Source organism: Colius striatus, chromosome 1 (assembly GCF_028858725.1).
Source record: "Colius striatus isolate bColStr4 chromosome 1, bColStr4.1.hap1, whole genome shotgun sequence".
Lineage (NCBI taxonomy): Eukaryota > Metazoa > Chordata > Aves > Coliiformes > Coliidae > Colius > Colius striatus.
Genome location: NC_084759.1, coordinates 148,268,363 through 148,339,820, shown reverse-complemented (window position 1 = coordinate 148,339,820; position 71,458 = coordinate 148,268,363). Strand labels below are relative to the sequence as shown.

General features: G+C 44.2%; 2 protein-coding genes across 2 annotated transcripts; one reads left to right on the top strand and one right to left on the bottom strand.

Annotated features, from left to right (window-relative positions):
* Nucleotides 1-19,806: 19,806 nt before the first annotated feature.
* Nucleotides 19,807-20,628, bottom strand: ASCL1 (achaete-scute family bHLH transcription factor 1). The gene has a single exon (XM_061988912.1). It carries the CDS (start codon nt 20,461-20,463, stop codon nt 19,807-19,809), a length of 657 nt encoding a protein of 218 aa, XP_061844896.1. The 5' UTR covers nt 20,464-20,628.
* An 8,902-nt stretch (nt 20,629-29,530) lies between these two features.
* On the top strand, nt 29,531-66,757 carry PAH (phenylalanine hydroxylase). Its single transcript, XM_010196172.2, has 13 exons — nt 29,531-29,572; nt 34,017-34,124; nt 45,058-45,241; nt 53,018-53,106; nt 55,230-55,297; nt 58,057-58,253; nt 58,615-58,750; nt 60,038-60,107; nt 61,350-61,406; nt 62,430-62,525; nt 62,853-62,986; nt 65,982-66,097; nt 66,714-66,757. The coding sequence occupies exons 1-13, from the start codon at nt 29,531-29,533 to the stop codon at nt 66,755-66,757; spliced, it is 1,341 nt and encodes a 446-aa protein (XP_010194474.1).
* The last annotated feature ends 4,701 nt before the right edge of the window (nt 66,758-71,458 follow it).

Sequence of the window (71,458 nt, the reverse complement as noted above, 5' to 3'; positions counted from 1 at the left end):
CTACTACCTTAGTTATTTACTGTGTGTTAGTTTGGCAAATAGTCATAAATATATATGTGTGTTTGAAGTAATTCTGGGTGACTCTGGGGCAGGTTTTTCAGCTTCTGATGAAATTCAGTTTTCCCACTGCCTTGTGGAAAATTACATACTTGTCCATGTTCTTGAAGCTACAATACTTTTACTTAAACTCACTTTCTCCATCATCAAAGGAGAGATCTGGCTTAAGACATTTTCCAGTTCCAAAATGTGTTAGTATGTGACTTACAGCCATGTGTAAAAGCCTCTAACTTCCTTAAAATTTGAATCCCAGCCCTTGAACTCTGGCCCTTCAGGAGTGCTGAGCCATCACTCAAGGCCAGAGTCTCTCCTGCTAGAACATCTGGACTAAAAAAAGTTGCCAAGAGTGAAGCTGGAGTGATTCTTATTCTTTCTTGGAAAGTAAGTTATGTCTATCAGGTAAATTTAATATGCATGCAAACTGATGGTGACCTCAGTACCTCAGTATGCCATTTCCATATAATTTCTGGACCTTTCATAATGCCAAGTCATCCAGTTCCAAAGTGAATGCCTAATTTTCCCCGTGCTTTCTTTACTGCCCATCCTTATGGTTGTTTAACACTGAGCAAACACACAAACAGGAGTACATAAGTGTCACCTAGGAACTTACAATGTGTGAAATGCCTTAGGATGAGAAATCAGAGGAAAGAAAGCCTGCCCTATCCCTGCCAGTAATCAATGGTAATATTTGAACCACACCTCAGATAAACCTTTTCTGAAGACTGAAACTGTTTAAATTACTTCCCCTTCTCTGCCATGTGATCCTGTTTGTGCTACTTTTCCTGAGTCAGAAAGGAGGATGCCAAAATAGTTCAAAAGACCTAATTCCAGCAGCCTTCCAGTCTGACTGGATCCAGGGTGGTTATCTTCTTATTCATATTGGTTGCCTTCTTATCTTCCAGTTCAATTTGTAGATGTACATGATTCATGTCAAGTGTGAAGCTGACTCACTCAGATAACAGGGAACATGACAGATTTTTAGACAGAACTTTTAAAAAACTGACTAGCAATTCTGTGTGTTCAGGGAGAGATGCCTTGAAGGAACTTGATTTGTGGAAAGCATTAAAAACAGCCTTCAAGAAAATGTAACTCCTGCAATGTTCCTTCTTGCATATCCAGACACCATGGTCTCTCATGACCCTTGAAAATCTCAATCCAGTTCACCTTTAAACAACAGTTCAAACTAAGATCTCTAAACCTCTAAATAAGTTTGACTTCATCACACTGCCTAGCCAGGGATTGGCTGTCTCACAGAAAACATGTCCAACATTTGAAACCACTGGTTCTCATAGAATATTAGAATAGTGGAGACTATGTGTCCCTCTCAGTGCTAAGTTTTCGAGAGAGAGGGTGGAAGCCTGCTGACATTGGGGATCCTTATCTTGCACTCATCTAATTCAATATCCCTGTATATGCAGGGATGCAGAGCAATCTTTACTCAGACAGAAAGCAACTGAAGATACTTTCACGTTAGCAGTTTGTTCACTTCCACATCCTTTTCAGAATCACTTGTGGACTCCCAGACAAAATATTTCCTCTAAATAGACCTGTTCTGATCTTTTTATTATTGTTGTTGTGTGGAAAGTGCATACTTTCGCTGCCTCCAGACTTTCATGAAGTCAAAGAGGAGTCCCAAACCAATTTGGAGATACCATCCACCTGAGAGATTGGGTACTGATTTTCAGAGGCACAAGCAAGTCTGTGGCCTAGAGGCCACAGCATCCTGAGAGTGAAATCTGAGAAGTTTAAGGGCACCCTGCTGCTGCCTTTGCTTCACTCCCTGAGTCAGGAGGAGTGGTTGTTTCACACAGGCCAATGATCCTATTGCAGCAGCAGGTTTGTGTCTCTCTAAGAGGCAATATCTTCCAGCTACTGATGAGCTCTGACTGTTTGGTGTAACCCCTGCTTTGGTACTGATAACCACAGGCTAGCAAAGCACCATGCAAAGGTTGTTGACCTCGATCTAGCCCATCCCTTTGCCTGAAGGCAGTGTCAGCTGCCCAACCATTCATAGATTAATAGACTTAAATGCACAGCAGCACTATCATGGCTGTACAGCAGAGTGCTCACAGACGATTTTATTTATCTATGTATGTATTTGAGGAAAAGATTAGTTAAAAACCTACAAAATAGTAGTATCTCCACGGCACATCACTGGGGGTTGGCTCTTGGCATAACGATGAAAACCTGTATGCAGAGAGGGTAGGGTAAATGCTTCTTGGCTTGAGAGTGTTCATAGCTGGAGGTTTCTTTCTAGTTCCTCTCCATCATCAGGAAACTGTGACAGTTCTGAGCCTTTGAGTTACATATTGTATCTTTCGTATTTGTATTTAGTATCAAAAAATCTTTCTTTAAACAGGTGCTCTCTGATTTGTTGGGCTCTGAAGCCAGAGTTGGAGGAGGTTGCTCTTGCCTACAGTGGGATCAGAGAAAGATTTTCTCCCCCAAATGTCTTGGAGACATCTCAGTCTTCACTCTGAACATAGGCTAAAGTTTGATGTATTTGCTTAAGCCTGAATTGAGAGAAACAATTACACTTGTACTTACATCTGGAACCATGAAGGCTTTCCAAAATCAGGATCTCAGCACACTATGTACAATACTAAGACACACTGTTCATTGTGAAGGTAAAAAGTTATGAGGGCTCAACCATAGCAGGATGGAGATCCATCCTTGTTTAAAGCTTCCAGGCACTTCCATAATAATAATGATGCTAATAACAATATGATGTACAAGATGGATCTACTATATACCCTTCCAGTTCCCATCCCCTAAAGCCAGGCAAAAAGGAAACTAAAACAGAATGAATTGTTAAAAATAACGTGACTGCAACAAACTAATACCAGAACTCTTTCGATTATGACTGAATTATGTGGACTGGATGTAACAATCAATAATGGAAACAGGAATATATATAGTTTATATATTATTTTTCGTAAGAAAACTGACATCCTTCTGAAAGACAGACTCTGTCCTCACTTTTCTTGTTTATATTTACTTTTATTGAAAATAACCTTACAAACAGGAACTATGGATTTTCCAAGATGACTCTCATTAGGAACAATGTTTTAAACAAAAAAGGATTATAAAGAGGTTATTCTACAGACAAATTTTAAACCTGATGTAGATACAGTTGAAGTCTACAAATAAATCCTCATAATATATTCCTGTGTAGAAACTGAGATCAAGACAAAGCTTTCACTTCAAAATCTGCTTAGATTTTTAGATTTTTTTTAATGTCATGGGTTTCCAAAGATTAACTTTTCTCTTTCAAACTGCATTAATAGCATTAGGCCTCAATTAATCAGATTCAAAATTTGGTAACAAAGGAAGTATTTTGTCTGTATAATCACTGAGAGGCCATATACCGGGATCTTTTCTTACCAGCCTTTTTAATGATTATTTCAGTCCAGATTTTTTTTTTTTAAAGGAACCACTGAAATCTAGGCTTTGAATTTTGTAAATGAGCCTGCTGCCCAATGCACTTCTCAGCAAGATAAGGGCAGAATGGCATTTGCAGAAATGCTTAGCTATCTCTCTAACAATCCTGCTTGGTTGTGGGCCCCTTGGTAACAGCTTGGCAAATCTGCAAAAGGAATGCGACTATATAGTTTGTGTGTGGATTGTTGAGTCATTATAGCCTCCAAATTGCACAGCAGATCATTAATCATAGCCCAAGATAGGCAATCACTGCAGAAACCTGATGAAAAGGCTCCAGAATAATGCCTGCTAAATCATGTTTAACATGCAGACCTTGCCTGTGCAGATATGGAAAGGGGGAGGTAAGGAAAAAAATTATTCCCCTTTTAGGAAAGAAAACTTCTACTTATCTTTGATTTGCATTCAGCCCTCCCTCAATAGTCCTTAAGCCTGTTATTTAATTCATTTTGGTGCCAGGTCCCATCACAAAGCAAAAACCCTAACCAGGACCTATGCAGTCTATGACCTCCAAACCCCCTGTCTTTTCTTGTCAGTTCTATGTCATTTGTGCAGTTGAACTCCACCAATTTGAAATGCTGACCTCTTCCATAGACAACCTTATTCTCCTTGAGTGAAAGAAAGGGCCAAGGCCTACAAACCACTCAAGCGAGAGATAGCAAGAAAAGAGAAAAGTGGTTGACTCGTAAATCAATTTCCACAGCCCACCCAAAACCCACACGGACAATGACGACGGTATTTTTTAAAAGTTGTGTTGTTGTGGTTTTCTTAATTGAGCTTATTCTCCTTGGAGAAAGTTTTTTGCAAAGTAAAATTGTTTGTGCGGGGTGGAAAATTAGACTAGATCCCACTCACAACCCATTTCAAATCAGGGTATACTTATAGCAGAACTCCATTTTCACCTCTCATGCCTGCAAAAAAGGGGCACGGCCTCACAAACAGGTCTTTGTCCATACTGGAAGAGGTGGCAATATCTAAAGAAAGAGAAACGTTTGGGGCACAAACGCACACTCAATCCATGTGGTACCAGCATGGGGGAAAAGGGATGGTAACTGGCTTTGTGGCACACTGTCTACCTTTGGGGCCCCACAACCCCACAGGTATGCCTGTGGCCTGTACCAAGCCCCTGAAGTGTTTTGAGCAGGGAAGGAACATTCACACACATGGGCTGCACCAAGCCAAGCATACCCATTGTGCTATATAAACATGCAAGCAAGCATCCAGCCGCACAGCCCAACGAGAAACCTGCCACCACACAGTGATGTAAGGTTATAAGGACCCATATTTCACTCCCTGGGAGTCTGATTCTGCCTATGTTACTCTCTGGGGAAGGTTTCCTACTCCTCAGGTGGTCTCACTAAATTCAGTAATTGTGTCTTTGAAGGGCAGCTGCAGAAATTGCCTGGAGCACATCATGCAGCAGGCCCCTATCGCCACTAGTAGCTTTTTATTTCTCAGAGGCCAGGATCAGGCCATACTGTTTCTTACTGGACAGTCATATCATTGGGTTTAAGGCTGGAACATGCTTAAATAACATTACTCATCTTCCCAATGGGAAAGAGCATCCCTCCCCTGCCAGGCCGAGGTGTCTTGGTCCTGCTCTCCCGGAATCACAATCCTCAGCATCATGGGATGACTGGTTAATCTGTGTCAGAAGAGGTGGGTCCAACACATAGGTTGAACATAACAAATTAATTTGTTAAGATTTCTCATTGATCAGGCTTAGTTTTAAATACACCCCAAAGCTTAGTGCCGCTTACAACATATTTGTACAAGTCCATGGCAGGAAAAACAATTGTGTGAAGAATTAAATACAATGTCACTGTGTGCTCCCCTTTTCTTATTGTTCTCATTCAGCCTCTGGCATTGGCCCTTTCTGGGCTACTCCCATCCTCCCACCAGCATCTCTTTCTTGAAATAGAGTATTTTGTGATCCAAAAATCCTTCATACCTTAAAACAAAGTGTGATGTGTTGTTACGTGTAGGAAAGTTACTCTACCAGAATTGCAACGGCAGACTAACTTCAAGGAACCTGGACTATTGCACTAGATATTCTCTAAATTCTGTGAAAATACTGATGGGATACAGTCAATGGGAGGAACTCCTCATCTGGGAGAGCAGATGCTCCAAAGGAATCTGCCTGTGAAGCCTGCTTAGCCGATGTGCCCCCGTCGGGTCTGAGCTTGCTTGCCGTGGGGCTTACCGGCTCTGAGCCCTTGGGCAGAAGGGAGATTTGGAGCTGTTTATACCACTTGACCCTCCATCCAGATGACCTTCCATCATCTGGGGCCAGCTGATGCTAAGCAGTAAATTAAATTCAGTGGCATGCTGTCTCACTTCTCAATGGTGTTTTAGTGTGAGAGTTGGAGTCCATAGAGCAGGGCTCATTACATGCTGCTACAGCAGCTGGAGCTAAGGGGACTGTCAAGCTCATTACCTTTTATAATATGCCCACCGATGGAGCTAGGTGTGCTGTAGATGGATTTGTTGGAGGCCAGCACTTTTGTTTAGGGGTGAAGCACCGCATTAATCTGACAGGCAAGACTCCATATTATGCAAAAGGAAGAATTCAACAGGAAACAGATGCATGTGGATAAAAATAATCAATGTTTTCATAACCTGCACCTCTGAGTGGGCAGCATCTGTAGCAGTAGAAAGCACACTTCATCTCCTTTCTCATCTCTTTTCCTCAGCAAACCAAGGCTTATGGCAAGAAGTTTGCAAAATTTCACACCAGTTCCTCGAAATCCTTACGTGTTACCAGATTTCAGCAATCATTTTATTGGCTTTCCTAGTCAGATCCGTGCATATCATATCATATCATATCATATCATATCATATCATATCAATCACTGTCTAGCCCAATAATTCAGAGATGATTTTGCTCTTGAGCTTGTGAAGTAATACACCAAAACCTGAATTTGTCTATGCTTATGAATATTCAAGCATACCCTTCAATGCAATGCTAACCTTGCAACACCATTTTGTTTGGAGTGCAGTGAAATATATTTCAATCATCAATGTGCATTCATCTAATTTGCCATACTCCAGAAAAAAAAGTCATATGCCTGTAATGGAGAGAAAATGGCAAAACTAGAGAATAAAACTGGCCATGCTCAGGCTCCTTGGCTAGATAATGAATACCTTGAAGATATCCATTTATATCTAGATCTTATAGGAAAAAGAACTTCAGATGTATAATGATGATGAAGTCAGAAGAACATAGTCTACAGATAGTCCCTTACTGACTACTGTCCATTCAGTACAGCAGCAGACAGCTGAACTAGCAAATTCAAGAACAACACTTTTGTCACTGCAGACTATATTCCTAGGAGCTTCCTTGCTTAAGATCTTGAAATATCTTCAAGAAGCTGTTTCTCAACTTCTGATCTCATTAAGTACTTATCAGTTATGGTCACTGGGTTAGCAGTGGTGTGCAATGTCTATACTAGAGCATAAAGAGTAGTTTACAGAGCTAGGTGGACTTAAGGAAATGCGGCTTGTCCTTTCAGCGCCCTTCGATTCAGACATCATACATCCCTGTTAGAAAGAGTAGGCAGTTGTATGGCAGGTGGGAACATTTCACAGCCCCATCACTGAGGCAGCCAGTTTTAATTTCCTAGTTTCCTAGATAGGGAGATGGCAAAGGTATGTGTGTGTTGTCTCAATTACAGTAGTAGCAGCTAGCAGGCATGTGTTGAACACTGATGTTAATAAGGCACATACTCCCGGTTGTGTCTCACAAAAGTAGCCATGCAGCCCTTGCTTCTTTTCGTGCTGTGGTGGCATCTGGCACAGCTAGATGCTTGTTTGGGTTATTTAATTGCTTCTTTGCCTGTCTGACATGGGCTTTTGGGCACTTGGACCCGTGACTGCACTGCATTTAGTAAGCACTCTGCTCTGTCCTGTAGGCAGTATTTCACGTGGTCACCCAGTGACTTTGTTCAATTTGCTGGTCCTCAATGTTTTTGTCAATCTGCATCACTTACCAATACGATTTTCACAAACAAAATTAGTCATTGCAATGTAGGTGTATGGAAGCTGTCCCAGTCTGGAAGGATTCATTAAAATTCCCATAATAGTCTCCTTGTCAGGACTCTTGCCTGCTGTCTGGGAAGTATTTCAACAAGTCTGTCCTACTGTTGTGTTAATTAAACATTGTTCTATTTATAAATGCTCCATTGGTCAGTAGCAGTTCCCCACACAGAGAACAAGAAGGAGGAATGGTAACTAAAAGTGATGTGCCAAGAAGACAGGATTTGGCCATCCAGAGAAGCCAAAGGACAACCCAGACTGAGCAGTGTGCCCCTCGTGGACTTGTCATTGTCCTCATCACCTGCCCATGCTGCTGTGGTGGTCTTCTAACAAGAAACTTTGGAGCAGGGGAGGAAGGGAGGAGGTTTACTCACTGCTTCTACCAACAGCTATTTTATTTCTGTTAGTCTGTACATCATAATCTCTTCACGGTGATTGCCATGGGGTGTTGTAGAGGGCAAAAATATATGCAGGTTCAGAAAGAGACCAGGTAGGTAAATGGAGGATAAAGCCATCATCCTCCTGTGCTTGTCTCACACTCCCACAAGCCTCCTCTACAAGTCACTTGCACCAATATATCTCTCTCACCCCAGGAGCCCCAAGGTGCTGCTTGCTGCTACAGGATCATCTCCTGGAGACTGCTCTGCCTAGGTCTTGGAACTGTGTGCCCAGCATTGCTCTTTCTATACGCTTCAGCTTTGCTCATCAGCAACCCTGCTCTGCACTGACTGATGTCTTGCCCAAGAGTGCATGGCATGACTGTTTATTAAGGAACCTCTCTCCTTTTCACAATTACTGTGAATCAATGCCACAGCATCTTGTGCTGCATCCTATGATCACTTCAGGTCTGTGTCATGCCCCTTGTTGCACAGATGGGAGCAATTGTCAGCATTTTTTCCCCATCTCTGTTGTTTTAAGCCCATCTAGGAACAAAGCACCATGATCACCCATAAGTACTAAGGGCCTTTGGAACACCCTAAGGACAGCGGGGGCTCAGTTACCACTTATGGTCCCAGGCAAAACAGACAAGACTACTCAACTTGGAGAAGAAAAGAGAAATTAATATAATCCACCAACAACCAAAAACATAAACTCCAAAACATAACAAGCAGGAAAAAAAACACAGAGTGATACAATGATGAAGAGCACAACAGCTCTTTCAGACTACCTTCCCTCCACCACTCCCCTCTTCCCAGGCTCAGAGTCCTGATCTGGGTGTCTTTATCTCCTCCCACAACCTGAATGGTGCAGGGGTGCAGCAAATGGATGTTTCACTCAGTCTTTCCTTGATGACTTCTCCATCTCATCTCTCCTCAAGCCAAGTGGATGGTCAGTCCTCGCTGCTCCTCTGTGGGGTCCCTCACAGGCCAGGCAGCCCTACACGGGCTGCTCCAACATGTATTCATCCCGAGGGCTGCAGCTCCTCTCTGCTTCTCGTATGGGTCTTTGTGGCACGCAGGCTCTCCAGCACAACCTGTGCCATGGCCACCTCCTCACACAGTCTCTCGCCCTTCCGGGCACACTCATCTGGAGCTGCTGGTGGCTCTCAGTCTGCCATTGCCTTCCATGGGTTGCAGGGGCACAGCCTGTATGCTCACCACGAGTTGCAGAGGGGTCTCTAGTCTCGTGCTCCTCCTTCCTTCCTCTTTCTCTGGCTGCAGGGTCTGCATAGTCATCTCCATCTTGTACCACTCCTCCACTTCTTCTTCCTGCTCAGATTTCCCTCCTTAAATAGTGATGGCAGAGGTGCCAGACTGGCCCAGCCAGGCTGGAGATGGGTCTACCTCAGAACTGTGGGATGTTTCAAGAACTGGGACTAGCACTGCAGTCTCCTCTCCCAATTACCAAGCAAAAAGCAGCTCCACACAAACCCATGACAATCTCCTACAAGCTCACAGGCCTGAGGCAGGAGAAGTTGGCCACCATTCTCACCAGCAAGTCCCTAAGAGATGGAACTCAAACCTTCAGGGCAAGAGGAAATGGCCTCAGGTTGTGCTAGGAGAAGTTTGGATTGGATATTAGGAAAAACTTTTTCACTGAGAAAGTTGTTAGACACTGAAACAGGCTGCCCCCAGAGGTGGTAAAGTCACTGTCCCTGGAGATATTTAAAAGCTGTGTAGATGAGGTGCTGAGGGACATGGGACCAAGCCCTATTGGTGGGCTTGGCAATCTTTATGTTAGTGGTAGGGCTCAATGATCTTAAAGGTCTTTTCCAAACAAACAATTCTATGATTCTTTGGTGAAGCCTAGGGCAATTAGGGATTAAAGTGAGTAGTATTTGCAACAAGATGCTTCTGCAAGTTACCTCTGTGCTTTCTCATTGGTTTGCTGATCTTCTTCCACTGCACACTTGTTCTCAATATAACATACTGGTAACAGATGTGATAGTGCCTGCATGAAGATGTAGGCAAACAGACACTTGTCCTGGAAGCTGGTTCAAGGTGTAACTTCTAAGCTGCAGCAGCCTCTAATAAAAGAAGCAGGAGACCAAAGAGCTGGAGAAGAAGGAAGCAAAAATCTGAGAGCAGAAAGTGCTGTCAGGCTCATCTGTGGACATACATCTGCCTAGAACCTCACCTGGATGTTCAATTCCAACTTCAAAGCATCAAGCACACAAAATCTGTGAGTACCACATGAAACACTGGAGTCCATATGAGGAGTCACACAGCCAGCGGCAGGTGAAGGAGATAGAGTTATGCTTCTTTTGGGATTTATATTGGAAGTAATTCAAGTTTGACAGGACGTGACACTAAAAGTGTCCTTGCTAGGTTGGGGCACATGGTTGGGTAGGTCAACACAATGTGCATAACAGTAACCTAAAATGTGGTTTGCTATGAAAGTTATAGCACTATGAGGCAAAGTATCTCCCACTGTCTGTTCTTCAGCCTTTTGGGTCAGCAGCTGCAAATACAGTTTGCATGACATGGAGGAAATATACATAGACATTGCTGAGAAACTTCAAGTAAAAGTCTCAGTTCTTTGAAGAATGTCTGTCATCTGAAAGACTCAAGGAGTTGGTAGTTACTTACCAATGACCCTTTGCTTGTATGCCAACAGTCTGAAAACTCATTGATTGTCTCAAAGCTGTTGCTGTCTCACAGTGTCAGTACTGGATGTAGAAATGAATGTAGGTTCTATGTTGAGTGGTTATACCATCATTCTCTGGTGTATCCTCAGAGATGCAAAAGCAAAGATCTCCAGTACAGTGAGGCATTTAAGTACATGCTTAAATCTAACTGACACTGAAGTTGGCAGACTGGCCTCCTGCCTTGTCCAGGGAAACCCTGAACACTCTTGCAAGCCCTTGGCAAAGCAGGGTGGGGAATCTCTCCGTGCTGTTGCCCGACCTGTGTTTGTGCTGGACGTGATGCAGGACTTTGCTCTCCCACACTGTCAGTTGGGCACCTTTCAGGAGCACTGTGTTCACTTCTCCAAGTGCACATGTGAATTATTGTTTACTCAATAACAAATCAAACAAATTCCCTCTCCTATTCAAAGCAATCTGCAGTGATAAAAGAGGGTTGATTTCCAGTATTATTAGCACCGACTAATGTCTTCCCTTCACTTGACTGTCTTTATTTCACATACAGGTGGCTTTTTTTCTTTTTTTTTTCCTCTTTTTTTCTTTTTTAGTCATTTAGAAATGTCATCACCACTTAATTAACAATGTGTTGTTACCTGAAAGTAAAAGCAAGGCTATCTTAGGCCATATGGCAGGGTTTTAATCTGCACTGTCACGGTATAATCCTGTCGAAATGGCTTCCCTTTTCAGTCAAAACTGCATTTCACACTTTACTAACATGGGGCTTTTCCTTTCCTGTTCCACAGTAATATAGCCCTGTCAGTGCAGCAAGTGCAAATTAAAATAGCTCACAGCTCTGACCAGCAGCAGGAGGGGAGAGAGAGAGAGAGAGAGTGTTGTGGCTGGGGGAAAGGAAGGAAAACGCTATCTCAAAAGGGGAACATGGGTTATTTCTGTGATCTGCCTCTGTGAAACTGGACCAAATGAGTTTGGGCTCTGTTTCAGAAGATAATCCCCACCCCTATCCCAAAGGCATGGACTATGCCACTGGGGCTGTTATAGGGGATTTTTACCTTTCCTTCCTCAGTGCTATTGGGAGTTTATACAGGCAGAAAGAAACAAAACAAGGTGTTGCTGCAAAGTAGGAGGGAGCAGCAGAAAGCCTGGACAACTTGACCGAGGCAGTTGCTTAGAGAGACGATTAAAACACATGACCTGGTGGGTTACGTTTTCAAAGGAATTTTGCTCCCAAGCACCTTTTAAGTAACAAATAAGGCAACATAGAGATGTTTGTTCTGACATTTTTGAGGAAGTGAAGCTCTTCCAGGAAAAATACGTGTTCCTTTCTGGGGTGGGAGGTGAAGAGCACAAACAGGATTGAATCCTGTTCACAGTGGGATGAAAGGAAACATGGATTGTCTATCCCCTAGAAAAGTAAGGCATAAAATTAGTATGCACTGACTCTTCCCACAGCACTTTGCACAAGAGCAGGGTCTGGATCGGTGACCTGCTTTGCCTTGCCAGCTTTCTTACGTTCTCCCAATGATGCATATCCCCAGGCACCTTATATCTGTAAGGAACGGCTCATGGCCTCTCTTTGACATCTGTGGATCTCAGGAGAAAATAGAATGATACAGATCCAAATCGTAGCCAGCAAAGAATCTAGATAGTTTCAGTTCAAGATCAGTGCCTTGTCACAAAAAAAAAAAAAAACCAAAGCACCACCTGTCTCTTATTTGCTCTTCACTGTATTTTTACCCCCCCCCCCCCCCCCTGCAATTAGTATGGTAAGTACCTGGTAGCCAGATAGAAATGAGACTTCATGAAACTTCTCCCCAACTTCTCTTACTAATTGCTTGTGTTTGCCCACAACAAAGTGTCAGAGTTGATGAAAGTACTGGCACTCAGTAGGGTTTTTACTTTGCTTACGTCCTTCTGGGGATATATCTGACTCCAAAGCTCCAGGGAATGCCTGCATTCTCTGAAGGAAGGCAACAATCATCATATTGCTGGGATGCACTGTCCTACTCCAGGGCATGCATGGGATGGAGACCTGGAGATGACCTCCCTGAGGTCAGAGCTCCTTCTCTGTAGGATTTGCAGGAACGATACAGTTCTCAAATCATGGACAAAGTCTGACTTGCTTTTTCATGTTATCTGAGCTGTTTGATGGTGTACCTTTACTGATACATTTCCCTGGAAGATCTGAGGAGGTTTGGAGACACTCCTTTTCTTCAGACACTTCATATTTTGTCAGCATTTCTTTTTTTCAACCCACATGCAAATACCCCAATATACAGCAGTACTTTCTCCTCTTCCCCCCTCCCTCCCCCCACAAAAGGCTTGCTATAGAAGCTGCACACTACTGTTCTGCTCCTAATCGGATATTAATATATGCATGTATTTGCAGTGGCACAGCAAAGATAATAAGGGAAAAAAATAACTTAAGTGATGATCTGAGCTTTTGCTTACAGTAAGAGAAGCAGCAGAGCTCTCTTGCCATTTAAATGCTTGGGAAAAATCCATCCTTTGGCCAGGAAAGTCAAAGCTTAAACAAGGGAGACTTTAAATAGTTTTGTGTCCTTGTCAATAGGTATTCCACTAGGTTCTCCTCCCCTCTCCAGATGAAGTCTCATCTGGAGTCCTGTGTCCAGTTTTGGGCTTCCCAGCTCAAAAGGGACGGGGAACTTCTAGAGAGGGTCCAGTGCAGGGCTACCAAAATGATCAGGAGACTGGAGTATCTTTCTTATGAAGAAAAGCTGTTGAGCCTGGAGGAGACTCAGGGAGCACCTCATTAGTACTTAAAAGTATTTGAAAAGTATATGTCAAGAGGATGGGAACACTTTTTTCTGTAGTGTCCAGTGATAGGACTAGGGGTTCATGGGCATAAGCTGGAATACAAAATGTTCCACTTAAGCACAAGGAAAAACTTCTGTACTGTAAGGATGAGGGAGCCCTGGCACAGGCTGCCCAGGGAGGTTGTGGAGTCTCCTCTGGAGGTTTTCAAAACCCTCCTGGACACGTTCCTATGTGACCTGATGTAGGTTGATCAGCTTAAGTAGGGAGGTTGAACTAGATATCTCTAAAGTTCTCTTCCAACCCCTACCATTCTGTGATTCTATGAAAAGGACTCAAGCATGTGGGTAGTGGGGCTGGGTAGTTAAAGCTGAACATTTGAAATAATTTTGCCTCAAAAAAAATCTAAAGAGCAAGATAGCTTCAGTGCTATACATTAACACAGTCCTTCTGATGTGAGGTGCCTCAAACCAGCTGCAGGTCAGACACAAACACCTGCATGGCCATAGACACTGGAACTTAGAAGTGGGACTTCGGAGGGAGCAGAAAGCAAAAGAAAGAAAACGGCTCTGCCATGCTACTGTTACTCTGGGCACTTCGCCTATGCTCTGCAGGACCCATGCAGGAAAGGACTGAAGATTTAAAGAGAGTGTGAGTGCATGTGATGGGCCTGAGAGAAAATATAATTCTGGAGCAGGAAAGAGAGGGATGAATGTTAAGAGAGAACATCCAGCTGCGGGTCCTTTTCCCTTCTTTTCTTAAGCTTTTGGATGAACTGCAAAGGCGAGGGGGACTGTTAACTGTCTGGGCCTGTCCATTTGTCTCTCTCTGCTTCTCTGTCCTTAACTCCCCCTCCCTCTTCCCTCCCGCAGCTCCAGAGGGTTGGAGGTGCGATTTTCTATGCCAGTTTTTTATTTCCAGCACGCTTGACAGGCTGGGCGAGGAAGGCGTTAATGTTTTCTGACAGGCCCCCTCTAATTGTTGGAGCTTTTCTTCTCTGCCTTTTCTGTGAAATTCTGACTTAGGCGAGCAGCATAACAAAATGCTCTGGCATTGAAATGTGCGCTTGCACTACACTGGGCTCGGGGAAACAGCATTATTCATGAAGATTTTCAGCTGTTTTTGTCTTTTAACTAACCTTTGAGTTTGATCAGAGGCTAGCCGGGCTCCGTTTCTCAAAAGGCGGTCTTGGCAACCCGACAATGGAGCCAAACTGTTTTCCCTGTTAAAGAGATAACTATGCCGTTGAGTTGGTACATGGGGGAAATTAATCTTCAGGCGCATACAAATGATAGCTTTACCTCGGTCTGCAATCGCCTGCATGGGATTATTAATAGGACGAGGGTAAGGAGCAGGAGAAATTCAGTCTGGGGCAGGGAACTTTAACAAGAAAAAAAAAAAAGAAAAAAAAATCCCAACCCCAACCCCATCATCCCTTTTGATTGCATAAAGCCTGCGATTGATTTCTCACCACTTGCCTTTTGCAGCAGGAATTAGCCCTGCATTGTGCGGGCTGACACGCTAAAAGCGAACTCGCTTGGGAGCAAGAAGTTGCTGTGCGCTGGGCCGGACCGGGGTGGCGGCCGGGGAGGAGGGAGGGGTGGGGGGTAGGCTTCTCCTCGCTCCCCTTTCCAAGAGGCGGAGAGGCGGGAGACTCAGAATCCCCCCTACACCTCAAGGCGAGCTAATCCCTGAATGCACTAATACGCGCTGTACTACGGAGATGCGGGCAGCGGCGAGCCAGGGCATCCCCCCGGTCACGACGCCTCCCGCCTCGCCTTGGACAGGTGCCCGCGCTCCTCGCGTGCTGCCTGGCCGTGTGTCCGGCCGTGGCCCTGGCCGTGTCCTCCCCCGCCCCCACCGCCCCACGGGCTCGGAATGGAGCGGGGCGGGGTGGGGGCGGGTGGTCCCCCGGTCTCGGCCGGTCTCCGGTCCCGGTGGGCCCCAGGTCCCGATCGGGCCCCCGCCGCGCCGCCGCGGCCAGAATAAAGGCTGAGGCGTGACACGCGCGGGGGCAGCGCTGCCCGCTGCCTGCCCGGCCCCCGCAGCCCCCCTCCTGTGCCCCGAGGAGCCCACACACAAAAGGCAGGACCTGTGCCGCGCGGGAGGGGGGGAAGCATAAAGAAAAAGGGGATGGGGGAAGGAGCGGGGGAGAAGGAAAAGGAGGGGCAACGTTTTTTGTTTTTTTTTAACAAAAAGAAAAAAAAGAAGGAAGAAGAGAAGAAAAAAGTTTTTTTAAAAGGGGAAAAGCGGCGCAGGCTCCTCAAAGCCCGGCGCTTGCAGGGCTCTGTGCGCCTCGGCGCCTTTCTCCGAGGGAAGGATGGGAGAGGCGAGCTGGGCGCAAGAGGAGGCTCTCCGTGATGCCTGCGCCCCGGCCAGGCAGCGGGAACGGTGGAAACTTCCCCCTGCGCACTTACCTGAGCCCACTGATCACGGGGGTGCAGGCAGCGCTGCTCCCGCGCACAGAAAAACCCACATTGGGTAGTGGGGAGTCTGTGGGGAAGGGGCAACGGCATTGGGAGGGAAGGAAAAGCCCAGGAGACTGCCCCCGGCTTCCCCCACTCTCTCCGACTCGGAGGACAGTGCTGCCCACCTCGGTGACCCAGTGGTGGGGATCTCGCCGTGCTTCCCTTCGCTGCCCAAGGGCTTTCACTTGGGGGCGAAGGGGGTGGGGGAGTCGAGGGTGTCAACCACGTCTCGGAGAGAGGCATTTGTTAAAGGGACGCTTTTCCAGCGTTACGATAAACAAACACATAGGAAAATAAACTAATAAATTCGAGGCCCAGCAACCTCCATCTGCACCCCCCCTCTGCGTCCCCCTTCTCTTGCCTCCCTCCCCCCCAGCTCTGAGTAACTCTAAAACTTCTTCTGCGCCCAAAGAAGTCCCTGATTTATGGAGTTTCCTAATGCTTACTGAATACTGTCTGTCAGGCAGCGCTGAAAGGCTCTCCGCGCTAATACAAGAAAAGGCTTTGTGTTGCTAAGCGATTAGAGCAGATGTAATGAGATTTACCCCAATCCTGCTTTGCCCTTTCCCTATCTTCAGTAAAATTGTGTGTGTGTTCTTTCTTTTCTTTCTTTCTTTCTTTCTTTCTTTCTTTCTTTCTTTCTTTCTTTCTTTCTTTCTTTCTTTCTTTTTTCTTTCTTTCTTTCTTTCTTTCTTTCTTTCTTTCTTTCTTTCTTTCTTTCTTTCTTTCTTTTTTCTTTCTTTCTTTCTTTCTTTCTTTCTTTCTTTCTTTCTTTCTTTCCTTCTTTCTTTCTTTCTTTCTCTCTTTCTTTCCCTCTTTCTTTCTTTCCTCCTTTCTTTCTTTCTCTTTCTTTCTTTCTTTCTTTCTTTCTTTCTTTCTTTCTTTCTTTCTTTCTTTCTTTCTTTCTTTCTTTCTTTCTTTTCTCCTCTTTCTTTTCTTTCTTTCGGGAGGGGAGAAAGAGGAAAAGGGAGGGAGGAGGTGGTGAATTTCTGAACCTGCCTTATACATTGTAGGGAACAACAGCGTAACTTTGCCTTTCGTTTAATGAGTCTGGATATTTACTATTCAGAAGTGAGCAAAAAAGAACACCTGTCTACACAAGGAAAAGAAATTTCGCCTTTGTAACAGAATGAAACATTATCCTAATGTTATATTCATAGCTATAAATTACTCGCTACACTTTCTTTGCATACCTTATCTGTGCCCTTGCAAAAGTGGGTAAATAAAAAAGGAGATGCTGTAAAGGGAGAGCGGATGGAGGCACATAACGGTTATTATTTTCATAACTAAACATTAGTTCCATGAGCGGTTAAAACAATGAGTGTTTGTGCTAAAGTAATGAGGGATTTCGTGATCCCAGCGTGTCCCGTCTCCACCGCTCCCCCCCCACCCCCCCGCCCTCCTCCTCGATTAAATCACATATTGATCATTTCAGGGCATGGGGGAGGAGGCGAAGGGGCAAATGCGTGTAGGCTTTAAAAAGCAACGCAGAAAGGACTATATGCACTCCTATATATGTCTATGTATACATATGCATATGTGCATACATATATATACACAGTTACGATCACAGAGAAAATTCCAGGATGCTCCACCAAAGTTTTTCTCTCCTCTTTTTTAAAAATAGCGCATCCTTCGCAACTCGACGGTACTTTTGTAGCTGAGCGGGATAAATTTACTTATGTATTTATTTATTTTTAAACTCCGTACGACGCACTGGGTCTTCTCGGCCTTTGTTGGGATTTGTTTTTTCTTTTTGTGTTTTGGCTTGTGTTTGGGGGTGGGTTTTGGGGAGGTTTTTTGTTTTGTTTTTGGTTTGGTGGGTTTTTTTTTCTTGGTAAGATGTATTTTGCGCTTTGCTTTCCGCTTGGCTTGGTGCACGCAAACTGAATTTGCAAGTGATGCAGGAGGCAGGCAAAAAGGAGAAGGCGAATTCTGGTCACGTCTTTGCTAACTGACAACAAGCAGGCTAGCCAAAAAAAAAAAAAAAGGGGGGGGGGGAGGTGTCCAATTCCTTTTTGAGTCTTGGTAATTGGGTACTTTTACAGGCAGATCACGCTATTTGGGTAGAATAACAAGCTAAGGAAGACCAGTGTCTCTAAGCTGCCATCCATTTCTACTACTTTATTTATTTATTTAATTGTAGCTCCTTTCCCTCTCTCTTCCCGGCTTTCCCCCGACGGTTTTATCTCCTCAGACACTGTCTTTGCAGAGGCAACGCAGCAGCCCGCGTTTTCAGTGGCGGTGACTGTGTCTCTCCCCTCGTGTTTTTCCGCCTCATTGGGTCAGAGGATAGGGTCACATCGCCGAAACGCGGGACGGAGCGCCCTCTTTTTTTTAGGTCTTGGGCTTTTGGGTGAATTCTTTAATGTGCAGTGATTTCAGGAAGGACAATGCAATCATTAATCATCCCCTTGCCTTTTGCTTGGGATACGCGTTTGTAACACCGAAAGGCAAGAACACAATGTTGATACCGCTAGATCTTTGCATATTTATAGATAGATAGATAAAGATATTTATGTTACATCCATCAGATACAAACACTTAATCTGCAACTTAGCTCCGGCATAACATCATTTAACATTTTGGCCTTACATTCATCGTTGTCAATGGTAGAAGGTAAAAAAACCAAAGAAATTGCATGCAGCAGGCAGCCGATCATTTTAATTAAAAAAAAAAGTTTTATTACGAAACTAGTTTGTATAAAACAGGGTTATACAGGATCTTTGTAAGTTTGTAATAAAACAGTAAGAAAAGGCAGTGACATAGGGGTCTTGTTTGCTTGTTTGTCTGCTTGTGTTTTGTTGTATTTTTACCCAAAAGGCAGCATATAAAAACAAATGGCTACCATTTTGCGTTTGGACAATAGCTGCATAAACTTTGTTCACTTTGAACATTGTTTAATAACATTATTAATACGTTAACAAAGTTTCTATAAAGTAAGACACGTTGGTGCTAAAGTACATCTGGAGGAAATCCAAGTCCTTTACAAAACCACATACAAAAATGGCAGTTGTAAGGTAATGTTGTCTACAAGTCTAAACATGAAGAGGTAATAAGCATTACATATTAAAAAAAGTATCAAGATATACACATTTTAAACCATTTGTACAAAACCTCTATAAATCTCTCTCTCTCTCTTATATACAAAAATAGCTTAATATATCCCCAACGGGGTTAGGATAGATACAAATAGATTTTCTTATAATAAAAAAATTCACCAAAAAAAAAAAAAAAAGATTGGAAGCATTCTATGACGAAAAGAAGAGGAAAAACTCGGTGCGAGGGGAGGGAGAGGCGTGGGAAGATGAGGGCTCCGGGGGCTTCTTTGAGGACCGCATAGCTTCATTTCAACATCTCTACAGCCATCAGGGAACTAACTTTGTCCGCAGAGTGATGAACGCCAGTCTCTGAAGGGCCGCGGCGGCCGCGGAGTGCCTTTCTGCTGGGAAGGAGGAAGAGCTCCTCCGCAGGCCGAGGAGCGCAGCGCCCTTCCTCGTGGCCCGGGGCGGGGGGGGACGGCCGCGGCTCCCCCGCAGGACACCCACTCCGCCGAGGCGCAGTCCGTGGCGGCGCGACGGCTGGGCTCTGGGGCTGTGGACGGCCACCTCGACCGCCTCCGCGGCGCGCAGCGCTGTGCCCGCCTGTCGAGAGACGTGCCCGCACCGCCCTCCGACGGCGGGGGAGAGGGACACGCAACAGGTTCTTTTTGTTTTGTTTTTTGTTTTTTGTTTCCTGTGTGGGTTTCTCTCTGTCTTTCTGTATGTGACACAGGTTTGTTTCGGTTTGTGTTCCCCTTTTGCAACTGTCCTGTAACAATAAAAAAGAAAGGAGAGATCAGAGCCGCGCCGGGACCAGTGCAGCAACGGGCTGCTCGTAAGTACCGCGGGGCCTCCCCGGCTGCGCCCTCTCCCCCGCCGTCCCGCGTCCGGCCCCGCCACCCCGGTCCTCCGCCAGCGCCTACCCACCTGCCGCGGGGGCCGCCGGCGCTCAGAACCAGCTTGTGAAGTCGAGCAGCTCCTGCTCTTCAGGACTGAGCGGGTCATAGGAGGCCTCGTCGGAGGAGTAGGAGGACACGGGGGAGCCCGCCATGGAGTTCATGTCGTGCGAGTAGCTGGGCGAGATGGTGGGCGAGAGGACGCCGGCCTGGAAGGCGGCGCTGACGGCATCGTGCTCGTCGAGCAGCTGCTGCAGGGCGCGGATGTACTCGACGGCGGAGCGCAACGTCTCCACTTTGCTCATCTTCTTGTTGGCGGCGCCGTTGGGGACGTGCTCCCGCAGCGTGGCGAAGCCCAAGTTTACCAGCTTAACCCGGTTGCGCTCCCGCTCGTTGCGCCGCGCCACGGCCGCCGGCTGCTGCTGCGGGAGGCTGTACCCGAAGCCGCTGAAGTTGAGCCGGCGCTTGCAGCGCATCAGCTCCGGTGAGGCGGAGCGCTGCCGCTTGGCGGCTCGCGGCGCCGAGGGCTTGCCGCCCGGAGAGGGCTGCCCGCCCGCCGGGCTCAACTGCGGCGGCGGCGCCCCCGGTGGCGGTCCCGGCGGGGCGGCGGCGGCGGCGGCGGCCACGGCCGCGGCGAAGAAGCAGGCCGGCTGCAGGAAAGGCGGCTGCCCTGCGCCGCTGGCCATCCTTGCGGGGCTGCCGCTGGCCATGGGCGCGGGGGCGTCCTGCGAAGCGGGGGCGCCCGAGAGGCGGCCGGTCCCCGTAACCCCAGCACCAGAAAAAATGAAAAAAGGAAGGGAAAAAAAAATCAATAAATTTGAGGTGTTCGCTTACGGACGAAAAAAAAAAGAGATAGCCGACGGAGGCCCGGGGGAAAGAGGCAGCGGCGACCAAAGGGACCGGGCGGCGGAGCCGGGCGGGCCGGGGATGGCGGGCGGCTCTGCCCGCCCCCCTCCCTCTCGCCCTCCGTGCGGCGGCCGCGGGGAGGCTCGTGGCGCTCGCGTGTGCGCAGCCTGCTTTGCAAAGCCCCTTTCGCAAAAAAGTGGCTGGGGATTGTGTCTCTTATAAGGGGTGGACGGGGCTCGCCCCCCCCTCCTCTCCTACACACACACACACACACACACACACACACACGCGGAGGCACTCTCCCCCCGCCGCCCCCCCGCGCTCACATACACACACACGCACACTCTGCACCTTGCGCCTTCCACGCTCCCTGGCTTTGGGGGGGGGCCCACACATACACACGCCCCCTTCCCCCCCCCCCCCCCGCGGCCTCCGGCGCACACGCGCTGGCCGCCGCGCGAGCGGCCCCGCCTCCCCCCGCCCCCCGCACCCGCTCCCCCGCCCCCGCCCCGCCGCCCCCCCCCAACCCCTCGCGGGTTTGTTGTTGCAAGTGCGTGCGCCCGGCGCGTGCCGCGCTCCCGGCCCTGAGCAAACACCCGCGCTGGGGCGCCGCGCGGGGCGGCGGCGGCGGCGGCGGCCCGACGGGGCGGGAGGCGGCGCGCGTGGGCCGCCGCGAGGAGGGGGCTGTGGGAGGAGAAGTCGCCGCGCCGCGGGAATGGAGCGAGGGGTGCAGGCGAAAGGGAAAGCTCTGCCCAGGGAATGGGGTGCCCGAGCGCCATTCGCTGCCACGTCCTCCCGCTCACCGCGGAGGTGGGGTGCTGCAGCGGCGGGGTGGGGGGGAGTCCCGGGAGGTGCGAGGCATCCTCTGCTGCGGCTGCCGCCAGGGCGCTTGCGGGTAGGGCCGACGTCGTCGACACCTGCCAGGCTGTGGAGGAGAGAGCCGCAGTGCGGAACGCGCTGGCACGGGGGCGTCCCGCGGCGTGGGCAGGCGGGCCGGTGCATGCCCACGGGTGGAGCGTCCTTGCCAGCCGCCGGGACGCGCGTGTGCGTGTACACAGGCAGCCGGGAAGGCGAACTTCTCCGTGTGCGGGACCTCGAAAGGGAGGGTTTGTCCTTGTCCCTTGCCTGGTACCGCTTCCTTTCGCTCACTGGCTGCTGTGAGCCCGAATTCCGTGAGCGTCCACCACCCGCCGCCCCGGGGACTGCTCCCCCCGCAGCGGCCGGGAGCCGCGCGTGCTCGGCCCCGCGGGCGGCCTGACGGCTCTATTAGCTGTGGCGACAACGTCGGGCGAAGAGGTGGAGGAGTGAGAGCTGCTCAGAGAAGGAGGGTGGCAGGAGATAAAGGACCCAGAGTTACCCCTTCGAGATGCCGAGTGAGCAAGAGTGAGCCTGTGTGGGGGGAATAAATAAATCCTTCTTGGATGCGTCCAAAGCAGACGGTACCCGTGCCATAGTACTGCCACCAGTACGGGGGAAGGAGGTTTGTCTCCGAGGGTAACACTGAGTCTGGGTGCACTAAACAGAGCTTAGCTTCCCTTTGCTGTCACAGTCCATTTCCCAAGTCATGCACTCTGCTTGCTGGTCTCAGGCAACTCTCTGAGCCCCTGCAGTCTCTTAAGAGAGTTGGCACCCTGCCAAGAGAGCAGGTTACTACCTATTTAAGCAGTCGATATCATTTACTTGTAAATGGGGAATCAGGACGGACCTGGCCTATACAGGGGTAATTATCCCCGATGCCAGGTGAAATCTCACTCGTGGCTCAGGGCCACAGGTGGAAAAGTGGCCCTGAAGTGCTGAGAGCTTGAACCTGTCATGACTTGGTGGTCACACTGACTCTTGGGGTCGTGAGGGTGTGGGCAGCCTGTGAGACATAGCCAGGCTTAGCACCAGAGGGTGCTGGTGGCCCTGCTCTTGGCACCAGCAGCAGGGAGGACCCCGACATAGCCTCTCCCGTGATGCCTTTTCACATATACACATATTTGTGCAAGTGTTCATACATTTTCTGCCTTTCTGTCTCATCTCCACCTCTCCACTCTGAAAAAACTCAAGCGTGTGCTCTCTAACCCCCTAAAACAAGCAGAGACAGTATGACAGATAGTCTTGCCACGGGTAAGACTATGGCTCAGGGAAGTCCCTAGCATATGGCTTTTGTCCCTTGGCAAGTGTCTTTCCTACCTGGTGCTCACAGCAGCCCTAAAGCATGGAAGGAGGGGTCCTGCACATAACCTGTTTGAGTTTCAGTGGAAAGTATTGTAAAACAAAGCCCTTTTCCACTGCTTGCCTCAGTTACAGCAGCCTAGAGCTGTAGAGATCACTTCTATTTGGTTGCCACTGGGTCTCTGATCCTGGCTGGAAGTTTAGACAGTGATAAGCAGCAACGTTGTATGGGAGAACCTTAATGTGTATCTGCTAACTAGTCTTTTAGTAATCTTTTAACGCAGTATATGATGAAAATGGTGAAGTAATTTTGTCTGATCTAAGCTGTCATATTTATTTCAAAGCTTTCTTCACCAGTCACTGAGGTTCTTATTTTTAGCGTACTGTGTCATTACATATGAAATAGATCTAATGTTTTATTCTCTGCTGAGCGAGACAGCCCAGACCCAAGCAGGATAAAACATTCAGCTTTATTTTCTGTGTAAGGACCTCTTCCTCTTGGGTTCCAGGTCTCCTGGATGGTTTGTTCAACATCTCTTGTCTGACATCAGAATTCTGTGGGCTAGAAATAGTTGTTGCACCATCAGCTCCACTCGGTGACATCACTGGAGTGAGAGCACAGTAATGAACCAGCCCCGAGATTCACATCCCAGTGCTTTGGGAAGTGATAGCAGAAACATCGAAACAATTGCAGTAAACTGTAAACTATATACATGCTTAAACAGAAGAATTCCTCTAGAGTAGCCCGCTACCGGAACTGGTGTGGAGACACCAGGCAGGGGAATTCCTGCCTCTGTTCCTTGAAATGGTAGGATGAGATGAAAGTTCCTTGGTCCCTTCTTTATGAGTCTCAGAAGGCTGGTGAAAAGGCAGAAGACGTGAGTCTCAGAGGTCACCGAGTACAACTGGCATGAAATTTTGCCTCCGTGGCTCTATTCCCGCTGGGCTCCGCCGGCTCCGAGGCCCAGAGGGGGTGAGGGGGAGGGCACAGCCTTTTCCTCCTTTAGCGCAGCAGGTCTCTAGTCACCGGCCGCCCCCGGGGAACAAACTCTCCCCTCACGTTGTCCGAGGTGATGCCAAGCTCGCCAGCTCCCCTGCCTGCTCCGTGTGCGGAAGAAGGACTTTGGGGCTGCCAGATTTACAGATAATAAATATTGTTTCAAAGTCCCCTGCCTCCATCCACTCGTATGCACAGTCCTGCACCTGCACTTGGAAATTCTTAATTCTAACACAGTGATAAATAGCCCTTGCCCTTTTCATTGGGCTTTCCCCCACCACCACCTTTTTCTTTTCTTTTTTTTTTTTTATTCTCCCTCTACTTTTTTTTTTTTTCTCCCCCAATCTTGATCTGTCATTATTTTATAGTGGCTTTTTGTGTGCCTAAATTGCAGCCACACTCATGAAGTCTTTTGAAGTCCTTGCTTTTTTTTTTTTTTTTAAAAAAAACCCCTTCGGTATGCCCTCCCCCCCCCTTTTTTCTCCGCCCCTTTTCTTTTTTTTTTTTAAAAGACCATTTACGTTATGATTAAATGCCGTCTTGGAGAAGCAGAACGAAAGTCGTTAATCTATATAGATCTTCAAAGAATCGATACATTTGGGACTTCTGTAGGATTTGTTACACTCCATTTTGTTACAGTAGGCAGCTCGTCTGGATTTGGGCACATGTGTTTCTCTCCCTCCCCTCGCCCTCCCCCTCCCCCTCCCCTTTCCAGCTTCCCCCCCAAGAGTGAAAATAAAGTAAAAGGTCTTTCATGGTAAACAAAACCAGCTTATTCTCCACATAGAACACATGAATAGCTGGAAAAAAAAAACTTACAATAAATGGTGCATTTTTTTCTCTGCTGGGTATAGCATTCAAGATCAGTCCAGTATTCAAGAAGCAGTCCATTTTTTGCTCAGCAAGAGAGTTTAGAAAAGAAGCGTGGGGTCTATTCAAGGATCTTTTCCCCCTTCACAATTGCTGGGCTTTATGAAACCTATCTTCCATGCCTTGTCAGAGTATTTCTGGGGACCAATTAGTGCTTTGTTGCAAGGCTTCTTTGCTGAATCTTTGAGCAGCAAGAAAAAGCTCTCTTGAGTCTCCCCTTATTTTGACTATTTCAGTCATTACTCAGTGTAATAATTAATATGACAACTGGACGCTGAAGTTTGTATAGAAACACCTCGGCTGCAGGAGAGAGCGTGCGGTGGGTGGTAACAAGCTACAGATCAGACCGAGAAGCCACACACACAAGGAAAGGGGGAAAAAAAAAGGGGGGGGGGGAGGAGAGAGAATAATGAATGAAAAGAAAGAGAGGAAGAATAAAGATAAATAAATAGTTGGCGCAACCTGAAGAAACATAATACAGACATGGAAGGGGGGAAAAAAAGGCAATTGAAGGAGGGAGCGACTGCAGAGAGGTAAACTTATTTTGAAACAGTTTCTGGGCGAATATAATTTTCCAAACTTTGCTTCTTTCAGAAGGCAGGAAAGTGGTTTTTCCTTGTCGGACGTTCTTTCGAGTAGGCAATTTTAAAGGAGCATCTGCCTACACTTTTGCATACTTGATAGACTTTAACGTGTCTTTCCAAGCGTCCCCTTACAGAAAGGACTTTGAGTATTAAACCGTAATGGTGAGTAAACCCATCCTGCCCAGGATGGAGGGAGCCTAATTTTCGGGATAGCAAGTTGTATGAGTTCTCTTAGCCTTCTACCGTCTACGTGAGGAATAAAGCCTGTGCCCCAACGAAGAATTAAAAATGACGTTTGACGAGGGACATTGCTGAATATTTCTGGAAAGGTGTCTTGGGACGAACACTCATCACTTTGTAGACATTTCTTGGGCTGCCAATTAGGGCATAATAAATAATTAGAGGTTTTAAGCATATTAGATACAGCTCATGCTAATGAGCTACATCAGGTCTTGTGCTAACCTGAAGTGACAGTTTGCATATAGGGCTGCAAAAAAGAAAAAAAAAAGGAAAAGAAAAAGCAGTAGCAGCCGCAGGAGTTGTTCCCCACCCCGCCCTGCCACCCCCGGCTCCAGCCCCGGCCCCTCGCCCCTCCGGCTCCCGCAGGTCCCGGCGGGAGACAGCGCGGTGCCCCCGGCCCACCGCGCCCGCGGAGCGAGGCCCTTCGCCCACCGGCCTCACCGGGTGGCCCCATTGTGCGGCCACGCGTCCCGCGTCCATCACCGTCCCGGGGGATCAATCACCCCCTACCCTCCCCCCGACTTCCCCTGCCGCCACCCATTGCCGCTTTTTGAAGGACTAAAGTTTGGAGGTTGGGGGGATGCTTTTCCGCTGTCAGAAAGGTGAGAGAGGGGTTTGGGTGCTGCCTAGGAGGCTGACCCCGCCGGGGGACATGCTGGAGGGCGTATAACACCCCCCATGTGTCCTGCTCCCCCCTCTCCGCTCCCGGCGCGGCGGAGCTGCTGCGGGGACACAGCGCCACCTGCCGGCCACGCCGCGCCCCGCAGGGAAGAAGGAGGAGAAGCCCTCTGCGGAGGGGATGGGGTGCTGCTTAAGAGCATTTGTGGGAGGTTTCAGGGAGCCCTGATCTGCAAGGAAGGGGCATGTGGCTGGATGGCTTTAGAACCACGATATACACCGGGGCAGAGGAGGGGGGCGGGAAATGCAGCCTGCCTGGCACATAAAAGAGAGCCACAGCACCAAGAGGCATCCAGTAAATGCAAACACAATATAGACAAGGAGGACTCTCCCCTGTAACACACACACACACACACACACAGAATCCCCCTGAGATACTCTGGGAATTTTCCCTTGGGATTTTTTTCAGGAGCTTCTGGTTTTACTTGAACTTTTCCACTCGTGATCTTTCAAAGTCCCTTCCAATCCTTAAGATCCTGTGATTCTGTGGTTACTCACTGCTGCCTCAAACGGACCAGACATTCTGAAGCAGCAGGGCAGGCAGGGAGCTGCAGGACAAGGGTAGTCCCTGTGATCTTGCAAGTAATGGGCTATCCATGTCCAAACCAGAAGACATGCAGCTCCAGGGAAGCTGCCACTCTGCAAATACTGGCTAAAGACAGAGGTGGGAAAGAGCAGTCTGAAAAGCAGCCAAACTCTATGGCCCTTTGAACTTGCATCATGCCAGCCATGGGAACCTGCCAACTTTCAGTGCAAAGAATCCTCTTAGTTGTGACTGAGCAGCACTGTCAGGAATGGATGTGTGTGGTACGTGTGTCTGCATGTACCTCAAGAAAGTGTATATTTTGGAGGGCAAAAAGTTGTTTCTTTATGGAGACAAGGTGGGACATTAGTGCATATTAGTGCATAGGAGTGGGTTTGCACGGTGCTGCAGCAAGAGTTCAGGGCAGGAGTAATAGACACAAAATTCAAGTGCTCACCCAGAGGCTAGGGATCCAGACATGTGAGGAATCTTGAAACCCAACTGAGAAATCCCAGTTAGCAATGTCCGTGCAGGGGCATGAACTGTCCTTGGTATACTGAACTAGTACTTCAAAGAGGACAGCAAAACTCAGGAAATTTGGACTCTGAAATGGTCCAAGGTAACAGATACTGATGCAACTGTGTGTATGTAATGGTGCTGGGGATACACTGCCCCCCACCCCGTAGAAAGACAAAACTTTGCTCCAGAACAAGAGTATTTGAGAATACTCAGTAAGAAGGAGCTTTGCTTTCCCCAGCCAGTATCTTTTGCTTACAGGTAACCTCTGAGAGTCAGGATGATTAAACAGTGAACTGATTGTAATACACTGGACATATTTTTACCATTATGTAGCAATTAGACTAAGGGATAAGCTTGCAATATGAATAGAAAAAGTAGGAGGTAAGAGGAGGAAAAAAGGAAAGAGGAACCAGAAACAAATGACAGAAAAAAGGAGTTCATGACTTTGGATGCCACAGTTATTTTGGCCAGCCTTAGGATATATATTCAAGTGTTTAAAAATCCAATTGAAAAATAGATCAGGTAGTGAAGCAGAATGTGTGGGGTAATCAAGAGCAGTTGCTGCAGGTAGTCCTGCCCTGTGCGAGGACTACTGTAATCAGTGTTGTCACCATCCTCACCTCACTGCCTTTGTTTTGCAAGATGACCATCATGTCCCTATCATGGATAGGACTATGCTGGTTGCTGGACAAACATGGGACACAAAATACTGCCTCCTATAGCAAATTACTGGCTAAGCAGTTAAAAACAAGTAGCTTTTATGCTTGTGGCAATTACAAAGATTAACCTCCCTTTCTCATACTGCCCCATCTCTCTTTTCCCTGACTTGCTGCCATGATGTCAAGCAGGACCCACTGTGTTATATGTATATTGTATTTGGATGCCAACCTTGACCTGCCAGCTCATACCATAGGCTTGCTGATCACTTCAAAGTAACTTTTTTCCTCTGTGTGCAGACTCAGGATGCACAAATAAGTGGCAGTTCTCAAAAAGGTATGATTAACACTCACAGTACAGAGCTACTTCAGAGGCACAGATGTGCAACAATTTCAATGGGCTGGATTCTGACTCCACAATTATGGTATGCCCAATGGCTTTGAACAGATCTGCACTCTATAAGGCTGGCCAGATTTAGCAGCTGTTGGACTTTGTAAGTATCAATAATCCATTCTAAGTCTTTATTGGTATTCACCAATCTGCGTTTGCACTGGTGCACCTGGCAGAGCTTCCTTCAAGGCTAAAACATCTGTAAAGAGAATTCTCTGTTCCACAGAATTTATCTTCATCACAAACATATAGCAAGATTGTTTTGACACAGTTTGTCGTGGTACAGACTTCATCCTTCCAAATAGCAAGATAGATACCTGACCATTTTTTGTTTGGTTAGTTTGTTTTCTTTCCTGCCGTTTGATACTGGGCTACAGCTTTCCATTATTCCCTCAACCCCTTTGATGATTCTAAACCAAATCTGGGCTTTTGTACCACCTTTTTTGAAACTATTTATGCCCCCTGCTCTGTTCCCCTTGTAGCTCTCCATGGTTGACACTATGTATAAGAACACATACATCTTCTACAGGTGTTTTTTGCATCTTCCCACCTTCTATCATCTCCAGCACACTCTTCCCTGTTCCCTTTCTTCTTTTACTTTCTCCCTCTTCTTCACATCCAGACTCATATCCCAGTTTGAGATTCATGCAGCTAACTTATCTCACTTTTCCTTTACACCAGGTTTCTCTCTTCAATGTGTGGTGTGTTGAGTGATGACTCTTGCTCTCTGACCTCTTGGGTGCAGCCCAAATAGCTCTACTAAAGGACAAATCCCTCAGATGCTTGCTGTGCTGGCTTGGGTTTGGAATCCAAAGAGCAGATCCTGGAGAACATTTGATCTCTGGTCACGTGGAGCAAGCCTCAATGGGAAAACCACCTGAGGCTGAACAGACACACACAGCAGTGGGAACAGGCCATGGGGGAGACAACCAAAACTGACGTGTTGACATGCAAAAATGAAAGCAGTGACTGATGCTGATCAGGAGGAGGAAGGCTGTTAATTCAAAGCATGCTGCTCGTCTGTGTTGGGACCAGATAGAAACAATATGCTGGAGAGTTGTTGTGTGCCAGAGTGGGACTGGTGGAGTGTCTGGTCCGTGTGACGGGGGTGGGTGAGGGGGGCGTGTAGGGAGAACGCCCCCTTGGCACGGTGTCCAGGGGAGGGAGCTGGGGAAGGGGGGAGGAAGGGAATGGCTTTGCCTCCTGTGCTTTGCTTTAAATACCTTTACACAGAGCTCTGGCCACTGTAGTAAAGTCAGAAGGCTTCACCTGCAGCAGCGAAGAGACCTCCCTGTGTGGGCATCACTCACTGCAACATGGACTCGCAGCACTGCAAAATGAATGGTGACCCTTTCCAGGTAAGTGATGGGATCTGTGTGCCAGTGCTTCATGGTGAGGGGCTGTAGCTGCCCCCCACTCCCTGATGCTTGCAAATCTTGTCACTGCTCTCTGAGAGGTAATGTGACCCAAGAAACAATAGGAAACAATATAGGAATATATAGGAAAAAAATATAGGAAAAAAAATAGGAAATATATAGGAAAAAATATAGGAAACAATATGCCTGTCTCAATGTTTTGTAGTGCCTGGTTGTCACTGTTCTCTGTTTTGGCAGCCAGCATGCTTGTCTGTTGTAATTGTGCTTGCAAAAATCCAGTGTAAATGAAAACAAACTTTGCAACAATATCCTCGCATATATGGCAAAGAGAAGAAGCAGCAGCAGCAAAGACCAGCAGCTGATTAGGGTCTTAAACCTATGTGCTGAAAGAGAGCTGTCTTCTTGTTAAAGGGAAGAAGTGGAAGCTACGTGCTGTTCTAGCAGAGCTATTTGTTAAGTTTCAGGACTCTGATGTCCCATTATGTAATGTTTACTAACTTACTTTGAACTCTTTGCTTTAGGAAATACAGGAAAGTCCTTTCAAATTACAGGTGCTATAGTTACTGCAGGGGCAAGTGACATAACCTGAGGCCAGCATGGTTAATTATTAGGGCCAAATTCTGCACCCATGTGTCCTATGCAATGCTGAAGCCAGAGACAAGCTGCAGATGTGCAAAAAAGGCTTCTGTTTCTACAACCCTTTTTAAGAGCAGAGCAGCTCAGGGACTCTGGTTTCTTATTGCTTTGTGTGCTGAGGCTGAACTCCAACAACTATTCTCTAGGGTCTTGTCATTTTTCCAAGTTGTAGGATTGCTTGGTCCATAAGACCTTTGCGGGAGCTGAGCATCTAAATGCTCAATGCTTAAAGAAATCTGACTTGGAAAGCAGCTCCACTTTCAGAAGTAGCTTAGGAATATTATTTCCTTCAAAATATATTTTTTCCCATTTTTTTCCCCCACTGTTATGTATACCTAGTAAGCCTGGAATTTACAACACAGAGGTGATTTTTTTTTTTTCTGTTACTGAAACTGCTAATAAAACTTCCTCTGGTTTTAACAGTGACTCTAAAGGGCATTGTCTAAATAGCTCAGAAATTGGTTTTAAGGCTGATAGGTCTGTGTTACTGACCTCAAATACTGCCATGTGTGTCAAAAAGGCAGTATCAATCTGTGTGTGAAGTGGTTAACCAAAAATCAAGATTTGCCCTGTGCTAAGGAAAACCCATCCTTGCTTCTACACATCATAGAATCAAAGAATCACAGAATGGTAGCGGCTGGAAGGGACCTTTAATGATCATCTAGTCCAGCCTCCCTGCTCAAGTAGGTCTGCCTACATCAGGGCACTGAGGAACCTGTCCAGATGGTTTGAAAACCTCCAGAGAAGGAGACTCCACACGGTCCCTGGGCAGACTGTGCCAGTGCTCCATCACCCTCATAGTAAAGAAGTTTTCCTTAAGTGGAACTTTTTATATTCCAGCTTTTGTCACTCATTTATGAGATTCCACTAGGTCCAGGAGTGGATGTTAATGTTCATCAACTGGTCCTTATTTTACTTATCCCCCTACCCTGCAAAAAAACCCAGACATCAAACCAACCCAAAAAGTACCTGGAAGAAAATTAGAGCTTAATTTATTCCATGCTACATTTATAAATCACATATACATGTCATACAGGCAATATTTAAATGATAGTGAACCAATTTGCTCAATTCCTAATCATAATCACTGTACAGAATGCTAGAGGTTCCAATTCCAAACTTCCCATTCCTCTCTATATGTTGAAAACCAGGGCACTAGAATTAGAATTAAGAATGGATAAACTGTGATCAGCTGTTAAAACTGTGTAGGTACTACAAAAAGCTCTGCAATAAATGTGAGTGGTTGTGTATATGTTGATGTGTATTACTTTCAGTGTGCATCTTGATGTATACTGCCTACAGTGTGTATTGATGTATATTGTCTCTATAAATATTAATATGAACTATGTAACAGGAAAACCATCATTTTACTCTTTTTTCTCTTTGCAATGAAAGATGTTATCTCTGTGGGGATACTCAGGCATGGACTAACTTTGTACAAAGACCTTCCAGTGAACAAATGCAAATGTGCAAGAAGTTAAGCAAGTATCACTCTGTTTGCAGGATTAGTGCCTACTCTCTACTGCAACGTCTTACTTTTAAGCAGCAACATAAATCAATTTACAAGAGTGGGAAAATGAAAGAGGACAGGTTGAAAGTGTCTGATCTCAACACATCAAGTCTAATGACCAAGGAGAACCTATCTTGGTTGGAAAGAAGTTTTTTAAGGAATTTTGGGGTATTCTCATGGTATAAAAAGATCAATTTACAGTAGAATTACCTTGAAGGACTTGAAACTTTCATTGTATGCCCTGCATGTGTCCAAACCACAGATTCAAGTCAACCTACCATTGAAACTGGTCCTCAGCATGCATTGGCAAGAGTATTTTAGATACATAACTGCCTGGCTTTTGAAACAGTCCCAATGCAGACCATGAAAACCAAATCTCAATTCATCAGGCAGACACTGCTGTAGCACAGATCTGTCCTGGAGATCAGTTTTGGTCGTGTTGGGGCAAAAAAAAAAAGGTAAAGCAATGTATTTCAGATGGCAGTTCTGGTTACACTATCACAAAATTTCTGGGCTACTGACATTTACTTTGCTTTTTGATAGACTGCTGTCCTCGTTTTCCCTTGTGGTTGTTTGAGATATAGATGGATTTCATTAACCAGCTGCCACATCACTCCTGACTGCTTTTCCTCTTGGTCCCCTCCATGTAAGAGCTGGGTCAACTTCCTGGTTGGGTGAGGACCCAAGAGACACAGAGATGCTGTGGGAAGTGTCACAGTTGAACATGCACCCTTTGGTGTATAAAACCAGTATTTCTACTACAGTGCCCTCTAGAGGTTTCCTGTAAAGGTGGAAAAATCTGGTTAACCTTTGCAACCCCTGTAAATAAAACCAGACAGAAAAATCCATTGCCAGTGTGTGGCAATGAGCTCTAAGGTTAGCAGCAGTTTCAGAGACATTCTGAAGAATAAACAGTTGTTTTCTTTGTGAAAGAAGGCGATTTTCTAACACTGCCTCAGAAAATGTAGTCCCACCAAGAACTTTATGGCTTCATGGCAGCTGGATTTGATAATTAATTTGTCTGCTACAAAGACTGTCTTTTGTAAGGACAATCTGTGCGAACTGACACTCTTCATACTCTAGTTCATATGTTAAACTAAGCAATAGCTATAATGAGGGCAGACTCTGACTGAAAATACAGATTTTCATAAACAAAAATTTAATGGATACCTTAAGTCAAGTTTTGGCCCAGGACTTGTTTTTACCTCAGTACCCATCTATATTGCAGTTGTCTGTTGTGATCTTTGAAAAAAGTAATCAGGATCACTTTTCCCAAGGTTAATAGATGTTAAGAAAACCCCAACAAATAAGACATTAATGTAACATCTGAAAGTTTGTGATGATTGTGCATCAAATTTACTCTAACACCAGAAAAATTAAGTTATTCTGGAAATTTCAGCAGGCACTTACCTGACATGCCAGGTACACAGATAATTTGAAAATCTAGCCCCACTCTAGGACCCAGTTTCCTGTTTCCGAAATGGTGAAATAACAGAGGTTTATTTTTGTTTAACTGAGGTTTTGTGAAAAGTAGCTCATGTACTCAGACATAGTGAAACATTCTGGTAATGAGAACCATGAAAAATAATTAAAATAAACATTCTTTTTTGCTTGCGAATACTGGAAATTGCCTTTTGGAATTTGCAGAGCAGAAAATCAATATGAGAAATGGAACAAACATAAATGAAAACTTACCTTGCCTTAACTGAGTCTTTACTCACTGTGGGTTTTAGGGAAAATTTAAACTTTTTCAAAACATTTTTTTCCTTCTCTTGTTATTTTGTCTTTAAACCATCTCCCATATCATTCTTGTGAATCTCACCTCTCATAGGGGTATCTGGAAGGCACAAGAAGAGCTGAAGGGAAACACAGGTCATGGCCTGCACCTCTGCACAGAGCTCATCTGCATTGCTCTGCTTAGTCCTAAGTGATAAAGAAAAGAAAGCCTGAGGGAAGGTCTTTGCATTGTAGCTGGAACCAAAGTGCATTAATGTTTCCCATCGTCCCTGAACTTATTACACTTGAGATGTGAAGCAGAGTAGAGATAGTATTAAACTATTTTCATGTCCTTTTTTACTCCTTCACTCCCACGTGGGCCCTAGATTGAGAGAACAGATTTGTGCTGCTCTACTTCTGACAGCAACAGTTGCATTGGTTCTTATTTAAAACAGCTTTATACCCTGTTTACATTGCTGATGCTGTGCAAAAGGAAAATGGAGAGAAGCAAAACTGACTCCTAGTGTGAATGTAAATGTTTTTATTTGTTTTATTTTCTTTCAGGAATCTATGTACATTGAAGAGACCTCAAATAAAAATGGTGTGATTTCTTTGATCTTCTCTCTGAAAGAAGAAGTTGGGGCATTGGCTAAAGTTCTACGCACATTTGAGGTAAATATTTTCCTTCAGGAGACCTGACCAGATCTATTACAATTTTACTTGCAGCAACATTTGCTTAGGGTATCTGTGATCATTGTTGTGATTCTATTTCATTGCCTTAAGAGGGGAAAGCAGTGTGCATTTCTTATTTGCAGTTGAAGTCCCTTAAACTCCCGGAGCAGAAAGTGGCCTTTTAAAGTTAAGATTTGATTTCACACTTTGTAAATGAAAACCTCTACTTTTAACTGATACAAGTGTGTAAAAAATGCATTTCCCCTGTTTAAAAATAACCTATTCCACTGTGCTTGAGTAAGAAGTAGAAGTGAATGGGGCAATAAGCTGAGACTGATGTTTGAGTATGTATATGTATATGTATATGTATATGTATATGTATATGTATATGTATATGTATATGTATACAAAGGTAAGTATAATCTGGCTGTGAGACCTGTGACTCACAGTGCACATGTTGCTTGAAGTACTCCTACTGGAGACACCTACCATCTTCTTAACCTTTGTCTGCCTGAGTAAATCTGATATAAAGAAGCCTACCATCTCCCACCAATGGTATTTCTACAGAGAGGGTAGAAGATACTTACAAGCAAGCATCAAAGTAACAGCACTTTGTTTACAGCAGAGGCTCAGCAACTTGTATTGACTGATCTGGAAAGCTTTTGGGGAAGCAAGCAGCTATTTACCTTTCAGGACATTGTGTGCCTATTTATTCTTCCAGAAATATTTACCAGATGTCATGGATGCAGTTTAAAAAGCACAAAATCCTCGCAATTCAGGATGGTTGTGTTGCAACACATGGAGTTGTGTACTCTGTGCTCCCAAGCAAACACACTATTTTATTGGTTTTGTGACTTTTCTTTTTTTTTTTAGAACATCATCATGTAATAGTCGTGACTGAAAGCAGTTCCTTCTATAGAACACTGCAAAAAACTGTGGCCTGCATACTTTCTGTTTGTAAACTGAACTGAGTAGGAAAGGAAAGGTTTGTGTGGTTTTATTACGAATGAAGAATAATTATTAATTATAGGACATATGTGATTCATTAAGATGAAGGGAAATTCATATCAACGTCAGCAGAGCTACTCTAAATTGTGAAGTAACCACTCTAATGCAGTCCTGCAAAATGTCTGTATGTCTGTGGCATGCATGTCTGTAAGTGAATTAAGCAGGCTGTTGATATTTGCTGGTTAAATGGATTGCTGTCTACTAACCAAATTGCTGTCAGCTCTAAAGGAAAATTGGCAGGGGAGGTACTTATAAGAAACAGAATCACACGGAATCACAGAATTACAGAATGGTAGAGGTTGGAAGAGACCTCTAAAGATCATCTAGTCTAACTCCCCTGCTCAGGAAAGTCTGCCTAGATCAGGGCACACAGGAATGTGTCCAGGAGGGTTTTGAAAACCTCCAGAGAAGGAGACTCCACACTCTCCCTGGGCAGTCTGTGTCAGGCCTCCCTCTCCCTTACAGGAAAGAAGTTTTTCCTTAAGTGGAACCTTTTGTGTTCCAGCTTATGTCCATTAACTGGACACTACAGAAAAAAGGGCTGTTCCATCTCCTTCACATACACCTTTCAAATATTTGTAAGTATTAATGACATTCTCCCTCAGTGTCCTCTTCTCCAGGCTGAACCATCCCAAATCTCACAGCCTTTCCTCAGAAGGAAGATGTTCCAGTCCCCCGATCATCTTGGTAGCCCTGCACTGGACTGTCTTCTGAAGTTCCCTGTCCCTTTTGAGCTGAGGAGCCCAGAACTGGACACAGGACTCCAGATGAGGTCTCACCAGGGTAGAATAGAGTGGGAACAGAACCTCCCTTGACCTGCTGGCCACACTCTTCTTGATGCATCCCAGGATGCCGTTGACCTTCTTGGCCACGAGGGCACATTGCTGGCTTATGGTTAGTTTATTATCAACCAGCATTCCCAGGTTCCTCTCTGCAGGGCTGCTCTCCAACAGATCAATCCCCAGCCTGTACTGGTCCATGGGGTTGTTCCTCCCAAGGTGCAGGACTGAGCACTTGGCCCTTGTTGAACCTCATGAGGTTCCTCTCTGCCCAACTCTCAAGCTGGTCAAGATCTCACTGAATGGCAGCACAGAGAAGCAGGCACATTTTGGCAGTGATTTCTTGCCCCAGGCACAGGTGCTCTTATATCAGTTTTGCATGCTGTTGGCAATGCAGTAGGGAAATGGATAGGTAGCTGGAGGGAAGGGATTTAATGGTACAAACCTGATCTGCAGCTTCAGCACCTTAGGGCTGTCAGTATTGAATTAATGAGTATAGGGGTATATAAACCAGAGCAGCCCTTCAGCTCTTCTCAGTGCAAAGGATCTCATCCTGTGCTTAGAGGAGTAAGACTCAAATGCATACATGGTTGAGACAACCTCCACCTTTTTCCAGGTGGGCCATGACCATGGGTGCCTCAGAGACACAGGCTCTATGCTCAGTGACATCCACAGCAGAGACGGGGAAGGTGGTGATATGCAGGTAAAGGTTGAGGACACGGAGGAAGACCTCAAGAGGATTTTTTCCTCTTTGCCCCTTCTCCGATGGATAAAATCAACTGTGAGAAGCAAGTTGGAAGTTAGTTCAGACTCTCTGTTGGTGGGCTTCTCTGGGCAGGGAGGTCTCTTGCCCTGTCCTCAGGGTTTCTGTTGCCAGCTTGGCACTGGCCTGGGAAAACATAGTGGGTTTGTCTCAGAGGAGTAGCACAGGGAGGAGAAGTGGGAACAGCTGCTCTGGCTGTTGTTGCCTCATGGAAGCACACAAAGTGGGAAAAAGGAGAACATAAAACCCACAAAATATGATCAGACAGTTCCCTCAAGCAGATGCTGTACTGAAACCATGGACCTCCCCAGAGGGCCAGACCTTGTGCGGCCCTGATGTTGATGGCCATGTGTGGCATGTTTGGAGGCCAGCTGACCCTTGCTGAGGCTGCAGTGTGTCCAGGCTGACAATGTGTCTCTGGGAGAGCACAGCTCAACCCTCTCCTCCTCCCAGTTCATGTTTGGGAGTGATTAAGGGACAACGCCTACAGCACTGGCTTTGAGGATTTTGCCTCTTCTCTAGCCAGTCTAGAAAACTACTCTGGGACATGAAAGCTTTAAATATGAAAGTCTTAAAAATAAATCCTTTCTTAAGGCAGGGAAGAAAGTGTTGAACCAAGATTCAGTCTGAGACACAGGGAACTGAGGGGATACCTAAAGAGTGATCTCATGGTGCCTTCAGCAGCCAGACTCCCTTTTTGTAAAGGACATGTCTGTGTGGACCTGGAGGTTGGTTTATCATCTTCTTCATTTGAGCTGGAGAAAAAAATTCTGTTACTCTGGGAGGGCTGTTCAGTCACTCCTCTGTCCCTCTCCAAGATGCAGGAGCAGCTTCTCACTCCCATATTCACATCCCATCTGTGTCCCACTTCCGTGCTGTGGTGAAACTTGGTTAGATATTAGTTCCCACCACAGCTTGATCTCCATGGTTAACAAGAGCCCAAGTAGAGCTATGTTGTGCTCCAGCCTGGCCATTGCTTGGGTAATGGGAGGTACAGGACTGCTGGCTCATCAAGCACCATGGCTTCTCCCCAGTCCAGATGTAATCTGTACTCACTCAGGAAGTAAAACCTGTCAGGGAAAAAAGTAGTGTCCAAACATATCCCAGATGAACTAGGTAAGACCCTATTGTGTGCCATGGTGGACTGAAGGTAGGGTAGCCTCATATGCAGGTAGGTGAAAGCACAAGGCCGGTGGCTACAGAGAGAGAGCACTCATCATTCAGAATTACATCCTGTAACTGAGACAAGAAGTTTAAGAGACTTTCAATGTGTGTTGAGGAAGAGACTTTCAATGTACTTTGTCCTACCCAAACATCCCTCAGGATTTCTCATGCAGTTGACAGAGTGCTACAAGCTATCGTCTTTGTTTTTTTTTGCACCCAAACCCTTATTTTCTGTTCAGATCTCGGTTGCACAGAAGTATGTTGCTACAGTGACAACTGTTGTTTTCCCTGTGTAGCTTGAAGTTGGGCCAATGGACAAAGTCCAAAAAGAGAAAGCAGTCTGTAGCAAAGAAGGGCTGAACCCTCAGAAAGGCAGGTACATATTTAAAGACTATATGGCTTTCTAGGCTTAACACATTTCTATCTCTAAAAGTCAATCCAGACCATGTCTACAGTTCAACATCCGCTTTGGGTGGAAGAAGAGTCCTTTTCCAGTCTTATACACAAAAGCAAGCAGCACTCAGGAAGATGTCTCTGCCCTCAGCAGGCTTCTAGGCCCTTCTGACCCCTGGTGCCTGTCTACCCTCTGTTTTGCAGATCTTTGCCTGACTGCGTGAATCTGCTCCTTCTGGACTGCTGTGTATCCATGATGCCCTATGCCACTGTTGACAGTGCAGTCCCTGCCATTTCTTCTCCACTTTCCCTATGCAGAGGCAGTGTCTGCAGGGGCAGTCTTCTACTCTAACATGTGCTGTAATAGCAGCTCAGCCATGCCCAGAAATAAGCAGATTGTTAAAACTGTAAACACTTTGCTTCTAAACTAGCAGCTCTGGCTAATAAAGATCCAGTTTCTGCTGAAACAAGCAAACCAAATTATTTTGCATCTGAAAAGCCTATTTGTCCATAATGTTCATCTGTTCATCCAGGTCAGAAAAAGACAGAAATTATCCAAATTTCTTATCAAAACTGAGAAAGCAAAGCAGAACACTTTGTGTAACCCAAGTGTTACACCTGATGGGAATGTTTGTTGTTCTCTGTAGTGATAAAAGCCCATTGAAATCACTTTTTAAACAACAGCAAAGTCCATTCTGAAAGAAAAAAGTGAAAAAAAAGTTGTTCTTCCTCAAAGACTGACTTTTCCAAAATGAAATTCATCATTAAAAAATATCAGAACTAAAACTTTAAATATGTAAAAAGGATTTCCCTCAGTTTAAATGGATTTTTTTCCATATGAATCTGTGAATCTATTGAACTCTGAAGTTCTTTTCCTAATGGATTTACAAATAGCAGAAGACGTGTCATCTGTAGTGTAGAGCAAACACTGTGTTAGAATATAACCCATTCCCATAGAGGAGCCTTCCATCTTCTCTTCACTGATGTGAGGTTCCCAAATACAGAGCAGGATTTCAGTACAAAGCCCATCCATCAATGGCATTACTTACAGTGAGTAGGATTCTAGCTCAAGGGCAGCTCCATTTATTTGCACAGAATAGTATTCCTGATCCTGGAAAAAGCTAGTACTCCATGGGAGGACTGGATGAGAATAACAGGCTGTAACAAATGAGACCCTGTTCTTTTCAGAGCCAGCAAAGATGACTGTGCTTTTTTTTTTTTTTTTCTGTTTAGGAGCTTACTTTTTTCATCAGAAAGTCCAAAGTGACTGTTACCTCTTTGCCCCTTGGGAAGGTATTGGCTGTGCAGTGTTTTGGGTTGTTTGTAAGTCAGAAGCAAGCAATCACTTTGTCCGGGGGTGTGTTGGAGGTGTCTGTACTGATAGGTGAACAGGCCAGGCATGCCTCTGCCAAGAGACTTGTTTTTTGTCATAGTACACAAATGCACAGCTACAATAATTTTATTATACCTGATCTCACTGTTCCAAATCTGTGTTCTCAGTTTGAGCTTTCCTCTTTCTACAGTGAGGAAGGCAAGAGTCCTTGATCTAGTCTTTAAAGAGAGGAGTGCCTGCTTGCTAGGTGCTTGTGCAGTGCCATAGGCTAGCACGTATGCTTTTTGTTTTGTCCTATTCCACGTATTTTGTGACTAGACTTTCCTGAATGTCTCATATCAAACTTCAAGGCGGGAGCAGAAGTGGTAAGCAATGGACACCAGGGGCTGCTCCAGGGCTGTCTGCTCTTTAGAGCTGTTTGCTGGCACAGGCCACTTCTGAGTCTTTTTGCCCCCAGGAGACTGTCGTGCGAGGAAGCCCCTAGCAGGTGTGAAGGAGAAGATGGGGAAGCACTGTCCTCAGCTGTGAAGCAGGCCTTTGGATAGTAAAGCTGAATCAGATGTCTGTTTTTGCCCTCACTTTGCAAAACCATGGCTGAAGGCACTGCTGTAACTTACTAACTCACCACATCTCCTGTGAAAACTAGGAAGAGTTTGTACATGTGCTTCTGAAAGTTTCCTTCTTTAGGAAGCCCTGAACTAGCCCACGACAAGGGATAAAAGAACACGTTTTTTTGTCGTTGTTGTGTTGGGGTTTTTTTGTTTGTTTGTTTTTTAATTGGTACCAAGAAAGTGCAAGTAAATCGTTGTTTTGGGAGATTTCACTCAAGTTCTCACTGAAAGTTGATTAGCTGCACCATAGAGCTGTTGACGTTTCTTCATGTGGTAACAATGTGGGATCTCCTGATGAAGCCAAACTTACTTAATGACAAGAGTCATGAAAACAAGTTGCAGATGGATTCACAGCTGTACTTAGTTTTAGCAACCATTTGCAGAAGCATTTAGTAATACATAAACAGAAGGCCATATGAACACCATGGGAAGCAGTAGTCCATAACATTCCCATAAAGTATCCATTCCCACTGAAAGCTTCCCCATGTAGCTAGGAAAACACTGATTCCGGTGATCAGGCCTTTAAACTCTGTGAGGGTGGGTCTAAGTTATCTTGGCAGTGCCTTCTGCAAGACGGCTGTAACACCAGTCAGGTTTGATACTGCTGGTGTGGGGCAGCTGCAATGTGGGAGACACAGAATGGCATAATTGAAGTAACCTGGGGAAGGGGCTGGAGCTGTGTCACAACCTCTGAGAGGAAGCCAAGGCTGAGATGCAGTATTGTGGAGTAAAGGTAGGCAGGGAGATGGGTAATCTCCTTCTGTGTCCACCATTGCCTCTGTTGTAAATTGATATCTGTATCACTAATGCCCATCATTTGAAAAATCATGATTTACATGAAATGGACTTAATTCTAACTTGATTTGAGCTTTGAGAATGTCTTGAGGCTTCTTTCCATAATGGTGAGTGATAGAGATACAGCTAACTTGCCTTTTCAAATAATGAAAATTGAGATCTTCACTCTTGAGGGTGGAAGTTTTTAGGAAAAAAACCCAAGGAATTTGGAATGACTTCTGGTGACTTCAAGGGATCTGGCAATACTGTACTCTTGTGATTTCCATTAGGTGTTACACCCAATGCTACTCTCAGACCTCAAAGCAAAATCTGTTCTGAATTGTTAATACTTGCTAAAAAATATATCACAAATAGCCTAGTCCACTGTTTTTAAATAAATGCAAGGTGAACAGCTACACCTCTTCTGCCAACACAGAAGCACTCCAGCAGGCATGTGGTTGTGTGTTAGGATGTGTCCATATTCGAGAGATTCATGGTCATAAATCTGAGGAGAAGCAGGGAAGTGCCAACCTGCTGCAAATGCTTTGCAGCTGCAATGAATGATGGAGTGAATTCAACAAAGGCACATCTAGTCTCAAGCTATGGGCTTATCTGATTCCTAACAGCTCTGAAATAGGAAAGGCAGAAATCAGATCACTGTTAATAGTTCAGGTGTAAATCCAACCTCAAACATGTAACAGTTCAGACCTGCCAAAACCAATTAGGTTAGGAGTTAAGATGCATCAATAAAAAATAGCTCAGAAATCACGAAGTTCCATAAAATAAATACAGAAATTTTATTAGGTGTCATTTGAGGGAATACATTGACAGGATTTCAGGATCCACTAAAAAACCCAAAGAGATTGAAAACTGCTCGAAATAAACTAAGCCAAAAAATGCCCCCATTCTCCTTTCTTGGGTAACCATTTATCTCTAGAAGTTGGAGCTTTGAAAGAATCTGTCAACTACTGTGAGAAACCTGATGTGACTGCAAGATTTAGCAATACTAAGGATGCAGTTTTGAACAATGTGAAACTATGAAGGTTAAACACTAGATGGAGTCGTTGGACTAGAATGAAATCGAAATTTGTACAGCAACTCCAGTAACAGAGCCACTGTAAATATTTTGAAATCAGAGGCTTAGTAGCAAGACACAGCATATGAGAGCATGTTTCTCCAGGAGCATGATTCAAGGAACTGGACATAGGCTGCTGAGTTCTTGCTTTGTAAACAGTCACCAGAAGGGTTCTCCTTTCAGCTTCTCTGGTATGAGATCCTGAAGAATTGTCACAAAGAGATTAAATGGGTTGGCTCTGCACATTGCTGAGGTGGAAGCAGCCCACAAATAAACAACAAACTAGCTTCATATTCTGTGAGGAGCTTTTCTGCTTATCTCAGTTGCAAGAAAGGAGGTGACTCTCTCCACGAGCACCTTCTTCCCTGTCTTTTCCCCCCCTTTTTCCTGCCCTCCTAGCTTGTAGTGATACTTTGAGAGGCATTGATGCTCCTGCTGCCTTAAGCATGTCTTATATCCACCCAAGCAGCTTGTCTCTTCATTCCCAACCCCTGCATCATTCCCTCCACTTTGTGAGCACTGCTGTCAGTGCAGCTGCACCGAGCCAGGTTAGAGAGCTGGTACAGTAGAAAAGTCACCCAGCCCAAAGAGAAAAATAATTATAGAGTTGAGTTACTGTTGTGATCTGTCAAACAGCTCTGCTTTCGCCAAGGGAGGGATGCTGAGGCTGAGATGAACACATCTAGATTGGGAAGGGAAAACACACAGTAACCTCTGCAAGACTTAGAAAGCCCTGTCAGGGCCTGGGACTCTATTCCCCCTTGAATTTTTCACAGAGACAGAATACAATACCCCGACACATCAGTGTAAGATGAAAGTAAAGCAACACTTCAGTGTGCCTGAGCTGAGTCTTTGACAGGAGGAGGTTTTACATCCACTCTCCACCTTTGTGAGCATCTACACAGAGCAGCTGAACAACCCCAGCCTCAGGATGCCAGCCCCATGTTGCTGCACTGCTCTCCACAGTGCAGCTGCAGAAAAGGGGTCGACAGCCCCCTGTGCCTGCTCTCTGTCAAAAGCTTTCCAGTCCTCTGAACTTCCAGCTCCAGGCCGCCCCACCTCCCAGTGTCTCACCAAGTGCAGGATACAATGTGCGGTTTGTTTGTGAAATGAGGGCTTTGGAAGCCTAAAACAAATTGCCCTCAGGGACCAGGACAGTGGTGGCCTTTCGCTCCTGCAGACAGCCCCACAAGGACAGCACCTCTCCAGACCAGCAGTTGGTGAATGAGCTTTTGACCTTTTCAACTTATTGTATTGGTATCTAGCCAAACAATTTAAGTTCATCTGTAGCATGTGACACTCAGGAAAGAGAGGAATGACATGCATACTGTTTCCTATGAAGTAATAATCTGCTCATTGTGGTGGAGTGAATGAGAGCTTCGCTGCTGATGGCCAGATGCCCCCCTGTGCTGTGCAATCACAAAGAGAAGCTAAGAACACCTTAAAGAGCTTGAGAAGCTCAGACTAGAGGGAAATAGGGAAAAATATCTTCCTCCTTTCTTCCCTCTAGGTCACAAGTAGATCCTTGCAGTGTTTCTTCATGGCTGAAATCCTGACTCCACTACAGCAGGGAGTTTGATGCTGACACCAGTGTGGTCATCATTTCACTCCATGAAGTACGGAGTCTTCTTAAGCACGAAAGCAGTAAAACAAAAGCTTCTCCAGGGCTGCTGAGCACAGTCTGTCAGCTCCTCTTGATCTTCAAGCCCAAACTTCCTCCAGGGATTAGTAAAATCCTCCCAGTGGACAGAAGTCTAGATCTGGCCTCAGTATGCTGTGGCTTCCATGTAAGCCTGAGGAAGGTGAGATGGTAAAGTCAGCAACAATTGAAGTCTGTTTAAAAGAATTTTGTCAAAAAACCTTAAAAACCACAAAGAAAAAACAACATTTTGACATTCAAATTATAGTGCTCAGGAAAGCATTTGAGTTCAGATGAACTGAGGTAGGTTTTCCTGGACTTGTGTTTAAGTGACTGGAAAAACAGGATTTTTAGCTATTTGTAGCTTCACACATTGACATGGTGGCATGTCTGAGGTCAGGTACCGACTGGCTATAGTCATAGTATAGTTGCCAATTATCCCTTTCCTCAGAACTAGGAGGCACTGCTGCTGGTCGGTGAAGGTATTTGGGGAGACAGCATCTGAATTGCTATCCTAAAGATAAGACTTCCTTGCTGTGGGAGTGATCAGACCCTAGGGCAGTTGCCCAGAGAAGTTGTAGAGTCTCTCTCTGGGGAGATACTTGGAACTTGACACAGTCTTGAGCAATCTGCTCTAGCGGACCCTACCTGAGCAGACTGCTGGACTAAATGATCTCCAGAGGTTCCATCCAACTTGTAACTCTGAGATTCTGTGATTTAGTGATTCTGTAATGTAAAACACCATTGGTTTTATTTATACAAACCTGGGCTGCCTTTTTGGTGCAAATATACATTTCCTGTTGGATCTCTGCCCAGCATCTGGTTACAGCCCTGGAAACCGCGCAGGTGGCTTTGCAGGTGACCGTGCAGTAGCTTGGCAGAAGCTTATCTCATAGGGTGCCCAGCTGCTTGCTTTTCCAATCTCCTTTCAAGATGTTCATAAATACAGAATTTACATTCTCACGAGAGAGTTCTCTGCAGGTGGAATGTCTACTTCCCATGTTCATCCTGGGGAAATGTTCTTGTCCACACTAGAAGAGTTCCCATTATGTACTTGTGACGGTGACGTCTCCATTTACAACACAAGGCCTGTTTACAGCTTGTATCCTGCTTCCACCCTTTTCTAAGATTTATGTAATACATAATCTTTGCGTTGGTGCTGTGCACAAGAGTAAATACTTTGTCCTTCTCATTCGTCCTTTTTGTTTCTCTCCTGTTATGAAACTTCTCAGTCTAGTGGTCCTCAGTCTGGTAGCAACTAGAGGCAAGTCTCTACTATTGAGTTATTTGGATTGTATAGTATAGATTGTTGACTGACACATGAATTTTAGCTAGTCTTTATGTCATATCTTTTCCCCCAAACCCTATTGGGCCAGAATATCTCTTTCTCACAGGAAAAAGGTATAAACCTGACCCACATTGAGTCCCGACCTTCCCGTCTCAACAAAGATGAGTATGAATTCTTCATTAACTTGGAAGGTAAGAATGTCCCAGCGCTGGACAATATCATCAAGTCCTTGAGAAATGATATTGGAGCAACAGTCCATGAGCTTTCACGAACCAAGAAGAAGGACACTGGTAAGGATACACTGATAAGGATAATATTAATAAGCAATATTTACATCACATGCTGAAATTACTTCTTTTTCCTATAGTAGAGAAGTTCCTCTTGGATCTATATGGCTGCATTCCGCTCCCATCACCTATTTTGCTTACATTATGAGCTTTTTCATTTGGGAATTTTCTCTCAGTGTAAACTGTCATGCTCCATCTTTTGCAATGCTTCTGACCAGGTCTCCTGGGAACTGGTGCTATGGTGTTATGTTGTCATATATCTGGTTGGTTGGCAGCACTCGCAATCTCTTAAAGACAGCCTTGCTGTGGTAGCTTGTTAATGTGGATCAAAGAATGATTGGATGTACATGTTAAGAGCTCAGCTTGTAAACCCCTAACTGCTAGTGCAGGTAGTTGTAGGTACATCTATTTGCTGCTCCCACTTTCTACTGTGTTTTGAAATACACAGCATTCATAAACACAGTTTTTGGCAAGTTATGCAGGGTGGCAACTTTTGTTCTTGACACATACCTGGAATATATATGAAGGAATAACAGAGGTGCAGGTGGGAAACATATCACCATGTTTAATGTAGATAAGTTAGCTTATCAAGCCCAATGACATGTGACGTTTCCTGAATCTCAAACTACCATCCCACAGCCTTTGCACCATTAAGCACTGAAAGCCTCTGCAGTACTTGCACACTTTTAGCCCTTTACCATGCTCTCTGCCCAAAGAAGAACTTAGAAGAGTGACAACAAGGATCTCCATGTGCGATGCACTATATTTGTCCAGTTACTTTATGCCCTGATTCACTAACAGCCCCACATAAACTCAAGCACATTTTTAAAGGGAGAACAATTCCAGCAAAATTTTCAGTCACATGCATGGTTTTGGCTTGTAGATGGTAGATTAATTTCCCTGAGAAATCCAGACCTTGATCTGCCTCATTTTCCTTCCCACCCTGTCCCTACAACAAAGCAGTGTCTGGTCAGTACCCAGTATCCAGAGTCAAGCCTCTGGAAAAATATCACTTATTGGAGACTGCCTTTCACCTTCCTGTGGAAGGACGGCTCCCTGGAATCCTTGGGGAGGTCACAAAGAGGGTGTCCTGGAGACAATTATGATGTCTATGCATAGTGTGTCCCATTTGGTGATGGCCCTATCTTGAACACTTCTCCCAAAGAGTAGTTAGGTGAAAAGAAGCTGCATTTTAACTTTGAAGTGACACACAGTCCCTGTGAACCCAGTCAGACTTTGCCATCTTGTATAGTGAGTCCATTCAGAGTCAGTCCATACAAAGCCAACACTTTGAGTGAGTATATTATGATTGTGATAGGGCATCTTAAAGATAGATGTAAACAATTAAAATCAGAAGACAGAGAGGAAATTCCTACAAGGGGTTATGTAGTTTGTCTACTGGCAAAAAACACTACCAGCTAAACAACTATCTTCCCTTGAGCAGTGAAAATCTCCTGGGCTCCATGGCTCTGCACTGCGGGGCTGCCCTGCTCTGATCAATCTCACTTGCTGCTCTGAGAGCTGATGACTTCTCTCCCTGCTTACCTCAAAAGCTGGGAACAGAAGATACTCTCCTTCTTTAGAACAGCCTTTATGGTCTCTGCTGACAGTATCCTGCCCAATCTCAGCCTTCCCTTGAGATGTCTGGTTTCTGGATTTGTCTTGTTGGAGTGTCTCCAGTAGATAAGATAAAACGTGGAGGTAACTGTGGGCTATAAAGACTATTCCGTTGGTGATCAATTAATTATTTATTAAAGTAGTTGTTGCACATTTGATGCTTATTCAATAGATCCTTTGCACAAAGTCCACCTTGCTTTCCAGATTCTCCTTATTTAGGTAGGAACTGATGGTAAAGGGCATTATAGCAAAGTAAAAAGTGACAGTGCTGTTGCAATACCTTAGCTCTTGCCAAATGTCTCTGGGACCTCACAAATCCCTCTGGTACAAACCTTGTGGTGCAGCAGAGGTGACAAGAATGCAGTCCTGTGCAAGGCCTGGTATGGAGTGGTGGCATCTTCATGAGAGAGGGGGAGAGATTACCCTTCTGCACTCCCTGGGGCTAGCATGCCCCTTTGAACACATGGATTTACTTTCTGATTTTGCTCTTGTGGACTCTAGCTGCTGCAGACCCATCCTGGTGGGAATCTTGCACCTCTGTGCTGAGATGAGAGAAGGAAAAGTTGCATGTGGTGACTCTTTCCTGCTCCCTGCTCTCCCTCACACAGATACATGTGAGTCTGACACCATCCATCCACCGCTCCAATTTTTGGGCTTGTGGATGCTCCCTCACTCCTGATGTTTAAACTAGTGAGCCTCTGCCACCTACTTTGGTAGGAGTAGATATAACTTTCCATTCCTGTAAGAGATCCCAGGGAGGTCAATTATAATTCTGCCTTTCGAGGTAAATAAGGGAAGATTTTGTCAGCTGTTCTTGCTCCTAATTTTCAGAGATTTGCTGGAGTTGAGGCTGCTTTGTACAGTGGTGGCTGCCCAGCATCCAGTTTGAGATATATTTAAATGCCTCTTCAGATAACAGATGTGATTTTAATAGGATTTCAGACTTTGAATACTTTACGTCTGGATCTTCCTCTTCCTTCCAAGGAACAACATGAAAGGACATTAATACCTTCTCGAGATCAGTGCTGGTAATCCTTTTACCGTTTCCTTTGTGTCCTACCCATGACATTAGATTTGAAGATGAAAAAGAAGAAGGCAGATATTCTTTGGAGTCAGTTCTTTCCATTCATGAGATGAAGGGACAAAAGGTTGATTAGGTGATTTATGATCACATCAAATCAAAGAAGTTCTCTTCTGGGGGGTTTTTTATTTCCAGATAATGAAAGCAGGGCTTGCCATTACTTTTGTTTTTCTAATTATTATTAAGAAGTGAATAATAAACTTTATTAAATAATAAAGTTATGTATAAACATAGGCCAGTCAGATAGAGATACAGCTCTAAATATCAACAGAGAAAGGCTTGTGAGAGAAATTCTGACCTCACAGAAGTCAAAACTCCTGTAGTCAGCCGCAGGATTAGGATTTCACTGCGTGTTACTGTGTTGATCAAAGGTTTTTTAAGATAGATTATCCTGTCAGTGCTGCAGAAAGGGATTTGATCCCCTTCTGTCTGAGAGGATAACTTATGTTTGTTTGTTAGTTTGAGTAATTCAGAAATAGTATAAAGTGGGAGCAATTTATTGCCAAGGAAAGAGAGGAAGATTGATATATCTTTTTGCCCTTTCCCTTTTTCTTTCTTTTTCCTCCCCCAATTTCAACTTCTCTCATGAGTAGTAAGAGTCCAGTCATACTGAAATCACCAAGAGACATATTTTGAAAGGTCAAACAAGCCCTGCTTAGAGGGTGAACCGTGGGTGGCAAATTCTGGGCTGAGGCAGCTACAAGGCAAAGTGAGAAGGGAGCAGCCTGAGCTGTAGGAAGTGTGGTGAGATGCTGTCCTTTATCAGGGATGGCATTAACAAACAACAGACCTCCTGCTGCCTTTTAGGTCAGCTTGCCTTTCAAATGTATCCTCCTGACAAATCTGGTCATAATCCACAGATGCTCTTGTGTGAAATTTTATTCCTAAAACACAGAATGAGAGCAATATTGCTCCAGGGAGCAAAACCTCAGAAATATGGTTTATGGGGATATTGTCACACTCTTCTCAGCAGGTAGGTAAAGGCTGGAAGGAGTCTGGGAGGAGGCGGTCTGGGCTTTCATGGGACTGATTCTTTCACCGCTGCCTAAAGATGCTCTCAGCTCTTCCTTGCTAAGAATTTGTTTTGCTCATGCTCATGATTTGAGAAGAAACCCTCTGTTTTACTCGGTTTCCTGTAGGAAGCACACAGAGCTGTTCTTGAGGCACTGCTTCTCAGGCAGTCAGAGGAAATTTATACATTCTGCCGCTCTGTATAGTTCACTATTAAACTCATGTGTATCTGCTTTATTGGGCAAGGAATAAATTAATGCCTTTTGGTGGGGGGGGAACTTTTTCTTTTTTTCTTCTCAATTTCACTGTATTTAGGGTCTTTTCTAAATTAAGGAAAAAGGTAATTTTGTTTTCCCTTTGACACATCCAAATAGTTACAGATACCAGGTTTTTATCAACAATGTAGTTTCAGCACAGAGCAGGCCAGCAAAAATGGCTCTAAATCCAAAGGTAGTTTTAGAGCTTCAGATGAGAAGGGCAAGCAGTCACAAGGCCAAAAGCCATTTGCAGAGATGGAAAGATTTGTTGTGAAAACACAGTGCAGCTCTTCATGGCTCATTTTGGAAATGAGACGGGTATCTGCAATCCACTGGGAGCCTGTGGATAAAAATAATTAAATATTGTTCTGTTGCAGCATTAGGGAAATGCAGACAATTTATTGCATTTCTGAGACAGGCTGGGAGCTGAGGTTCTGTAGAGGCCTTGTTTGCTAAACCCTGAGGCTGGCCAAAGCATTTGGAACTGTTTAAAAAAGGGCTAAACCTGGGCCTTGAGCTGCTATAAATTGCGTAGACCTGTCTTTGACCCTCCTTACAATGATCTGAACAGAGGAGTTCTGCAGAAGTCCTCTCTGGCCCTGCTTTGCTGCCTCTTGTATAAATAGCTTATTAGCATTCTGCTAAGCATTTGACCCCACAGTAATTTGGTCACCACTTGGGTGTCCAGCACGAACCCATAAACGCTGCTGTTTCACTTAAAGACAAATCAATATTTATTACTGATCAGTCCACGTTTGCTCCTCAGACCTTCACAGAGGCCCAGTGTTGCCACAGCTTGCCCTGGCAACTCATTAACAGCGGTGCAGACAGACAGCAAGTCTGGCAAACGGGCTGGAGGAGGGTGTTGTGAACAAAATATGGGACAGATTCAGCCAGGGGGTAATTAGATTTGATTTTTTAAATAGTTGCTGGGAGTGCTGAGGCACAGCTTCCTGGCACACCACAGCTAGGCAGAAGACTCAATAGCCCTTTTGCACCCTGGTCCCTGATGCGAGGACTGAATGCACTTGGTACAATGTCTACCCTGGGGCTGTGCTCAGGACCTTTGATTCTTGTTTCCACAAGAGAGCTGGTAAGGCTCAGGACTTTCTAGGACCTAACTGTCTGGGGGACCTGAGAGGAGGGCAGAGAACTGTTGAAAATAGGTCAGGTCTCTATAGGGTCTGTGTGCCTAGAAGATAAGTTGCTGCTCCTGGGAATCAGAAAACCAAGCCACCAATCTTCATGCCCAGGACTGACACTACATCAGCACAGGAGTCAGTCTGTTCCAGAGTTTATCATGAGCTCTGCATCAAGGACTTTGATGTTCTCGAGAATAAAATGTATGCAATGAAAGTAAGTCACTAGGATATATGCATTTTTATATATCTTCTTGAAGTGTCAATAATTCAGATCCCATCTACCTGGACCTTTCTGATTCAGGACAGCAAAATCCTACAGACATCTGCTGAAATCCACTGCAGACATCAGCCCCCACCAATTTACCTGCACAGCCCAGACCCTCAGGTCATGGTGTGACCCTGAGAATAGTGGTTACTCACTCTTAATACTGATGAATCCTTGGCTATGGGACTGGTAGTCAACTTTTTTCCTAGTGCCTAATCCCAGAACATTTATCAGTGTGCTTCACCTCAAGCTGAGTTGGAAACATGAAACAATTCCCTCTTCTCTTGCACTCAAACACACCTTTTTCTACTCACCTCCTCTGACTAGTTTAATTCAATGTATTGGAGGTTCAGGAAGGTTGCTAACAGGAAGGTGAGGGTGTTTTTGGAGAAACTAGTAAGCCAGCTGTACATCCAGCAAACAAAGCCATTTGGGGAATATCTTCCTGGGACTGCTGCTGCCATCTAGTGACTTGTTCAGGTCTGGGGGATTTTTCAGGCCAAAGCAAAAGGATATGCAGCTGTGAAAGAGGGGATCCGAAACTCACTTCTGCCGGATGGGAGAAAGGGAGGTAGAGGCGTGAGCACTGCTGAGTCGGGTCTCTGCAGGCTTGGGAGCACAGGCATCCCGGGACCTCCCCCAGCTGGCAGCCACCACCTCTTCCCAGCCTGCCTGAAACAAACCTCAGGGCTCCCAGCACAGGAGTATTGGATGGAGCTGGATTGCTGGTGAGAGAGCAGGTCAAGGGGTGCGAGTGCTCTGTGTGAGGCCAAGCTGTGGCCGTTCAAAATGTGCCTGGTGAATTTGCCATTGCTGCTCTGTGCAGATGCCTTGCAGAAACCCAGTACCACAAGTGCTCTCTATGTTGTTAGGCTCAGCAGAAAGCAAAACTGAACAGTTCAGCAGAAAGCAAAGCTGAACAGTTCTGGAGACAGAGTGATGATCCTCTTATCTTGTCAGTAGTCCATCAGGTCTGGGATGAGCCCCATCAGCAAGGCACTGCAGGGAGCTTGGGCTGCAGCTGCCAGCTGGGGATCAGGTTCACTTGGCACAAAATCCAAAATCAGACAAGGAGGTAGAGCTGAGTAGCAGTGCTCCCAGCTGAGCAGACAGCCGTGCAGGAGAATAAGCTGTCTTTGAAGCACTTGATTGAGCAAGAGATGCCCATTTGTGCAAGACAGTAACTAAATGAACTGGTAACATTTTATAGATAGACTGATGAGAGCCCCTGGGCTGGGACCAGCTGACCTTTGGGTGATATCAGCCTTGAAGCCTGTGTTGCTGACTTGTACTCAGTGTGGGGAGCATATGGGACATGATTGCATGGCCCAAACATGACGTACATCCTTAGGTAGGCGTTTTGTGCCTTTTACGTAGAAAAAGTATGGTAGAACTGGAAGTGACGCAGAGAGAGCTGATGAGAGTGCTCACAGATAGACCACAGTTTCTGTGCCTGAAATACACCAGTAAAGCCTCAGCCAGGAAGACGGATGGTAGATGGAGGATCTGGCAGGGAGCTATGATATCTTGGAGAAGGTAACACCAAATGACATTTTGATAAAGTAACTAATTAACATTGAATAAAATAAAGTTTAAACCAAAAGAAAGTAAGAGACATTTTCCTGGTAGTGCAATTTCCATGAAGACATTTGCCTTCTGCTTTCCACTTTCCGAACACACAGCATCTGGAAAACCATGTTATTCTTCCTTGTCCTCCACCTTATGTCCTTCAGTAAAGAGAGGGCCACATAGACATTACATGCTGTGTAGTCAGTGTGGTTTCTTTTCATACTCTGGCTGTGCCGTAGTCAGTGTGTATAGCGTGTGAACAATGAGGCAATGGAGAACCAGGCCCAGAATGTGAATTAAATTAATGCATTATAGTATAATGACTATAGTAATACAGTGCTAGTCCGAGGTATTAGAGTGCCATTTATCATTTTATTTCAGCACCCTGGTTTAAGTGAGGACACTAAGTAGGTCTTAGAAAGACATTTCCAGAGGGTCGAATAATACTGTCTCTTTCTTGTCCTGGGGTTTCTTGCTGCTCCTTTGACATGGCTGATTCTAGATACTGTGAAAGGAAGAATACAAAAATTGGTACATTCTGGTAAGCCTAGAGACCTAAACAGAAAATAATAAATATTAACAAGTCAGCTCTGAGCTAAGGGCTAGACATTCCTGATGCTCTGTGTTCTTCCAACAGTGCAAAACAGCCCCAAATTTAAGACAGCTTGCAGGGTTTGTTCTTGCCTCCTACTACAGGGAGAGGCCATTGCTGTCCAAAGAAATTAGCTCCTTGTGTATGTTTCTTTGAATTTATGATATGGATGGAAAGACCAGAAGAAAGCCTCAAAGCAAGTAATGAAGAAGCATATCAGTATGTATTTCTTTTCTGTTTTGCAGTGCCGTGGTTCCCAAGAAGTATCCAGGAGCTGGACAGGTTTGCCAATCAAATCCTAAGCTATGGAGCAGAACTGGATGCTGATCATCCTGTAAGAAACAGAGCTGTATCTTTTTAACATGTTTCTAGCTAGTGGGTCAAATGCTGCTCTCATTTACATTAGCTCTGCTTTAAGACAGATCTAGTAGACTAAGTCTCATGTGGCATAGGACAAGAAGAGTGCTCTACTTCTAGGGTTACTGTCAGCCCAATCCTCAGTTATGAAGTAAATCAAGTTGCTTTAGTTTCAACAAATACTAGGAGGCCTTAAAAGTCATAGCAGTCATCAGAGCACAGGACCACCACAAGGACACCTCTAGCTTTCCTAGGTGGCTCTGATGTGAAGACTTCAAGCTCGTTTTGTGACTGATTAGCAACAAATCTTCAGAAGCAATGTATCATAGCCCAGAGATAGGAAGACTTTTTTTCTTCCTCGATTACATACGCATGATTGAGCTTAGTGCCTTGCTATGTACTTGTTAAATCTGTTTGCAATTTTTATATGATGAGACACAACAAAAGAAAAGGCCCTTGTTTCAGAAAGTTTGTCTTAAATGGTAGAGTCAGTCAGAAAATTTTGTTCTTTGGCTTAGGTGACAAAAAAATTATTCAGTTTTTTTTTCAGCTCCTCCAGTTCACAGGAATACTTTCTACCTCTGTTCTCTCTCCAAGCAAACAACAACTTATTTTCATTTGTCAAAACACACTGAGTTCCATGCAGTGCAACAGAAATTGCTGCTATTAGTTTAATTGAGATAGGGTGATTATAAATAAATTACATGCAGCGCAACAAAAATTGCTGCTATTAGTTTAATTGAGATGGGGTGATTAGTCATTCACTACCTATTGCTTAATTCGAGATGTGTTGTGTATCATGTACAATGATTCATGATGTTCAGTGTGGTCGTATGAAAGGCAGAATGAAAGGAGATACACTGAGTCAATGGCCCCCTTGTGTGTCATGTGGGAATAGACCAAGGTGCTGTTTGAAAAAAGAAACAAACAAACAAAAAGAAGATATAAAAAGGAATGAAGTTCTCTGCTCCAGTTCCTAGAATTAGTTAATGAGCTTTAAGAGGAAACCCAGCTGCTGGGGTAAATAGGTGTGAGATACATAGAGTGCAGAAAAAGAGAAATTAAAGGTGCCCGTGTTTTTAGTAGTTGAGTGATACAGGATTTAATCACAAATACCTCTGTGCCATGTTAATCTTGGAAAGCGCATTTTTTTACCCTACTATCTGCCTCTTTGTGACACACACTCCTAGATCTCCACTCTACTTTAGCTGCCTCTGCTACCTGGTTGTGTTTCATGGCCCCTCAATCCAGTCGCAACATGCACCACTAAGAGATGCATTCTTGAACTGCTGCAGTGCCCAGTGAGTTGTTGCTATTTGCCCTGCAGAAGTGTGTGCTAGCTTGGAAGGATGTTTCTCCACTTGAGGTGCTGAAGGAACTCCTAGCCCTGCAGAACTTTTGGTCTAAGTAGCAGACACACTGGGACAAGAAAATGGTTATCCTAGATGAAGATTTAGAGATTATATTTCTCATCCTTGGTTTTATTGGTAATTAGCTACAAAGGTCAAGATCCCAACCACAAGGTCTATTAGGCAGTCTCTGTGGTAATTAAATCCCTTCAAAGGGTTGAATTTGTAGTGCAAATAGGGCTTTTTGGCTTGCTAAGTGACTGCTGTTCTTCCAACTGTTTGAAAATGAACACCTTTAAGCTTAGCTCATGCTGAAAATCCACCTAAAAAGTCTGAGTGTGTTTCTGATGGGTTTTATCTCTGCTCCTCTAGATCAAGTGAGCTGTGCCAAAAATTGCAACAAGATTCATGAGAAACCAGAAGGACATGGTTATCTGTGTGCTGTTAATTTAGCATATTGCTCTTGCAGGAGAACATTGTTGATGCCACAAAGATGCCTATTTCGCTTTTCGTAGCAAGTGGAAATGAGAAAATGAAAGTACTTGGGAAGTGAGAGGTGCTGGGAGTGGCTGCTTTGGTGACCTCTCAGACTTGGAAGGGACAGTGCTCTGTGTGAGCAGAGCTGGGCAGGATGGAGGCAGCTTCCCCACTCACCTTCCTGCACTTGGACTGCACCAGCCATGCCCAAGAGGAGGAAGGCTGTTCCACATCTGCATTTGCATAGGGACTGACCATCATTGTTTCTCTTTAGGGGTTCAAAGATCCTGTGTACCGGGCTCGAAGGAAGGAGTTTGCGGATATCGCCTACAACTACAGACAGTGAGTGTGTGGGCAGCAGGGCTCTCACCCTGCTGGCAATCCCTATTTTTCCACAAGCATCCTCCTGCTGTTGGCTTTTCTCTGCCATTTGTTTAAATCTTTCTGTTCATGCATTTATCCCCAAATCACAGTAGAACAAAAGTAAATTGTTCCAGGCACACGTTCAGAAGAGAACGTCACCATCGCCTCCTTTCTTTCCACACAACACCCCTCTTCCCCAGCTTTGTTGTCTAATTGAGCTGCAGACTCCATTGCTACTACAAAGACCTGAACATTGAATAAAGCTGCTTCTGGTATCCTCCCTATTAAACTAGGGCTGGGGGAGGAGTGCCAATCATTTACATTAAAGCAGGAGCTGCATACACTATTAAGATAATGAATAACTTATGGTTCTGATGCTAATACAGTGCCTGATACTCTACTTTTATCATGTCTGACCCAGCTGCAATCAGCAATTTCAGCTCTCATTTCCCAAGAAAAATAAATGGAGATGATAAATCCAGTTAGAACAGGCTTGCTTGATTGCTTTCAGTGATCAGACCTGGAGGAAATAAAATTCTGTTCCCAGAACCACTCAAACACTTGTATCAGTACTACTGGGCCTGAGCCTTGCTGAGACTGGCAAAAACTGTGATTGCAAAGGATAAAGTAACATATGTTGTACATTTAGAGCTCCACTTTGCACAAGGCTGCAATGAAAATATAGTCTCTGAGCCAAAGAGCTAACAGCCTAATCACAAAATCAGAGATGAAATTGTAATGATTGATAGAAAGTGAAAAAAGTCAGGTGAAAAAAGTCAGGAGCCTGGTTTACAGCTAGAAAATTTGGATAAGAGTTTGTGGTCAGATGTGGATGGATCTAATGCCCATTTATAGGTATCCCACAGAAGATTTACCTTTTCTGCATAATGGTTAGCAAATTCTGATCTCTATTTTGCAGGCTTTCACCAAATTCTAATTAGAAATACATGAAAAAAAAAGATCTCAACCACTTTCTCCCTCCGACATTCAAACTGAAACCATCTTAGGAAGATGAAACCATTATATTCCAAGATGTAACTAATTAATATTTAGTGGGTTATCTAGACCCTCAGACATACTGGAAACGGAGCATACACTGACCAGTATCTATATCACAAAAGCAGCTTTTACATTAAATTCTTGGACTTTCCAATTAGGTCTTTCAATAACAGAGTAGTAATTGCGTGTGAAAGCCCTGGGCTTCTGGGGCTTGTGGAAAGAAGGATAGTGCTTTTTGTGAATTTGAATGTTGATTCAGGGGAGCCTAGATGGGTCTATGATGTCTTTTCCTGTATGCTACACCTGGTGAACATGCCTTTCAGGGTCTACAAGTGGGGAGGAGAGGTAAAGGGATTGTCTCCAGCATGGGGGAACACAGATGCAGAGAACCAGGCAGGAGAGGAGGGACAACCAAAGTTATCAGGCTTCACGGGAAGTATTTGAAAAGGCAAATGTGCTTAGCTTGTGAAGTTGCTACCCAGCTACAAAGGTGAAGTGGGTCTGGGGTTGTCTGTTTTGTACTCTTCTTGCCATCAATTTCATCCTATTGTGTCCCTTCTTTTGCACCTATTTTATCCTCTCTGCTCCTGCTGTTTGCCTCTTTGCCTTCTCTCTTGACACATTTACCCATTGTTTTTGTTGAATGCTTATTTTCCCTGACCTCTCTTTTCTCTGCTTTTAGCTTACCTCTTCCCTCTGCTTTCCTTTGATTTTGGCCCCATTGATTGCTGACGTTTTTTGATTGAAATTTGAAAGGTTTTTAAGCTATATCTTCCCCCTATATCCCTGGAAGGTGGTTAAGGATTAGTTAGGAGTGCCATAGGAACAACAGTCCCCCAGAAATCCTCATAATTCAACGTGATGTTTAAAGCTCTGAAGATCAAGGAGGGCTGATGTAGACAAACCGAAAAAGATGATGCTCCAGAGGAGCTGCCCTGAGGCTCAAGGAAAAAATGAGGGAGTAGGAGATGGTGGGGTGTCATCAAGAGTTTAACAATGGGTCTCTGGGGTTTGGAAAGCTGCAGCATTGTTACAGCAGTGATGTTAACCCTATTAAGTTACTTAAAACCCTTTGATTTTTCAAAGCTACTTGATTCACCTATGGCCTTATCATTATTGCTAAGGAATAGACTGTTCACAGGAGGCCAAACTACATTGCTTGTGATTGTCTAATTCCTTCTAGCTTCAACATAAGCTAAGCACATGGAGGCCTGAGGGTGGGATTTGGTTCAAAATTACTCATTGCAATTATAAAAAGGTCAAACTGGCTGGAGTCTGCATCTGTTATGGCACAGCACACAGATCAGAATTTGTCCGCCCCTCCAAGAAACCAGAGTTTTCTGGAGCTGATGATTTCCCTGTTGTAACCAAAATAATTAATGTATTAGAGCCAGAAATACAACAGCTGCTCCATATCTAGAAATGCAAATAAATTGAAACCAACAGACAACAAATATTTTCAGAAAAACATTTTGATAAGACAAATAAGCACAAATTTCTTTTTACCACAATAATGTAAGAAGCTGTCTAAAGGCCAGTATCTCAGCTGAAGGCAGTAGAGTCCTTCCCAGTCTGTGCCTAGGGGCAAGTGAGGCTCCTTTTGCACCTTCATTTCTCCTCACCTGCATGGGCAGCTCCTGGCCAGCCTATGTAAAACTCCTGAGTATGACGATGATGGCATAGAACATTTTCTCTGTTGGTCCTATAGTTCACACAGAAGGTATCCATTTTCTTTCCAGTGGCCAACCTATTCCTCGAGTCATCTACACAGAAGAAGAAAAGAAAACATGGGGCACTGTCTTCAGGGAGCTGAAGAGTCTTTATCCAACTCATGCTTGTTATGAACACAACCACGTGTTCCCACTTCTGGAAAAGTACTGTGGCTACCGGGAGGACAACGTTCCCCAGCTTGAAGATGTTTCAAAATTCTTGCAGAGTAAGTTTGAAACATATAAAAGAACCTAATAAAATAAAAGGCCTATTATCAGTGGGGCTGGTGCTCCCAGAGATTGAAAAGCAGTCCCTGCTTTATCACAGGCTCCCTATGGTGCTTGGGCACATCATTTAGCCTGTCCCAGGTCCCTCCCTCAAAATTCCAGAAGTACAATGGTACAGATGCTCATATACTGGGATGGTGGTATAGGTAAGTAGACATTTCCTTGCTCTTTCACAATTAAACACTGCTTAACATAAAGAGAGCAAGGAAAGCAACAAACTCTTTCCACTGTGCAGAGTCCAAATCAGGATAAATCAAACACACTAGCTGTTTTTAAGATACAATGTTTTTGTCCCTTCAGCCTGCACTGGGTTTCGCCTGCGTCCTGTTGCAGGCTTGCTCTCCTCTCGGGACTTCTTGGCTGGGCTGGCGTTCCGAGTGTTCCACTCTACGCAGTACATTCGCCATGCGTCCAAACCCATGTACACACCAGAGCCGTAAGTACTTTGGCATAGAAAGTGTGTAAAGTTGCAGCAGACTAACAGCAGGGTCAGCTGAACTGATAATAACCATGTGGGACTGTGGAGGACTTCTGGGAACAGAGCTAATGGAGAGCAGCCAAGTGACTGGTTTCTTCTGAAAACATTTTCAGAAGATTTCTAGTCTTTTTAACAAGCCGCATCCTCTTCTGTGGGTTCTTATAGGATGGATGAGACAGCTTTGCTACTAGAGGCATGCTTGTGTGGTGGCTGGAATGAGAGCGAGGAGTGGACAAAGGCATTTAACTTAGCCATTAGCACCCAAATGGTGGTGTGAAATCTAGTGCAGGAATTACTCAACAAGTTGCAAGCAAGCTTCTGGCAGCAAGATAGAGGAAACCCAGATTGTTGAGCGCTTCTATTTTTCAGTGTTATGCTGTAATGTTTTTCTCTGTCCCTGTCCATTTTCTTTTTCCACTTGCTATTTTCAAAACAATTTTCTTCCTCTGCTTCATATTTTTGCAATTCTTCCTTCCTTCACCATTTCTTTGATTCCTACCTCTTCCCACAACCTCCTTTTCCCCTCATTCTTCTGTTTTTCCTCCCAGCTTCTGCTCACTCCATTCTAAACCTGCACAAAGCCAGGCTGAAATGTCTTTGATGGATCTGGGTCTCCTGGGAACATCTTATCCCTCTCCTGTTCCAATTTCACCAAATCACTTCTCTGTCTTTGAAAATCTAGCAGTTGCTAGGTGAGTTCTTCCCTGAACATGTCTGTCCAGGTGCCAGCTTCAACTTGTGGTGAAAATAGTCCTACCTGAGGAAGGGCAACCTTCCACCTCCCAGTGGGAGCATTGGCCCTGGATAGAGTCTAGAAGTGAGCTCTTGAGGTACATGTTGGCCCCACAGTGAATTGCCTTAGTAGTCCAAGCTTCATCTAGAGAGGTTTCTTATCCTCAAGACTGAAAAGTCCATATTCTCTTTAGTAGGGTGATTTCTTTCTGGGATTTCCAAGCTGGGCAGGTAGTTAAACAGAAGGTTTTATTCCTTGAGGAAACACAAATAATGTATTATCTTTCTTCGGAGGGATGTATGATAGTAAAGCACTGAAACCCCTGGAGTGTGCAAGCATTTCTGTCACAAGAATAATTTTATAACAAAAGGTTTTCCTATGAATCTTGTGCATTATTTGCTGTAGGAGCAAATACACTACACTGTTGACTATGTGCTGACTCTAGGGCATTAATTCAGCATTGCTTGACTTTTCCTAAATTAAAGTTATTCAGATGTCATGTTTTCCTGCAGTGATATCTGCCATGAGCTGCTAGGACATGTGCCTCTTTTTGCTGACCCCAGTTTTGCTCAGTTTTCCCAGGTAAGTTGCTGAGTGGTTATCCTATTTCTGTAATTGAACACACCAGAGACTAGGTAAATCAGAGGATGATCCAAGAATTCTGAGGGGTGAGGTGGATTCACCTTTAAGCATACTATTTAAGAGTGACTGAGGCAGATTGATTTATTGTTTGAAATCTTGTCACAAATTTAGGTGAACTCATATACTCAAATTCCAAATGTCTGTCTTGTTTTTTTACAGGCAAACCCTTTGCAAACTCATTATCTAAAAACCTTTTTGCTTTATAAATGTTGATTCTTCTGTGCAAAGTTAAATGGCTCATGAGTCAGATGAATTATTGCCCCACCATGCAGTCCAAATGTTAGGGAAAGTGGAGACTTTTTGTTTTTGTTGTTTTCTGTTGAAGCCACAGAGGAGCCTGAGTAAAGTGAGGAACTGTCCCAGCTGCAGGCATGGGAGACAGCTGGAGAAGAGATTTCTCTTTGGTAGTGTTAATGTGCCTGGAAAAAAAGCCAAACCTCGGTGAAAGAGTTAACTTTTGACTACATTTTACCAGAAAAAATGAAAAAAGAGGAAAAAAGGAAGGCAGGAAGGATTCCTTCAAGATAATCCCTGCTGCACCTTGGTTTATTAGAATCTGACATGGTGATGGCTGCTCCTATGCTCTTGGTGCATGTGTGTGCAGCACTCTGATTTTTTGCACTGTGCAGTACTCACTGGAGCAAACCAGGAGGGGAACCTGGTTATACACAGTCTTATGTGACTGTCTTCTGAATCCAGCTATTTCATGCCTTCTGGTAAAATCTCCATTAGTCCCCAAGGTTCTTTCAAATCATACTCTGTCATTGAAAAAAACCCCTCATTCAAGGCTTCAGGAGAACTCCTGCAATCAAGGCTCATCAAAACAAAGGGTAATATGTAAGATGTGTGGGTGTGATTGATTTACCTCCTTTTGACCATATTGCTCCTTCAGATGTGCACTGTAGGCTTGATCAAAAGCCTATCAAAGCAAAAGGAAAATTTTGTTTGACCTCAATGGGCTTTGTATGAGGCACAAAGGATCATGCCTTGTAAATGACATTTGAACAAGACCCTTTGTTCATTTCTGGTTTGAAATTGATGTTGCATGATAGGAACATGTTCTGTAAACATTTGTGTGTGGTAGTAAGCAATGGTAACATTTAAAATGTGAGAATTACATAAGATGAGACAGGAAGAATGTTTGTAATAAACAGCTTGAAGAATAATGGTTTATTGTCACAGGAAATTGGACTGGCATCTCTGGGAGCTCCAGATGATTTCATCGAGAAACTTGCTACGGTAATTTAATAACTGAGAGCTCAGTTTTCCAAAGCACCCTGTGTTGCCACTGAAGTCACTGATAGAACTCCCATAGAGTTGAATGGGAGCAGAGTGAAGTCCATGATTGGAAAACCCCACCCTAATGAAACAGTTGCATTAAAGCAAAATAGCTTTGGCACCCATTATTCAAAGGGACAGTTGTGATTAAACACAGCCCATAGAAGATTTTTCTCCAGCACAAACACATTGGGCAAGATTACATGTTACTACACCCCCACAGGAAATTTCAGGAGGCAGCTTCAGTAGCTATTCTATCTTCAAGTATCTCTTCTCTCTCACTCTGCCAGGCAGATAATGCCCTCTGAAGCCAGTGTGACTCACCTACTCTGAGACTACTGAGATCCAGAGTTGTAAACTTCAAATGAAAACAAGGATTTGCCTAATGAGATTAGTGTCCCCTGTACCAACTCACCTGGGCAAAGTATTGCACCAACTTTGCTGCTTCTGATAGATAAGATAGTCCTTCTGAGCCAGAGCATCCCTTCAAAATGACAGACCAAGGAGTCAAGCTAGGCCATACACCACCTTCCTTCAATATTGCACTACCAGCCCTTTCTCTCTTTTGCTAATGCAGCTAGACACCCTCTATGTGGAACAGGACATAAACTTCTGTCAACTAAGGTTCAAACTTCAGCCAGGTTGGCCAGACAAAGTGAAGTTTTATTATTATAGTTTCATTATCTCTGCTCTGCTGACAAATGTAAGCATGGTAAAACAAAACTATGTTTGTAAGCATGGTAAAACAAAAGTATGTTTGTCAGGGAACTGAACTGATTTGCAGACACACTGAGTCTCACACTGTGTCTCTTCCAGGAGAAGAATTTCAATCTGTGGAGACATTTGTTGTATTTACACAGTTAATATTTAACATGTGGCAACATTTTAAATAAAAATGGGAACTCCAAATGTATTCAAACCATCGATGCGCACCTACTCTTTTGGATCAAGGAATCATATGTTTCTGTCTAATTTTCTTTCTAGGTTTATTGGTTTACAGTGGAGTTTGGACTATGTAAGGAAGGTGATTCTCTCAAGGCATATGGTGCAGGGTTGCTGTCCTCATTTGGGGAGCTGCAGGTGTGTTCTATGAAACAGAATTTCAAATGTGTTTATAACCTCTCAAATTTATTTTCTGAATATCTTAGGATCCTTATTTTGATTCATACTTTGTATGTAGATGTAGCATGAAATGTTGTACTTCATTGAAGAGCTCTAATAAATGTGTCAGTGTATACATACACATGGGACTCATATATACTTCTTAGTGACAGTGTCTTTGTATTCCACAGGATCAACTCTTTCCTGTCTGAAATGAATGCATGGCATTCAGTAGCTCTATGTTTATTTCACAGCAAATTCAAGCACTTTTGAACTCAAGTAAATTTCTGTCATTTTTGCTCATAGTATTGTTTATCAAGTAAGCCTGAGATTCAACCTCTTGTCCTGGAGAAGACTGCTGTGCAGAAGTACCCTGTTACTGAGTTCCAGCCTATCTACTACGTTGCCGACAGTTTTAAAGATGCAAAAGAAAAGCTAAGGTAATCAATTCAGTCATTCCACAGAAGACTCAATTTCTTGTCCATTGCCAATACAGTGGATCTCATTACCATAACAGGTCTTGAGTTGACAGTAAGGTTTTGAAAGGCATTAGAAAAAGTTGTGCAATGCTGAAAGAGAATAACCTGTTGTTACATTCAGAATCCTATTAGAGGCCATAAGGGGAGCATACCTTATGGTGAAGTTAAGAATTTGTGGCTAGTGTAATGAGGAGTTTAATCTGTGTAACCAAAATACAACAAAAAATTCTTATTAGTCAATGCTATTAACACATTAGTCAAAACTAGATGATTAATGCAAAAGAAGTTTCTTTAGCAATGCTGTTGTTTAAAGTTCATGTACAAGACATCTCCTAGTATCTACCTTTTTTCCTTTGAAGTTATGCTCACCCTTACATTTTCTTTTATGACTTGTCAGCATTTTCAGTCTGGTGGTGGGGATGAAGTTATCAAGTAATCAGTATCTTGGGGTCTTCGGAGCAGGACAGTGATGTTAATGAATGGAATTTCTTCCTGTCTTGTGAAGAGATGAATAGTGTTGATGCTTCCTTTCTTTGTCCTTAGCCCAAGATTTCCTCAGGGACATTTTTGTGTTTTCTAACATGCTTTACATTTTTCTCTTTATACATTGATCTGAAAATCTGTGTTACTTCTGACTTTAAAATTTATGTTAAATATTTTTTCTTTGTCCCTTTTGTTTCCTCTAAAACTGCTTTTCTTTGGTTTTTTTCCCCCTCAGCTTCCAAGTTTTTCTTTACATTGAATACTGACCAGTGGAAAGCTGTTGATAGCCTGGGGATCATTGGTATCATCTTATGCTTCTGCCTTTAAGGCCTTTGGTATCAGCCCATGCTGATACTCCTTTATGCTGCATCATTACTTGAGGGTCAGACTTAGGTCACTGCATACAGTGTAACTACTTCCTATTCCTGCCTATATAAAAATTATTAATGATAGGCATTACAGTACACAATTATTTAAAATTCAGTAAAACTAAACAAATCAGGTAATAGCTATATGATCATTAAACGGTTGTTATAACAGCTAAACAAAACTCCAAGCAAGTCTAATAACCCCAATCCGGAGGCCTATGTGGTTAGCTTAATATAGAGCCTCCAGCTTGTTACCAGCAGTGTGTTTACAAGACTACAGGGTTACACAGTAAATCTTTCAGTCGTTTGTGGTGCAAATGGAGATTCAGTTGCAGTTCAACAAGATTTTGAAATAATGGTCCGGATTCAATTCTGGTTCTTGAAACAGGAATGGCTCAGACTGTGTTCGGTGTTTAGTTTGGATTCTACCTCACAGCAATATTTCTATTTCTGTTTTAAAAAATCTGGATGTCAGCCAAGCCACTAGGGGTTAGCCTTGGTTCACACTTAACAAATTTTTCAGTTGGAGATGCCATTCAGGGACTTATCCCAGACCTGCAGTCTCCTTTCTGTCTGCCATTCATGGATAAACGCATCTTGAGATCCAAGGTATTCTGCTACCCTAGGCTCCCCAGCTCCAAGGCCTTCCTAGCTACCTCCTCTGTTTCTTCCTCAAGTCATAATAAGCCTGCAGCATCTCCTTCTGCCCTTTTCTCTGGTATAATACCAGAGAAACAACGTCTTGTCTTCTGGTTTGTGCTATTAATATCCTGCACGCAGTTTCTATCTTTGCATACTTTAACTGAGCAATAAGTTTCATGAGAAAGATGCTGAATTACTCTGTACAAACTATTGTGTACTTGCTCTTATTTGTTTCAGTGACAAAATTGGAAAAGTGATTATATTGAAACAGAGGTCTGTGGGTAGGTCCAGTGTCTGTTTTCATGGCTTGCACCCGACCATGTGTGTTGGCGTGTAATAGAAAACTTCCCTGAAAAATTATTCTGAGACTGACTTAAAATATTTCAGCTTAATGCATTCATCTTCTAGTTAGAATCTTACCTTCAGCTGAGATTTAGGAAGACTATTTTCTAATGTGACTCTCTCCCTTTAGAAAAACTGGACTGATCATAGAATCACGGAATGGTATAAAATTGTCATTATAGCCAACATACATTTTTTTTCCACTGCCACACCTTGTGGCCTGCTCACACTGATTTCCATTTGAGACAGTGTCTTTCGCTGATAATTAGTACTAAACTGAAGGAGCAATGTGGAGATGGCATCCAGCATATTCCACTGTTCTGGGCATATGGGATTTACCATGCTGAGTCCCAGTCTGTAGAGTGGGGCTCCACAATCAACTAGTACGTGCTTTCCTTCATTTTTCAGCAATAATTTCAGTAATCCAAAGCAGATATAGAAGCCAGTATCCTGCTGGGGTTCGTCCTGGAACAATAGCTCTGACCATCTCATCCCATTCAGAGTGGTCCTTTCCACAGTTCTGTGGTTATGCAGATTAATATTTTCCCAAGATACCAAAATCTTAATGTTTCTGCCATGGAATTAACTATTTTGCAGCAGAGAAGGCTGCAAATAAGGGATAGAAAGAATGCTGCTTCACTTCATTGACTATCTCCTATCTTTTCAATGACCTGGAAGTCACTACCGACCATGACAGAAGTTAACACCCTGCTTGCTATGCCTGGATGGCATAGATGCCTGGATGGCATAAGTACTTGATCTTATTTTCCTAGAAATTGTAGGTTTGGATCAGAATTCCTATATCTTGCATTACTGAAAGGAAAATGAAGTTTTTGAGTTTGATGAATAAAAACAACTACATAGTTGGCCTATACCGGGAGCAGTGTTGCCATGCAAAATTATTCCTGTTTGGAAAAAAAACAAAGGTGGTAAGGACAAATGCAGACTAAAGTGTGTTACAGAATGCTGTAAGTCTCAGATTGCTTGGCAGGAATCCCAGATATTTCCTCTCACAGATTTTCTTATTCTCCTCACCAACTAGTGTACATATGAAGAGAAGAGTGAATTACTGAAAAAAGGAGCTTTTCAAGTTTATATGTGTTTTTGTATTTTTGCCTCAGGAAATTTGCTCAGACAATCCCTCGTCCTTTCTCTGTTCGATACAACCCCTACACCCAGAGGATTGAAGTCTTGGACAATGCAAAGCAGCTGAAGAACTTAGCTGACACTATCAATAGTAAGGAACTACAAATTTGTTACCTTGAATTCCTCAAAACTTGGGTCAGAAGTAGAAACCACAAAGCAGATTTCACCTGTTTGCATTTTATGCTCTGAGCTTGATCAAGATAGAGCGGCATACCTCTCCTTCCTTGTACTAAAATTGCTTCCTAATTCTAACCAAGCTTTAAAATAGCATTTCCACTTGACTGTAGTTCGTTTGATCTGAAATATCTGGTTTCAGTGGAGGTACTAGGAAAGACCAGGAGGCCTGGTGATGGATTTCGATGCATAGCTTTAGCTGTTCTAAGTAAACAAGAAAATTAAAAGCTTGGCTTTAGTCACATTTCTTTTTGCCATTCTAGCCCTTTTGCTGATACATTTTCCCTCTAACATTAGCTATTCTGTTGAGAGTCAGAACCCCTAATCTTACGAAACATCCTTATATCGCTGAGGAAAGCAAAGGGCTGACTTTGTTGAACTTATTCCAGCAAGACCCCCATAAATGTGTCCCATCCAGTACTTCTTTGCTCACCTTTCTCACCTTCAGGAGTGGATATATAGAGTAAAAATATATATCAGTGTTAGAAATGGAATCAACCGTGGAATTAACTGTTCTGATTATTTCCTTTCAGGTGAGATGGGGATCCTCTGCAATGCCCTCCAGAAGATAAAATGAAGATTTGCTGTCACTCGCTAATCACTGGCTACTGACTAGAAGCTGATGTGGAAGTGGCAGTCTTCATCTAGCCTCAGTCTATTATTTTCCTGTGTACTGCATGAATGCTTATGTTATATATCTTAATTACACTAATCCATTTTTTCTCACTACTGCATAAAAATGACCTTAGTTCTGGGAATCTAGGGAAAGTCTCCATATGTCTTGTGCCAAAGGTCAGGAGAAGGAGAAGATTTCCACCATGCAGAGCTATAGTCAGCTGCAGTTGTGAGGTTGTATTACCACCCTGGGCCCAGGGACAGGATCAGAACAACCGATAGACTAATCTACCTTGTTTTCTCTCAGAGTTTTTCTTCCCTCAATCCTTCACATTTGTGCAATGTTCCCACGGAGTCCCAAGCTCTACACCTTTCAGGCAGTATACGTATACTGCTTGGCTCTGTGTACACCTAATTTTACACACAATCACCTCCATCCTGAAATGTTTTGTTTTCCTAAAAAGGTAACATTGACATTGATCCAAAACACACATTTTGGATGCACAGATACTATCTTTTCCAGATGATAGTGAAAAAGCCAGCAACTATGCTGTAAGCCAGCAACTATGCTGTATTCTCATTAACAAAGATTTATCACTGTGTATAAATATGGTCATATTTGTACAAGCACCAATTCAAAAAACATTTGTACAATCCAAGGACACTATACACTGTGATGTGTCATTGGTCTGCAGAGCCAAGTCCCTATGAAAGGCACTAAGAATGCGTATCCAGAAAATGGAGTTTGTGCCACGTATCTTTACAGAATGATATTAGAAGGAACCTCTAGAAATCATCTAGTCCACCTTCCCTGCTAAAGAAGGTTCACCTCGATCAGGTCACACAAGAACACATCCAGGTGGGTTTTGAAAAACTCCAGAGCATGAGATTCCACAACCTTTCTGGGCAGCTTGTTCCAAGGCTCCCTCACCCTCACAGGAAAGAAGGTATCCCTTGTGTTTAAGTGGAACTTTCTGTGTTCTAACTTGTGCCCATTACCCCTTTTCCTGTCACTGGGCACTACAGAACCTACAATAGCCACAGAACCCACAATAGCCTAAATACAGTACCCACAAAAAAGGCTCTCTAGAGGAGAGTTACCTGAATGGAAGTCGTTGTGACTTTTTGCAGTTGGATGTGAGGTTGGATGTGAGGGGTAATAAGGCCTTATTATTGCAGTCTTAGAGCTGTGCTAGCTGCAATGTGTAACATCATCTATTCAGTGCTGATCCAGGACTGGTTAGCTTAGTGAAAGGGGAGATGTCTCAATAGACATACTCAGCTACCCACTGTAGAAAGCTGGAGTATAAAGGCTACCTTGTGCTGTGTGTGTTCTTCTCTGAGAGTGCTTTATTCAGCACTGCTACAAGATGTCTTCTAACTTTCTGAACTCAGAATCCAAAAAGTGGGTACCAACACCTTATAAATGAAAGAGAAGTGGTTCTTACAATACAACTGAAGACAAAGAGCCTTCCAGCTCCTAATCCACTGTATCTGTGGTTAGAGACACCATCAAAGCTATGGAAGATCTGGGTTAACTGTGTCCCTGTCTAAATGCATTCAAATCCAAACACGATATCTTTCAAGTCATCTCCCATGTCACGATACTTTTTAGAGTCTCCTTTCTTCTCTCATTTGAGTTTTACTCTCCCTTTTTTTTTTGATGAAAGCAGTTTTATGTTTCCTGGAGTGTAGTTCAACTGAGGCAGAAAATGGAAGCAAAGGGGATTCCAGCTTAACCCAATGGCTGAGCCATGGAGAAAGAAGAGCTTTGTTGTTCGGGAGGCTGTTTCTGTATTTTATCCTGTAACTTTCACTCAAAGCAGCTAAATGCCCTCTTGGGCTGTTTGGCATTGTATAATGTCTCCCTGTAGCTCCACAGTTGAAAGAGGAAGGAGATTGGCACTTGTACATTGAAACAGAATGGAGTAAAGCAAAGCAGAACAGTATTTCCAGCTTGAAAGAATTCTGCATGGTCATGGTACTATGATTCAAGAGTCATGTTTCTGTTAGAAGATCCAAAGATGGAGAGAAATTTGAAAGTTTCATATCTACTATTGTACTACTCTTGTATTTATAGTTTGAAAATCAATGGAGCTTTAATGTAAGCATCATCCTCTAGGAAGACAGAAAGTACAGCTGTTTCCATTATATTTATGATGGATAATAACATTAATGTAAAGATACCAGCTGGAACCCTTTTCACTAGACATGTACTTATGCAAAATGGTATCATTTTGGTGCTTTGAAGTAAGGTTTTTTATCTCTGTATCTTTTTTATTTCCTTTTTTTTTCTTCCTCATGACAATGTTTGTGTACATCTTTCAATCCTACTTGGCATGTATTTTCAGTGTGAAAGTAGCCCGTATGTTATTCTCTTAATACAATAGGATCCATAAGGTAACCGTGTACCATAATGAAGGTTTAAACCAGCACTAAGTTCAGCCAAAGCAGCACAAAACAAAGAAAGACTGAGAGATGAGAAGTTAAGTGCTCAATGTTTTAAAAGCAGAGGAAATATACTGAAAGTAGATTTTTTTGTAGAGCAAATTAGCTTGTGTGTATGTGATTTAAATAGTACATATTAGTTGCATTTAAAATAATACCTCTTAGTGAGTTATTTCTTATTTCCATGCTTAAAGAAAATTAAAGTTGTGTAGCAAGATGCTTTTTTACCATTGTCTGGCCAGTGTAATTTCTCTTTATAAGTATTAAATACCCAGGCAGGAGCGAATGCCCTTTTGAGGTTTATTCCAACTGAAAAAGCTCTCTTGCACTAATCAACACATCCAGACAAGATCATAACACAGACATTAAAAAAAAAAAAAAGCCTGTCTATTTCCTGCTTCAAACCATGCTGACAGTTGGCAGATAATACTTTTTTTGATATTCAAATGTAACCATTTAAACTAACCTAAATAAACAGATATATTAATGCCTCATCAATCTTGAATGAATAACACTGTGCTTATACAGGGTGGAGATATCTGCAATTATAACAGATAAAAATGGACAGATTGCTTGTGGTGATCAACCCAAAGGGCTGAAGAGGAAGTGAGCCTACTCTTGGGATCTAGGAGTCCTACTTTCTGCAGCATGAAGCTGCAGCATGAAGTCCCCATGGGAAAGGATGACACACTGTGCTTCAGTTCTTGCATAGCCCTTTAAACTGCAGCACCCAGCCTGATGCTTCTCCTCCTGTGCTCCTAGAGATCCCCAAAAGTGCTAAAAGCGGGACTCTGGCATGTCTCAGCAGAGCTGGCTTAGATCATGGTGAGGTCTTCCTGGGCCTATCCCAAGCATGGATTTAAAGTGCTATTGGGGTGTCCATTGGCTGGGCAAGGACATTTCACCACCTGTGCTGCTTCTGCAGTGGGTTGCAAACCTGTGCTGTAAGCTCTGCTTGTGGTGCTTCAGCTATTACATTGGCTGATGAGTCTCTAGTCTGACTCTACAGAGAAACCTCAGTTTGTGTCCAGAACTGTGCTATACAAGCACACAGAGAAGGGAGTCTGACACTAGAGCATAAAGACAGCCATAGATAGTAGCCTGAGGTATTTCACCTACATGTGGCACGATGCTCCAAAAGTCACTTTGGGTTTAACTGTCTCAGCCAGGCAATTGATGGAGAAATAGAGACCTTCCCAGTGCTCTGCCTTGGGCCAAAGGGAAATATGCCTCTGTCATCTTCTCTGGAGAAGAAAATTTGGTTGCACTGTCTTTATCTTTCCTGGCCAGGAAGGAGGCAATAGCAAAATAGCAGTGGGTTGTCTGGCCCAGCCAGGATCAGCTAGAAATGACTCCATCTTCAACGGGAGGATAAAGAAGTCGTTTGTACTGTGGGCCTGCAAGATGACTTTCACAGGGATTCCAGCACACTGTAACTGAGGGTATGAAGATATGAGTGCTTATGCCCAGAAATAAGTTTCTGAATCACAGAATCCTAGAATTGTTTCAGCTGGAAAAGACCTTTAATTTCATTGAGTCTAGCCACTAAAGTAATATGGCCAAGACCACCACTAAACCACATCCCTAAGCACCTAATCTACATGTCTTTTAAATATCTCCTTTTAAATAACTCCACCACCTCCCTGGGCAGCCTGTTGTAGCGTTTAACAATTCCTTCAGTGAAAAAGTTGATATCCAGGTATGCTATGCTCTGTAAGGAGCAGACCTGAAGCTTCAACTCCCCCGCCCCCCCCCCGATTCAGCCTTGCCACCTGTGAGAAAGGTGTGATCCTGGGCCTTTTGAGAGTCTGCTTCACTGAAGAAAAAATCATGGCAGAAACAAGTTCCAATAGAGGAAATTGTCCCGGTGACAGCACTTGGCTTTTCTAAGGATAAGGGAGAATCCTGTGGGCAGGAAAAGCTCAGAAGTAGGCAATGAACTTTGTCTCCAGCACTCCAACAATTGTGTCTGTGCAGACAGAATACCACGTGGATTGAGCTAGGGCTTGGATAAAGAGCCTCTTTGGTTCCCTGGGGGCATGGTCAACACAGAGAGAGTCCCAGTGAGATAAGAGAGGGTGGAGAGGAAGGGCAATCTCAGACATTGTGCAGGGAAGTCCAATCTGGGAGATGTAAATAGGGCTCAGACTTATAGCTTCTCCACAAAGGAGCCCATCTCCAGGGTTGATTGGCTTACAGACACCTTCAAACAGCA

Coding starts and splice junctions, on each gene's coding strand:
- ASCL1 (XM_061988912.1), bottom strand. CDS start 20,463: ATGGCCAGCGGCAGCCCCGCAAGGATGGCCAGCGGCGCAGGGCAGCCG.
- PAH (XM_010196172.2), top strand. CDS start 29,531: ATGGACTCGCAGCACTGCAAAATGAATGGTGACCCTTTCCAG. Junction 34,125..45,057: donor AAGTTCTACGCACATTTGAG/GTAAATATTTTC, acceptor TCTTTCTCACAG/GAAAAAGGTATAAACCTGAC. Junction 53,107..55,229: donor AACTGGATGCTGATCATCCT/GTAAGAAACAGA, acceptor GTTTCTCTTTAG/GGGTTCAAAGATCCTGTGTA.